Source organism: Diadema antillarum, unplaced genomic scaffold, assembly GCF_040938485.1.
Source record: "Diadema antillarum isolate AM-2024a unplaced genomic scaffold, OU_Dant_1.0 seq00001459_RagTag, whole genome shotgun sequence".
Lineage (NCBI taxonomy): Eukaryota > Metazoa > Echinodermata > Echinoidea > Diadematoida > Diadematidae > Diadema > Diadema antillarum.
Window position 1 is genome coordinate 1,186,106 of NW_027272204.1, and position 64,056 is coordinate 1,250,161.

At 39.4% G+C, this 64,056-nt stretch overlaps 2 protein-coding genes across 2 annotated transcripts; one reads left to right on the plus strand and one right to left on the minus strand.

Annotated features, from left to right (window-relative positions):
• Positions 1 to 15,184: 15,184 nt before the first annotated feature.
• On the minus strand, positions 15,185 to 51,566 carry LOC139709703 (TBC1 domain family member 31-like). Its single transcript, XM_071621659.1, has 23 exons — positions 51,402 to 51,566; positions 46,643 to 46,798; positions 45,866 to 45,981; positions 45,071 to 45,249; positions 43,798 to 43,946; positions 42,754 to 42,913; positions 41,737 to 41,937; positions 39,953 to 40,207; positions 30,231 to 30,313; positions 28,746 to 28,892; positions 27,958 to 28,091; positions 27,186 to 27,319; positions 26,123 to 26,302; positions 25,471 to 25,650; positions 24,628 to 24,833; positions 23,139 to 23,274; positions 22,212 to 22,304; positions 21,298 to 21,438; positions 20,303 to 20,419; positions 19,669 to 19,746; positions 17,949 to 18,033; positions 15,750 to 15,827; positions 15,185 to 15,333 (listed from the first exon to the last, which is right to left on the minus strand). The coding sequence occupies exons 1-23, from the start codon at positions 51,476 to 51,478 to the stop codon at positions 15,185 to 15,187; spliced, it is 3,234 nt and encodes a 1,077-aa protein (XP_071477760.1). The 5' UTR covers positions 51,479 to 51,566.
• Positions 51,567 to 52,466: 900 nt separating this feature from the next.
• Positions 52,467 to 60,465, plus strand: LOC139709715 (derlin-1-like). Its single transcript, XM_071621670.1, has 7 exons — positions 52,467 to 52,677; positions 53,736 to 53,847; positions 54,422 to 54,486; positions 56,400 to 56,426; positions 57,027 to 57,175; positions 58,083 to 58,193; positions 59,761 to 60,465. Exons 1-7 carry the CDS (start codon positions 52,519 to 52,521, stop codon positions 59,903 to 59,905), a joined length of 768 nt encoding a protein of 255 aa, XP_071477771.1. The 5' UTR covers positions 52,467 to 52,518; the 3' UTR covers positions 59,906 to 60,465.
• Positions 60,466 to 64,056: the final 3,591 nt, after the last annotated feature.

Sequence of the window (64,056 nt, forward strand, 5' to 3'; positions counted from 1 at the left end):
TTCATGGATAGGGCGGCGGCACACCGTTGTAATGACAATCGGCATGCGAGCCATGCCAGCCGGTGCAGGAGAGCTCCTCCTCCCGGCGATTAGTCCGGACATGCGAGCCATGTCCGTGGGGACAGGGGCGCTGCCCCGCCCATCATAAAGACTACAGCGAGCTAGCCAACCCCATCGGCAGCTCATCAGACGACGATATTCTCATGTCAGCCTCCTTCCCGGCAAAACTGATTGCGTTGCCCTGTATGGGTGGCCTTGACTCTGCCCAGTTGTGGTTATGGTCATTTTGACAATCGAATTGATCCGGATGCCATGCCCTTACAGCCAAACTCTTTCAAAGCTTGGTACCAAATTTGATTTTAACTTAAATTCTGATCTCATTTGGGCCAAATTTAAAAACTGGCTGAGTTGCTAATGTAGGCAGTCACACTGCCACATCAGAAGGTAAGTCTCTATAAAATCGCGAAGCAAATGCTCAATTGCCATCGAATGCCCAAGCAGTTCTCACACCAAAAATCGAGAGCAAAATTTGGGCGATCCTCCTTCACGAGGCCTTGGGTCTTGTGAGATCCCAACTTCTACAACAAAATGTAGTGAAGGGACTTCTACCACATAGATAAATCCTTATTGAAATTCACAGATCATGCACGCATAATCATCCATGCAATTGACACAGCGAGAATTAAACAACTCGATGTCACCATCGATGGCCTGACACTCCCGGGCTTTGCTTATCGTATGATCTGAGCATGCACCATCGAGGTATCTTGAAACCCCTTCTCAACCCTTCTCATTACATTCTCAACAACACTTGCGCAGCAAGTCGATTCCACTTGATAGAAAGTTGTTCAGAAAGACATCTGAGAAAAATTGACAAGTGTCACATAAGCATACACCGTGGGTCATAAATGTCTCTACGCAAGCCAGCCAAAAAAAAAAAAAAAGGATGAGTACTGTCCAAAATCGTTCAGTGCTGGAAATCTCAAGCTTTCCAAAGATGACTGGTCAAAATAATTCCCGATCCTTGGATATTGGCCACAATATTTGGCTATGAAACCAATAATTTCATTTCAACCCCATACCAATAATTTTTTCCTCTACAAAGTGTACATTCTACCGAGGAGGAAAAGGCAACCCATGAAGAATTGTCTCCGAAGATTCTCATAAAGCAAGCTATTAGAGAGATTCCTCACATGGAGTATCAACTCTATTCTAGTGCTACCAAAGACTGGCGGTCTAAGCCCAATCATAAATTTGAACAACATGAACAAATCTGTAAGATACGAACACTCCAGAGTGGAACAGTTTCGCTTGATTACGGCTTTAATGTTGCCCCTCCAAAGGGTGCATATTTATCGGTATCCGTTCACCTTATTCATCAAGCATAGTCTTTCGAATGGAAATAGTATTTTTACTGCATTCCTTCAGTGCCTTCCATCTGGCCTTAATTCGACCCCACAGATTTTCGTTAAAGTTTTGAAACCTGTCTTTGCCTCGGTGAGGAGTAGCGGCATTAGAACAGTCACCTATTTCGATGATATCCATATTCTTCCTCACACCAGAGAAGAGTGTCTTGACAAAGCAAATCTTATGATCAACTTGTTTGTCACCCTTAAAGAGTTTCAGTAAGGATTTCGACAAATCCAGTTTCAACCCAAAGCACGTCGAGACCTTCCTTGGTTCTCATATTAATTCACAGCAAATGATTTTCAGTTTTTTCCTCAGAACAAGATTGACAAGGTTACTGCCCTTGGAAATTCAATCTTGTATGGCAACGAAACCAAATTTCAGGATTTCTCGTCACTTGGGACTAGAAAAAATAAATCAACTAATGCTTTGCGTAAAGCAGAAGATGACTTCGATACAAAGTTTGGTTTTGTTATCTAGTCATGCGATACAAAACATTCTTTGGTGGTGGCTGTCTCGCAAGACAAAGAATTATTTCCACTTTCATTAGCATGATAATTTCAAGCGATGCTAGCATCTCAGTATGGAGAGTAGTTCATTCTGAACAATGACAATTCCTTTGCTCAGAGAGTCTGGAGTGCCAAACAGAATTCCCCGCAGAGCAATGTGTGTGAACCTCTTGCAATTCAGAACGGTCTTGAAGCCCTGTGTGGCTCGTGTACAAAAAAAAAAAATGTGCTTATTCATAATTCGGTCAGACATTTCTACAGCTAGTAGCATACCTGACCCGAACGAACTCATAGCCAACATTGGAATTGGCGTCTAGCAATTGGATATCAGCTTCACATTCAACAGATGTAGATAATTCTGAAGTTTTCTGCTTGTCTCGCAGAGACATGAACAACTACAATGTAATTACTATTTTACATGTTTTTTCACCACATAATCCACAAACTCTACATATAGATTAGCAGTGACCCTGACGTTGACCTTAATTTGCATCTCGGTTCCCCTGACCACCAGTTCGCTCCTCATGCCAAATGGAAGCCAAGTTTTATTGCCCTGAATTTTGATGCCTTTTTCCTTACCCTAAAACGTTTTCAGTCCTCCACAAGCTTCAACTGAACGAGGTGACCTGAGCAATCCTCACTGCCCCAATGGTGGCGGCAGCCATGGGTCTCATTATTGCTCGAAATGCGAATAGCCCCACCTCTATTACTCCACGAGAAAATTCTTGCCCCACACCCTCACCAACCGACAAGCCTCCAGCTAGCCGCCTGCATGGGTGCTCTCTGCTAGCGATGACAAGTGACTCGGACACATCGCAGCACGCTGCAAAGCTCCTTTCATCATCATGGCGAGACAATACCAATAAACAAAACAAATGAGGGTGCTTGAAGACAGTATCAATGTCTGTATTCTGAACAATCTTGTGATCCTTTTTAACCCATCTACAGAACACATTGTCAACTTCTAAGCCTATAGCATAGCTTTTCAACAAAGCGCATTCCACGATTAACTCATAGACCTGCTCGGTCTTCCATACTACCGGAAACCGAGAGCTATGACATAGGCAAACAGCCCCTATAGTCAGACTTATGAAGGGCATATCTAACTCCGACCCTCGCAAGCCTAAATAACAACAAGACTTTTCAATTGTTTTGAATCACTTTTTATCGTTTCAAGATACCTCCCTAACAAAAAAGTCCTGTGGTACTCCCTGTGGTACTTGTCGGTACCACACAATGTACCACACACTTGTAATGTTACCACAGGAACTGTGTGGTACTGTACCACAGGCTTGTAGGGTACTCGCTGTAGTACTTGTCAGTACCACACAATGTACCACATAAATAAATGTTACCACAGGAACTGTGTGGTACTGTTTTACAGGCTCATGTGGTACTCCCTGTGGTACTGGTTGGTACCACACAATGTACCACACAAATATATGTTAACACAGGAACTGTGTGGTACTGTGTCACAGGATCGTGTGGTACTCTGGGATGTACCACAGGGCAGTACCACAGGACATTACCACAGGAAAGTTCCACAGGACAGTACCACAAGACAGTATACACACAAATTGTCCTGTGGTATTTTGGGATGTATACCACACAACAGTACCACAGGACAGTACCACATGAATTGTCCTGTGGTATTTTGGGACGTACCACAGGAGAGTACAACAGGAAAGTACCACAGGATAGTACCACAGGACAGTACCACACTTGTTCTGTGGTATTTTAGGACGTACCACAGGACAGTACCACAGGAAAGTACCATAGGATAGTACCACAGGACAGTACCACAGGAATTGTCCTGTGGTATTTTGGGACGTACCACAGGACAGTACCACAGGATAGTACCACAGGACAGTACCTCACGACTTGTCCTGTGGTATTTTGGGACGTACCACAGGACAGTACCACAGGGTAGTACCACAGGACAGTACCACAGGACAGTACCACAGGAAAGTACCACAGGATAGTACCACAGGACAGTACCACACGACTTGTCCTGTGGTATTTTGGGACGTACCACAGGGCAGTACCACAGGACAGTACCACAGGAAAGTACCACAGGATAGTACCACAGGACAGTACCACACGACTCGTCCTGTGGTATTTTGGGACATACCACAAGACAGTACCACAGGGCAGTACCACAGGAAAGTACCACAGGACAGTACCACACGACTTGTCCTGTGGTATTTTGGGACATACCACAGGACAGTACCACAGGACAGTACCACAGGATATTACCACAGGACAGTACCTCACGACTTGTCCTGTGGTATTTTGGGACGTACCACAGGGCAGTACCACAGGAGAGTACCACAGTATAGTACCACACGACTTGTCCTGTGGTATTTTGGGACGTACCACAGGACAGTACCACAGGATAGTACCACAGGACAGTACCACACGACTTGTCCTGTGGTATTTTGGGACGTACCACAGGACAGTACCACAGGGCAGTACCACAGGACAATACCACAGGAAAGTACCACAGGATAGTACCACAGGACAGTACCACATGACTTGTCCTGTGGTATTTTGGGACGTACCACAGGACAGTACCACACGAATTGTCCTGTGGAATTTTGGGACGTACCACAGGACAGTACGACAGGAATTCCTGTGGTAATTTTCGATGTATACCACAGGAGAGTACCACAGGAACTGTCCAAAATCCCACAGGAAAATCATAATATGGTGCTATTCCACACAGAAGTACCACACAGCAAATTAAATTCGTAAGTACCAAAGAAAAATGCTACAGGATATTCTTCTTTTTTTTCTTAACATTTTATACCAGAGGACTATCACATCAGGAGAATATCAAACAGCAGTACCACACAGGAGTACCACACAGGAAAATTGTAAGGCAGAATCAACTGAAATTTATAACAAAAATACAAACAAAAAAGCACATATTAATATTCCTCAATTAATTGATAGATGAGTTATGCTGTGAATTATAACGATTGATTTGCCATTACTTATCCTGTCCTATACTCCTACAGTATTACCTATTTAGTGAAAGTGCTGATGTAAAGCATGAGAAATTTCATAAGGACTTCTGTGGTACTCCTGTGGTACTCCTGTGGTACAAATTTTTACATAGCTCATGAATATTCATAAAAAGCACTCTAAATTTTAGAAAATACATATATGACTTAAAAAGTCAAAGTATTAATGATGGAACTTACTTTGAACTTTATGAAAGATTGTCTAATTATGTTATGTTATTCCCAATATCATAGATATTGTTATGAAAGTGTAATTTCATATCTTGATAATAAAGTATAATCGAGTTAGTAACCATGCCTTAATGCTTTACGGATAGACGGCCATATATATATGTACTGAGAGGGTCGATGGCTACCTAGGAATAGAATATGACTATATAGATCTATTATAGGACTAGATTGGCACTTGGCCATTAGACTCTCGTTTGAGGTTATATGTTAGGAGTAGGACAGGTTATTAAGTAGGGCCATGTTTGTCCTAAAATCCATCACTCACCTATCAGAAATATTCACTGAAATGTGGCTAAAAGTCTCCCAGATCTTTTTTTTCGATCTATCCTGTGTGGTACTCTCCTGTGGTACCATGGAAATGCTGTGTGGTACTGCCCTGTGGTAATGATGTGTGGTAATGATCGACCTGTGGTACTGTCCTGTGGTACTGTCCCAAAATACCACAGGACAGTTCCTGTGGTACTGTTCTGTGGTACTAGTCCTGTGGTACTGCCCTGTGGTACGTCCCAAAATACCACAGGAATTCCTGTGGTACTGCCCTGTGGTACGTCCCAAAATACCACAGGAATTCCTGTGGTACTGTCCTGTGGTACTGTTCTGTGGTACCGGTCCTGTGGTACTTTCCTGTGGTACTGCCCTGTGGTACGTCCCAAAATACCACAGGACAATTCCTGTGGTACTGTCCTGTGGTACTGTCCTGTGGTACTTTCCTGTGGTACTGTCCTGTGGTACCGTCCTGTGGTAATTACCACAGGAGTACCACAGGACTTTTTCGTAAGGGCTATGAACTATAGATTCCTTCAGTGCCTTAATTGAGTCAAAACAATATTCCTTGCTTGCACTCATTTCGGCAAAACGTACACAAATGCTGAAACATCTAGTTCTTATGACATTACCGGAAGATGAGGCCACATTTGCACATTAGAGATATGAAAGGTATATCTCTAACCAGGTAATTAAAGTGCCTTCTTTTACCTCCAACCCTAAACTCTGTGTTCCGATCAACTCTTCACGAGTATATTAAATGCACAGAACACCTCCAACGAGCAAGTTCAGAAAGCAAACTCATAATTTCTTTGAAACATCCCAACAAATCGGTGATGACAAGCATCTTGGAGCGGAGGCTGAAAGCCAGTCCCTCGCAGCTGCTTGTATAAACACTTATTATATATCTATATATACTGTCAATGGCTGTACGTATACATCCCTGTACACTGTACTGACTGCTACATACAATTAGGTATGAATGTATTGTTGCTATGGGAACATGTACCGAGTTTGTACTGTCTTCGAGATCAGTATGAAAGGGTACCACAGGACGTACCTCGTGTTCACATACATAAGGATTTGGGAGCACAGTCATCCCGTGTTCATCCCAGACTCTGGTCTGGTAAGACATCCAAGGATGCCAATATGAAAGGGGTATCACATTCTCAGCTCATAGCTACAGAAGTGCATGGAGTATAAAGGTCTTTAATAACGAAATCTTGTCCACAACTGACTGGACGAACGCCGAGTGGTACATTTTGAACCTTCTAACAAATGATTCCACATTAGTTCAACAATTCTCAGTTCTGCTGAGTTAGAAAGATACATGTAAATTGTGATAGTATGTGTATACAATGTACCTGTATATCAGTATCTCAATTAAGAACAATGTCCTAATACGAGTCAGATAAGACACAAGACCATAAATCATGTGACGTTGTGCATTGGAAAATGGCGACACATTACTCAGCCACTCGTTTAGGAGATTCGGTCCACCAAACTGATGAATTTAAACTCTAATATCAACCCAAAATGGCAATGGAGTTGCCTCTAATTATTGCTGCAATATTACTATGCCGAGTATGAACTGGTTAATGTCTAAAATTCTTCCTTCAAATGTACATGAATTAAGGAACATGATTATGATTATGTCTTGATTGGAAAATCGATACAAGAGGTCCATTGTATTTGATTTGTCTGTGCGCTGCCATGCTTAATCCTGCTCCAGTTAAAGCACGCAAGGTATCAAAATGATATCATACTCAAAACCTATGCCTTGCACCTTATACTAGTAGGTTCTCAAGCAAACTTTGCTCGAGTTCTTCTCCTGTTTGCGACAATGTGTGTCACCATCGAAAGACATTCTCTATGCATGAGGTGTCATGACTAAAGTTTCAACCTTGTTCACTGTCCATCATCCTTCTTGTCCTCTTGCCCTCACTCATGTCACTTGACTGACTTCTGTACGGAACTTTGAACATGCTAACCTCTGAAGACTTATACGAGTATTACGTAATAGAATTCCTAAATTATACAAGTAATAAGAAGTATAATTAGAATTCTATTAGTAATAATGAAGTATAAGTCGAAGAGGTTCCCACCCAGCATCTCATTTAATCGATACTCTTCAGTTCTGAACCCTCCCTTTCCAACACTGTACAGAAGTCAAAACTGCTGGGCCCTATACTGTATGCTGTTGTTCTGCTTATCAATTGCTTGTCATGAGATGTCCATACGTATAAGAATGCTCCATACCTTTGGATCAGCAATGACTGTGCTTTATTTATCATGTTTACTGCTTGTCTGTATGATGAGAAGGACCAGTGAGCTAATTGTCTGCATTGCACCCAATACTGGTGTTGCTGGTCTGTCTGAAGTCGTATTCTCTTTGAAAAGATGCTTGCTGCTCACTGACACGGGTATTTATAGCCAACTGGGACTGCCTGGAATCTTTACCTACTTTGAATTTCATTATGTGACTTCACTGCCTTAAACACCTGGGAAATGCTAACCTCTGAAGACTTATACTTCATTATTACTAATAGAGTTCTAATTATACTTCTTATTACTTGTATAATTTAGGAATTATACGTCGTAAATAATAACTTTCATTTTAAAAGGGCACCACGGCCACATGAAAAAGGGCACATTTTTTTGGGCCGTAACTTTGATCAAGGAAAAAAAAGGCATTGCGGCCAACGAGAGGGGCACCGACGGCCATGGCCGTCGGTGGCCGTTGGTTAATTCGAGGCCTGTTCATGTATGTAAAAATCCTGCACATTTCCTGTACTATTTTTATTAGACAACTGAATGAATGGAACGAAATTTAATAACTTTTTTGCATTACTGGTTTTGCTATTGTACGTACCAAACATAGTCCATGATACAAGAAAAACATGAATAAAAGTTGACCTTTTAAAACATTTGCAGGTTTTCAAACAACTCAATATGTTATGTGTTTTTTTTTCTAACCTGAATTAGCAGTCTGATGGAAGGTCCAAGTTGTTCTAAAGTCTGTTATCCAGCCTGTGCCGATACTAGTTGGCGATGCAGATATGCCAACTCTTTGTACTCTTGTGCAGCATTTTATACTGTTTTTATGTACTGTAAAACGAGGAATTTTCGCGTGCATTTTAATTTCGCGAATTTCGCGAGCGCCAAGATTCGCGAAATTAAAATGCACACGAAAGTTCTTGTCTACACTATATGCATTGAATGCCAGTGGCAGTTCGCGAAAATTTCATACCGCAAAAAAGGCCGTTGGCTCCAATTCGCGAAAAATTCATGCCGCGAATATATCATGTTTTACAGTATTCATAAAATTTGGCAGATTTCACAGAAAATAATGTTTTTCCCAAATTACATCATTAGACATGTAAATAACAGGAGATATTTCAGCCCCTAGTAATATTGCAATGCTGTTTACACGGGTGGTATCCTTGTAATACAGATGTTGATGTGAAGACTAGAAGAGCGAATGGCCTAGCCTGTTGCAAATAATGTGTGGACAGGAAACATTGTTGCAGAACATAATTAATATGTGAATGAGATTGGCATAGAAGTAATCAAAACCAACATTTTATTTCATTTCTTCTCTCAGGAGCAGTAATTCTTCAGCTGACCATATGAGTGAGTATATAAAGTCTGTGTTAAGAGATACATATGGTGGCTACAATAGTGTATAAAAGTCTGGAATACCAATGACCCAAGTGGCAGTGTAAAATGTGAACATCCACAGGGCCAACAAATTAGTGCACTCCCGTTATAAGGAACACGGTCATAGAGAAATTCCAGTCACAACGAAGTAAAAATGCAGGCCGCAACATTATCCGCTCTACGTTTTTTTTGTTTTTGTTTATTTGTTCGGCTATAACGAAAATTCAATATAATGAAAGAAAACTGCAGGTCCCAAAGACTTCATTATAACAGGAGTCCACTGTATCTGCTTTAAGGTGATCTCGAAGGTGAAGAAATTTGAAACTGTAACAGGTAAATTTCATCAATTGAGGTAAATCTCATCAATTGAGATAAGAGCTACCGGAAATTTCATCCGGTCGCAGATGAGCAGTTTTTATGTCAGGAGCTATCAGGCTTTCACGAGACACAAAATGGAATGGCTCAGTTTTCAGAATGATTGCAGCCTTTGTAAAACAAGAGAAACTTTTCCATAAAGCAGATGCTGTAAGTGATTTCTATGGAGCAAGGAGAACCAAAAATTAAGTGATTATACGGCATGTCTTTGCTCTCTAGCACTGGTGTAATTGTGCATAAATTTGTCATTTGTATTTCTAATATAATTGGGGGGCAATTTACATAGAACCATGTGTCACAGCAGAATTGCTTGCTGGTTTGGCTTTGCTTACCTTTTACTTTTGTGTTTTTGAAAGCAAGTAGGCCCTATGCCAAAACTGCAAGTGTTCTGCTTAAAGCAGTCTTTCAACGACATCAGACTAAAATTGCATAATTTCTCATAAACTAGAGCGAGATAACCATGGGTGCAATGCGTTCATGATACGAGACACACTGTCAACTTTTCTGTAAAAAATGACATTTTTACATGAGACTTTCAACTGAACTGTGCATATATATGGGTGTTTCTGTGTCAAAGTCATCTTTATGAAAAACCAGTTTCATTCTTCATGATGTATATATTTTGAGTTTGTTGTGAGTAGTCTTTGTTAATGCAGGGCTCGACACTAACGGTGGCCCAGTGGCCCGGGGCCACCAAAAATGAAAGTCGGGCGACCAAATTAAAAAAATGGCAAATTTGGCGGCCCGCCTCGGGCTACCAAAATTTTTTTAAAAGTATGTCAATAAATTCATAACTTTTTGTGCCGAAAATGCATAAATGCAGGCAGTGAGTTAATGTTGTTGTTGGTTTTTTTTCCGGCCACCAAAAATTTGAAATTGATGATTTTGGTGGCCCCATCGGGCCACCAAAAAAAAAAAAGTTAGTGTGGAGTCCTGGTTAATGTCTCCCAAACATTTTTGTTTTATGTTTTTCTAGATGTGCCTGGACCTGGGGGTGATGCAACAGGAAGAAAACAAATCCAGGTATGTCAGCTTCTTAATCTCTACAAAACGAGATTCTCAGCAACGGCATAAACTTCTGTGAGGGATCACCAGAAAAAGAAATACAGAGAATTGCAGTTGGATCTTGATGAAACAAATAAATACAGTCAACTTTGCTTCAAGTCCACCTCACATAAGTCGAATAATCACCCTAGTCAGGTCTTTTCAAGTCCTCTTATATATTCCACTGATAATAATCCCTCACAAGTCAATTTTTTTCTTAGTCAAAGCTATTTCTTCAGTCCAAATACATGTAGATTCAACTTAAAGGCAAGGTTGACTATCTACTGAAAATGGCATGGCTCCTCTAAACACTAAAAAAATTGCAGATAAGTGTCTAAATTCATAGTTGCATCATTTATCTATATTTTGGTAATATTATGTGGGTGGAAGTGTGATTCAAATTTCTTGAATTGTCTACAAGTAGTTCAGTTTCTTCATGAAAAGAAAATAATATATTTTTCACTTCTGTGATGATGCAAAATCAAAGTTTTGTCACTGGGTCTTTCTTCTTCCAGCTTCTCCATACACCTCACACAAGAACTCACATGCTGTAAGTATGCTACATAAATACATGTATCACAGCTTCAGAAATGAGGTAGATACACATAATGCAAGACTTGCTCACCTGCAAAGATTTTAAGTACAGCTATGCATGGTCATGGGTAGCAAACTTCAGACTTTCTGTGTATAGTTAAAGTTTTCAAACCCTATATTGCCAAGAATTTTTCAGTGTAGCACAATCAGTGAATCTTAGTAAAGAACATGTCATTGTGAAGCACACAAATGTGTAAAGTCTTTCAATAGCCAGTTTTATGCCGAAATTCTGGCAATGCCTAGAAAGATTCTTCATGCTGGAGACATTTCAAATCTGCATTGTATTGTTGTCAGTACCGGGTCTGTCATTGTCCGTCTGTTCCTTGAAAGTTGTCACAAATTAGTTAAGCAGGCCACTGACAGCAAAGGCTGTCAAAAAACAAAAACAACTTGTCTGTTTTATTTTGATTTGTCTTTGAGGAGTCAAATATCACTCCCGTACACACCATGGAACAGACCTGTCTATAGGCATGAGGCCCTTCTTAGAACTGCCACCCAAGTACTGTTCTGTGTGTGTGTGTGTTTGTTTGTTTTATCTATATCTTCCCATGTTTTCCCTATCAGAGCTACACCAGGAAGCAGAGGAACAACACCCACCAATCAGCACTGATAACCCCTCGCTGGTTTGAGCTTGAGCTTATGGAGATCTCATCCGCCACCTACCGGCAGGAATAACTGTTTTTATGTTTTTACGTACGTTTTTACATAACATACACATACATATTGCTGTACATAAGACTGATAACCCTTCGCTGGTTTGAGCTTGAGCTTACGGAGTAATCATCAGCCACCTACCGGCAGGGATAACTGTTTTTTACGTAATATACACATACATGTTGCTGTACATAAGACGTATAGCAAACACAGCTTGTCACACCTTATTATTTGCATCCACATCGAGATGAATAGAGGACGTAAAAGCATACAGTATTACAGGATGTCATACATCATGTCATATAGTCCTAACAGGTAACACATATACATGTAGTGTATAAAACCTAACCTGATGTTTGTTTTTGTTTTGTTTTGTTTTGTTTTTTTAAACCAAAGGTGGCAGTTTGCATTTGAACAATTTTTGACATGTTTCATTCATGACCATGAGATCTAAAGGCATTACATTTGCATTTTTCTTCTTTTTCCTGTTGAAAGTGCTGTGTGACTAGTTCAGTGAATCTATGCACAATAAAAAAGGCAATAAAAATGGGTGACCATTGTCAGTGTGGATGTATTACATAGTAGACATTTTGTTGCAAATTCAGTAGACATACATTATGAATCGTATCTACTCCTATCACAAACAAAAGTTAGAATGCATTTTTTTTTTTTGGTGGTATTTTGATTTATTCTTTTTAACAAGTAAAGAAACTTATCTTTTGTCTTGCTCTAGTGTGACATTTTAAGCTTTGATTGACTTCCTGTCTTGCTGATCAGTCCTTCTATATTAATTTTTTTGTTTACCCATTCATTTGTTCTTTTACATATGAAGTCTGCTTACATTGTGTAGGTTGTGAAGCATGAAAAGTAAAAAAAGAAATGTGTAAACAGCACTCAGGTGATACATCAAGAATTAACAAAGTCAACAGAATCATATATGTGTAATGTATATCATTTGTATGTTTAAAGCTGAGGGAATTCCTGTGAAGACTGTTGAGCCATCTTTCTTTACAGTGTCTTTTTAGCATTTAACAATCATAATAACAATCATAATTTAACAGATGTTGATAGTCAGGTTGTCTTTTTTATTTCTCTGTGTAAAAATGAAGTACTGTATCCATGCATGTTGGTACCAAGTGCTCTTTGAGAATGGTGACATTATCTTTTTTACATTCAATGTGGAAATTCAGTTCTGTAATACGGGTAAGCCATAAATTACAGAGTAAATGTAAACTTTGTTACCAATAAATTCCATTTGTTAAAATAAAGAGCTTGTTGATCAGTCATCATTTTAATGGCTATCCAGCAATCAAGAGATTTTTTTTTTTTTTATTGTGTCTGCTTATACATTGTACATGGTATTAAAACAAATACACTGTACCACAGTGATGGTATTCAAATTAATACTGATACTAGGACTTTGCACAGAATTGACAATCACGACAGTGCCTAAAAGCCTATACAAGCAGTGACCATGGTTTACGACAAAGTAGGTAGGGCTTACAGTTCTCTTCATCTTTTATGGGATTTCCAGCTGTAAAATGACAAGACACTAATGGCAAGCAAACACTTTGTGCTGCCTTTATCTCTTAGCTTGTGTGTTTAATATTCACAGCATCAACATAAAATTTCAGCTTCATTCTTTACACACATTATGCTTTGAAGCTATACATCACATGTACAAATATATACTGTATACACTATGTACACAAACAAATAACACACTTGTACTACATTTTATATGTAGATGATTGGAAGACACCAAGCGGAATTGTAGCATAGCCACTGCCTTACTGACCTAGCCTCTGTGGTAGTTTTGAGAGACAGCAAATACATGTATGCTGACTTAATAGATTGCAGATTTGGAATTGGTAAGATTTAATCACAACTTCTGATATACTTTTAAGCAAAAAATAGCAATAATGCAATGGAGTAACACAGCAGTACACACACACATACACAAGCTGGTGTGTAAAATGGATATCCACATAGTGGGGGTGCCTTCAGGGACTTTTATCACAGCACAAAGCACATGCAGAGGATATTTATGGCAAACAGTGATGTGTGTTTTGGTTGCATCATTCTTCTTGCTGTTAGTAAACTTATTGTTGGTCAAGATGGCTTCACCCCTTTGAAATTTGTTTACCAGATTATGGAAATGGTTATCTATTCACCTGGACACTTGTTTTTTCATGCAAAAAAAAACAAAAGAGAAAAGAAAAATCACCTATATTGATGCATAAATCACACAAAACAGGCATTACAAATGATGTCAAGCAAAGATAAGTTTTCAACAGCAATTGATAATCAATTTTTTTGCATATGTTAGAACAATGTGTCTCTGGAGGTTAGCTCAGACTTGCCACGTAAAATTTTTTGAACAGTGGCCAATTCAAAGGCTTTAGGTTTTGCCGTTAACCACATGCCAGCATATGCACTTGATTCATCAGAAAACCTTGCTCAATGGGGGGGGACTTTGAGATTTTACTTCAACAGGGAGATACAAAGATACTTTGTAACTTCAGTAACAAAGGAAAGTAATTTTGTTACAAGCGGCAGAGTTTTGTTATATCGTTGTTTCTTTATACAGGGGAAACTTTGTAATAGCAAGCTGCTTCGGACCTCTAATATCTCCTTCATACCAGGTATTAAAAACATCAAATTGTGAAGGAATAGCACCTGCAACTGTACCTTGTAATATCTGGTATCTCACTGTATCACATCTTATTGCCTTCATCAAGGGAGGAGGTTATGTTTTCGTTACCGTTGGTTTTGTTCGTTCATTCGTTTGTTTGCCATGTGCAAAATAACTCAAAAAATAGTGAACGGATTGGGATGAAACTTGCAGGAAAGGTTGAGAATGACATCAGTAACAAACGATTAACTTTTGGTGGTGATCCGAGAATTTTGGGGGAATTTCTGAAGGATTTTTGATATTTTGGCAGGTAGGGTCAATGAACTTGGGAGTTCAGGCTGCGCGTATTTGAGGTTTGCATGCGCGCACTAAAGTGCGTGCTCAACTTTCTGCTAAGGCAAGGCGCGCCGCGCAGCTGAGGGTTTATGACGTAAGAAAGGCTTCTATATTGGGAAATCGGGCAATTTTTCAGCATGTAGACCTATGGGTGGAAATCACTGATCTCTATGGAAGAGCCCAAAGAGCTCTTCCCCAGTGGTAGAGAGGAGAAAAATCTCTTTGGGAAGAGCAAGATCATCAGTGGAAAGTAACTGCTTGGCGGAGGTCTGCGCTCTCAGAGTTCTTTTTTAGTTATAAAGAGGTTCCAGTGTATGAAGAGTCCATAGTAACCTTGTTTAAAATAAAAATGGGGAAAAAAAACATAACCCATAATCTGCGATTGTCCTGCAGCATTGTAACCACCACAAGAAACTACCCAACGATTGCATCACTAGGTACCAATTGTATCACAAGTCACCACTGTTGTAACCGTCATATCTAGGGGGTGGGTCCCGCCTCAGAGATTCGGCAGCGATCTTCCTCCGCAGCTCCTGCACCTCATTCAGCAACCTTCTCTCACGCTCCTCAAATGTCTGTCGCCCTCTGTCTAGGGAAACTGGACAGGATAAATGGGACACTGGTTAGTACCTTAGGGAAAACGTCAAGTGAAATGTGACATAAATTAGCTGTGGACAGCAGTCTGATTTGAATTGGCTCCGGACATTGGCATCATCCCCAAATATTAGCTCCTGTCGCACATAAATGTATTAGTTTCTATTGTGGCAAATCACTAACTTTGCTTCTTCAGAAGTTAAAAAACTAATCCCACTTAATGAAATTATCATACTTGCTGCATATATGCCATGTAAAGTATAAAGTTAAACGTCTTGAAAAACTTTCCCATGAGGAGAATCAATTGTCAGCCAAGTTTATGGATGTACTGGGAAAATGTGAATTTAGAGATGAAACAACTTCCAAAATATAATTCAAGAAAGTATGATCTGTGATAAGGAACCAGTAGTAATGTCTTACTTGGAACATCCTCCTCAGCAGGTGAGTCCATGTCATTCAAAATTTGTCCTTGGGAGATTGTGGATGCTTTCACTTCATCTGCAAGTAAACATGGGATTCTAAGTTAATGACCGAAGCTTGAACACGTGAGACTGTAAGTCACAGGTTCTCCCTTGAAGCGATTTTGCTAGTAAGATGCCCTTGGCTGGCGATTATACACTTGAAGCTCGAAGCACTTATCTGCTTGGTTGTAGCTATGTCACTGAGATTTCCATTTACAGCACTATATGGGCAAGTAGACTGCCACTGAGGTGGTTCAGTTACATGGTTAAATCTGGAATTGGTTCACAAAAAGAGAGTATTATACAGTGCACTCCTATTATTACGAACACGTAGATAACAAATTCCGCTTTAATACAATGAAATAAAAATTTAGGCCACAACATTATTCGCTCTATGTTTTTTATTGTTAATGTGTTTGGCTAAAACAAAATTTCTATACAACGATAGAAAATTGCCGGTCCTGAGGACTTCAGTATTACAGGGAGTCCACTGTATGATCTTTCTGGGGGGCTTCAGTCAAGAAAATGGGGTAAAGTTGGTGTTGCAAAGGCTTCAACTGGCCAAAGTTGGACATGAATATGTTTCCAGGCACACTCGGATTAAACTAACTGAAGCAAAGATTCAGATGCAAGTATTTACTGTAAAAGTGGATATTTTCGCGCAAACTAGTTTTTTGCACTCGACCAAGTAAGAAAATATTCACGTGTTTTTTACTCCACAGAATCGAGACATCAACTACTACAGTACTGGAACCTAAGGCAAGCAAAAATACAAGTGTATGCTTTTATTTTCGCATTAGTTTCTGATTGAGCGAAATATGCGAAAATGTCCACTTTTACAGTATTGCGGCAAGATGGGCACATCTGCATATTCATGATTAACTAATGTGCAACTTTCAAGGCAATGTCATCAAACTTGCCATTGTCGCAATCTGCAATTAGCCAAAGAATTACCAGAAACACACACACACACATATTTAACCCTATTCTAACTGGGGGGAGGGGGGGGGGGGGGGGGGGGGGGGGAGAGGGGGGGGGGGGTCAAATTGACCCCCCCCCCCCCCCTCGACATTTCGCGCCACAATTCCGCAACGAGCAAAGATTTGGCCGCGGCGTTTCATGACTTTTTTCATGAAGTCTCCCGCATATTTTGAGACCAAATTTGCGACCTCCGGGTACACCGTTATGCAATGTTACACAATGTTTTGCATATGCATGTCAACCCAAAAACAGCTCAAATTCATGATTTTGTGTGCAAATCCAATGCAAATTGTGTTTTTTGGTTTAATTGATATAAATTAGATTATTCCAACTTTTAACCATTGAAATTAATCAATTCTAATGTAGATCAGCTTGGAAAAGTGCCTGCAACAAATTTTGGCAAAAAAACAATAGAAAACAAAAGGTCGAAAAACAACAAAATAAATAAGAAATTAACAAAACAATATAAAACAAAACAAACTGATTTTGATTGCGCTATTTTTTTATAAGAAAATTGTTTGATATGTCTTGAGGAACTGTGACACAAATATTTAGCAATCCTTCAATCTTTTTAATGGAGTTATAGGTGAAAATATGATTTCATGCGTAAATTTGCATAATTAATTCATTAAAAAATATAAAATCAAATTTTTTTCTATTGTATGACCATATAATCTTGTAGTTGACATCCAGCTCTATGTACAGGCAAAATTTTGCGGCGATCGCATGATCGGCGGCCGAGATCTGAAGGGGGGGGTCAAATTGACACCCCCCGCCCCCCCCCAGTAAAAACTTGGTCTCAAATAGCCCAGTTAGAATAGGGTTAATGTAGAACCTTCCAGACATCAATACAAGTGTACATAAAAAAGTCTGGCAATTGTAACATTTGACAATCCGATATGAAGAGGGCAACAACAAAGCATTTGCAATGCTTTTAATGACATAATGACATACTGTAAAACATGATATATTCGCGGCATGAATTTTTCACGAATTGGAGCCGACGGCCTTTTTTTGCCGCATGAAATTTTTGCGAACTGCCACTGGCATTCAATGCATATAGTGTAGACAAGAACTTTCGTGTGCATTTTAATTTCGCAAATCTTGGCGCTCGCAAAATTCGCGAAATTAAAATGCACGCGAAAATTCCTCGTTTTACAGTATATAAGCAACACACCTGATGTTCTTGAATATGTGTATCCCTCCTGATGGCGTGATTTCAGTGTCTCATACTGACTGCTGATATGGGCTGCATGGTCTCGCTGCAGGATTCAAAGAGATAACTCCACTGTGAAAGAGCAAAACTTTGGAATGATTTACCTCGCCCCGCTACTATCTACTCCATCAATCTATAGGCATGACACAAATCTGTCAACACATTTTACAGATTAAAGGACAAGTTCACCTTCATAGACATGTGGGTTGAGTGAATGCAGCAATATTAGTAGAACACATCAATGAGAGTTTGAGGGAAATCGGACAATCCGTTCAAAAGTTATGAATTTTTAAAGTTTCTGCTCAGTCACGGCTGGATGAGAAGACTACTATAGCTTGTGATGTCATATGAGTACAACTATATAAAGAAAGTATAAAGAAAATTCAAGATATTCTCACTTTTCTCACATAATAAAAGAACACTCGACTTCTCTCTTTCAGAAGTCAAGGGGAATAATATTACCCCTAACATAAGTCAGTAGCAAGTCAAGGAAATGTGCACTTTATTCAAAAAGTCAAGTTTTGTGAAATTCTCTTTTTATTTTCCTTAATATCGTTGTACGCATGTGACATCATACACTGTAGTAGTCTTCTCCTCCAGCAGTGATTGCACAGATATTTTAAAAATTCATAACTTTTGAACGGATTGTCGGATTTTCCCCAAACTTTCACTGATGTGTTCTACTAACATTGTTGCCTTCACTCAATCCACATGTATATGAAGGTGAACTTGTCCTTTAAGTCATCGCTCTCTTTCCATATGTGCATATCATATCTACTCTTACCTTCTCTCTCCATATCATGTATACATATCTCCCCATCTACCACTCCATCTTGCTTCCTATCTGTCCTTCTATCTTTCCCTGGGGTAGACATCAAAAATCACATATCAAGTTCTCCAAGATGCCTATCAATTTGTAGTTACCCACAATCAGGAAATGCCAACAGTAGATACTGCTTTGTAGTTGATATGCATTGGTGATTTTCACATTATCACAATTGTCAGAGAACTGCTGAAGAGAATTTCAGTGTTAATGATTCCACAATAAACTCTTCGCTCTACCATCCAATGATGTACCGAAACATGCTCAGGGGGATAAAATGGTCAATGCACATAAAGTTCACACAAACACACTGAACTATTTCTATTTTACCTATCCATGCTGTAATGACAGTGGAGAATAGAGTGGACAATAGTAGAGGTCTGTACAGACAGATATGAAATCTGCTACCCAAAAAGTCATCCCACAGCCTTCTCATATTAACCCTATTCTAACTGGGCTATTTGAGACCAAGTTTTTACGGGGGGGGGGGGGGGGGGGGGGGGGGGGTCAATTTGTTGAAAAAAAAAATCATTCAAAAAGTTGAAATAATGTAATTCATATCAATTTAAAAAAAAAACGCAATGTGCATTGGATTTGCACATGATATCATGAATTTGAGCCGTTTTCGGTTGACACTCAAATGCAAAGCTAAGCATTATGTAACTTCAGAGCGGTGTACCCGGACGTCACAAATTTGGTCTCAAAATATGCGGGAGACTTCAATGAAAAAAGACATGAAACAATGCGGCAAAATCTCTGCGTGTTGCGGAATCCATTTGACCCCCCCCCCCCCCCCCCCCCTCATTGATATAGGGTTAATGTAGATGGCATTTCCCCAGGGTGCAAAGAAATACTAACCTTGGCAGCGGCCAGCCTGTGAAGGGTTGACTGAACTTCCGATTCCACTCTCCTATTCTCCTCATTTAAGCGATTTATCTACATCAAGAGTAAATGAAAAAATACAACAATCTTATGGCTCTTGAGTCTTGCTGCCAGTCATCAAAAACAGATAATTATGGTGTACAGTATTTATTACTCCTTGACAAACTCAAGGACAGATTTATTCCACAAGCTAGATCAAGGAGATGGTCAACTAACATTGCAAATCACCAAGTACATGGCAACAGTGTGATTAAAATTTGTCATTACTTTTGGTCATTTATTGCTGAATGTGAACACTACATGCTTCACCCTAAAAATCAAACTTAGAAGTGAACATGAATTCCAGTTTGCAGCATGAATATTCTGTGGATTCCCTGCACACATTCTGAGATTAAACAGCTCCAGCACAGAGTACAAAAGTGATGATGTCAGTCTTTTGTTCAAGCATGGTTAGCAACAGTTATGTTCACACGTATTTGGGCTACGTGACATTGTTTATAGAGCCCATTTCCATGGCAATGAATGGCTATGATGTCACTCTGTTTCAAGTTGTTACCAATCCCAAATGTTGCCATGGCAACACTAAACAGGGAGTGGCTGCATCTTTTACCTCTGCATCCCTCAGTCCCTTCTCCAATTCATCCAGTCTCCTCCGCACCTCCTGGTCCCTCTTGGCCGTGGCATCGGCGAGACTGAGATTTGCCCTTGCAACGTCAGACTGTACGGACTGGAGAAATGGGCAGGGAGAGAGAGAGGGAAGAGAGAATGAAAAGAAGGTATGCACCCTCCCACGCATGATGTGATTCCTTTCGTTTAGGATATGCTCAACCACTGAAGTTACTCATCTGAAAGCTGAAGAGCCCTGGAGATATATTACAGGATTCTCCACATAAATACAATTACCTCATGTTAAAAAGATGGCAAGAGTGAAAAGGAAGTGACAACATTTGACCCACAGTCAGAAAATCCACAAAAGCAAATACTGTATACACCGAATATTTCGTGAGGTTTTTATTTTTGCGAATTTCGCGAGTCAGGTGCTATTCGCGAAATTAAAGACACGCGAAAACATTGACTCTGATCCCGATGTGGATGTGACGTACGTGTGTGCATTTCTCCGTGCAGTACAGGACTCCACGATCGCGAATTTAACCACTCGCGAGGTCATCGGGAATTCCCGATTCGCGATAATTTAGACTCGCGAAATATATGGCGTATACAGTACTACATCATCTTTACCTCCAGAAACTGGATAGCTTGTTTCTTATGGTAAAATAGAAAAGTGTGCTTGGATCAAACTGATCCACGATTGAAAACTTCATATTCTAACATCCAAAAGTTGCCTCTAGATTCATTTAGTTCTGCAATCATGTGATCTTAAAGACCTTTAAGACACAACTTCCCTTCCCTCAAGACTTTTCTTCAAAAGAACTTGGCTTGCACTGCCTTCCTTCCCACAAACTGGATTTGGATACCAGCTAAACCTTCAATTTAACCTGTGATGGGCCAGCAGCCGACCTGGGCTGGCACATCAAGTGTTCTCTTTCATTCCTAAAGGCCATTGAAAACCATCTGGCGAGCGCAAACTCTGCTCCGGAGCATCACCTTTCTGGCCGAGTGCAGCTGGTCCATCTCGCAGTCCTCCGCCCTACTCTGATGCTGCTCCTCCATCTCTTCCCTCTTCCTCCGCATCTCCTGCTCTGCCTGGTGCTGGTAGTTTGAAGATGCCGCTGTGCGTGCTAGCTCCTGTCAGGCACGGTAGGCAAGACATCTTAAACAAGACCTCATCACAATTATTTTTTCATTCTCCTAATTTTTAACTTCTACAGCAGTGGGATACCAACAATAGAAGCAATAAGTTCTTGACTGTGTAAAATCATCAATTTGTAACAATACTGATGTGGTATTCATGATACTTGTACTGTTTCAATTAACAGAGCTGATAAAATATCATCATACATGTAGTAAATGGCCATCCGTAGCACTACTTATCATCACCATCAGATCATCACTACTACACCACCAGTACGATTAATATCATCATCCGTCATTGTCATCATTGTCATCATTATTCCCAAAATTTGTATCATGGGCCTAATCAACAATGTCAGCATATCAATAGCAACTTCATCACCATCACTGTCACCATTTTTATCATCATCATTGTGAACAAGATGCCTATCATTACTGTCAAAGTGGAATTTTTTGCGCGAGTGATTTCTCGCGATGTGCAGGCTAAAATATAATTTGTGCATTTTCATACTGGCGGAATCAGGGAGATGAAAGATTATTACATATCAGAAGCACAAATAATTGTGTGCTATTTTATTTTTGCTAAATTTGATACGGTTCAAAAGACACAACAAATTCCTACTTTTACAGTATCATTATCACCTCTCATCATCATCATCATCATCATCAGAATCAGAATCAGAATCCTGAACACCACCTCCATCATCATATTCACTTTTATCATCTTTCCATCTTGATAAAGAGTCTAATACTTCAAGGAGTCCTACCTGCTCTAGGAGTCTCTTCTGAGCCTCTAGTTCCATCCTCCTGATCTCGATGTCCTCCATAGCTGACTGGGTCTCCTGCTCTCTGAGCATGCTCTGAAAACAAAACACACAAGCAAACTATGAAGATGATCTAAAACTAACACATAAATAATAAACAAATATAAAACAAACACCAGCATCATTACAACACATATTTAAGCTGTGGAAGAATAAAATAGTAAATTCTAAATCATAGTTCTTGATAAAGAATGTTAACTGTCAAATTCTTCTCATTAAAGGCATTACTTACCATATGCAGATGAAACAAAAACCAAGCTTTAGTGCTTTAAAATAGTTCAAAATGTGAGTTAGGGAAAGAAACAACCAATGTAACATTTTGAATCAGTATTATCAATGTTAAGTATTGTTAAATATACAAAAGTGAACAATGATTATAATAAATTTGTTTCCAGAATAAACTATCTACAGTTATGGTTTATTGAGAAAGATAGTGATATCTCCTTATATTTCAGGCTTTATTGCAATCTTATTTATGGTAGGATGTTTTGTGATACAACTGACCCACACATATGCATCAAATGTAATAACTAAGATTTTGCATCAATGAGGGAATGTAAGAAGTGACAGTTGGTACATTCTAACATGGGAATACTTGCACTGAAGGTTAACATGTCCCTGGATTTGGTGGCACCTACTCAATTGACTCAATTTGGAAGAAGATGTGAACTTAAAGCATAAAGTTCAGATCATGTGATTGCTGTGCGGGCCCATGGGTGATTTATTGACAGGAGACCACACAACATGATGAAACCTCCTGCGTCACATAATGATGCCTGTAAAGAAAAAGTTGAAGAAATCAGGACCATCGTCAACCTGCGGATATGAGCGGACAATCGTGTCCAGTTAGTTTGGACACTCCCTTCTTACCTTCCTTGTGATCTCGTCGTCCAGTCTCCGTAGCTGGGTCTCCTGCTGTGCCTGCTGTTGGTGGATGAACCTCTTCTGGGCTCCGTCCAGCAGCTGTAACTCTTTCATCCTCAGCTCACGCTTCATGGCCTGCAGTCTGGTGGGAGAAGGTTGAGTCTTTTGTCAGCCATTTCTTCTTTTTTTCTTTGCGCTTACATTGGTAGAAGCCTTAAAGTGATGGTATAGCATTGGTTGAGATGATTCAGCTTTTAACTCTTTTCAAGATACTTAGAAACCACTTTATGAAATGTTAAAGAGAATACAATGCTAAGAGGAATTCAAAGTTTGAATACAATTCTGAGAGGAATTCAAAGTTCACTTGATGAGAATTGCTTTTAAAATGGCTGAGATATCCAAAAACAAAGCAATCCTAATAAAAGATGGGTTCCACTTTTTATTAGGATCACTTTGTTTTGTACATCTCAAAACCCATTTTCATCAAATAAACTTTGACATCCTCTTAGAATTTAATGTTCTTTCATATTTCATAAGAGGTTTCTCATTATCTTATAAAAAAAAATGGAAACCTGAACCAAAACCATACTATCCCTTTAACAGCAAAGCATTATAGAAGTCTAAAATTCTATTTTATGTGGAGAGGGACCTTTTATTGTGTGGTTGTAGAAGATAATGGGATGGAATTTGCCGCTCTTAAAAATAAAATCTTTGAAGCATTCTGTACATTAGAAATTGTTTTTTTTTTTTCTTTCTTCCAAACATTTGTTGAAGTCCTTACTTGCAAGGAAAAGTCTGCTTGTAGAGGATAAAAAAAAACATCCTACTGCAATGAGACTTCTCTTGCTCAGTGGCAACTGGTATCTAGAATGATACCTTCTGAAGAGGTATCACTGGCGCTACCCTGGAGGGAATTTGTTATACCTTGTGTATAAAGGTATGTAAAGCGACAGCCAGTCCGGCCTGATCAACACTAACAGCGTATAAGAATGGAGGGAATTTTCTTTCTTTCTTTTTGTGCAGAGAGTGTAGTTACAGAGGTGTTTTTTCCTTTTCTTCTTCTTCTTCTTTTGCTGTTTCTCTCCATGAATGAGATTGTATGCTCAACCTGAATTATTATGAACACCAAGTGAAAGAAAAAAAAGGAACAAGAGGCTAATAAATTATGAATAAGATCAAGAGAGAATGAAAGAGAGGTGAAGCATTGGGCATTTGTTCAAACATAACCGTGTCACTGCCATGAGCTGGCTTCAGCTAAGTGGTAATGCCACTGCCCTGTAAGCAGTAGGTGACGCGGGTTCAAATCCCGGGCTAGTTCCTTCTTTATCACTTGGAGTTCATTTACAGACTGAGAATACATTCTTATTTACCAAGAGAAATGGCACAAAAGAGTAAAAACCTCTAGAACTATTAGAATAGTTGTGCAGGAAAAAAAGTGATCCTCAGAGCACGGGTCCTTCCATGATTTGAAGTTTCCTGCGATGCCACACCCTACCTGATTCTCTGGTCCACCAGTTTCTGCTCCTCCTCCGCCACGAGGGTCCGCCTCTGCTCCTCGGCTTCCTGGAGGAGCCCCTGCTGCCGGTACCAGTTCTCCTCCTGGGCCCGCCGCCTGCCCAGCTCCGCCTGGAGCTCTGCCGCCGCCTGCCTCTGGTGGAGGTACTCTAGCTCATCCTGCCGAATACGCTCTCTCTCCTGGGCCTTGGGGGAGGGGGTTGGGGTGCAGGGTGGGAACCAAGAAGGGGGAGGGAGGGGGTCAAGAAGGAAGGAAAGAATAGCATCACCATAAAATAGCTACTTCGTGCTTTAGAGTATTGTGCTCACTATTGTTCCAATGGAATATTTCTTGGGACATCACTAAAATGATGTTTTTACTGAAGTAGAGGACACTTGAGAGATGTGATGATTTTTCCCATTAAAGAAAAACAAGAGGTTTTTGCACCTTAGCATGGCTTGATGATGTCATTGGAACCTTGTCTATACCACTCTCTTTAACATTCTGTATGCACAGTTACAATTTATATGCAAATACAAGGAATTCAGTAAGATGATTCCATGATTCGCATGAATGCATTTTCTCCTATTACTTCTCGCCCAGAGTTCCCTTTATTATCTGTAAACAAAGGGTGAGAAAAATGGGTGACTGAGAGACCTGTAACTATCCAAAACTGCAGCCAAACTGAGGTTTGTTCAAAGTGATATCTAACCCTTTACTTAAAATACCATCAATTTTCCAATCAATGGCTAAATTGTAACAACTGGCTTCCTGCTCACAGCTACATGTAGCATTACCACATACTGTGCTCTCAGAGAATCATAAAATGCATGTTGCACCTACCTGGTAGTCGACGATAAATTTGGGGTACTTGTTGAAGACGGGATACTGCCCCCGGGTGAGCGGGCGGAGATCTTCCAGCAAATTCTTGGGGTGGACGTCGTCAGGGGTCCCCTCCTGGATGTGGTACGCCTCCAAGATCACCGCATTTATGTCGACAGCGTTGCGGTGGTGGAAGAAATACTGTGGCAGTGCGCAGGGGTGACAAGAATAGCAGGATATGAATAATATAAGACTTAAAGGATCACGTGGTGTACACTTCAAGGAATAACTGTTCACAAAACCATGATGAGATTCATGTCCTCAAGTTTTCATACAGCTTGTAAACTTCAAGATTTTCATTTCTTTTCTTTTTTTACTGTTGCACTAAAAGGTGATGTAAAAGGGTGAAAATGCATTCCTCTCCAATGTCTCAAGCATGAAAAGTGTAAATCTGACTAAAGACAGGGGATTTACTGTAACCATGCCCTCACTTATTTTCCACGGGTTGCCATAGATAAGGAAAAATAACTGGAAGGTACTTTGAACTCTCAACAGATGTAAAAAGAAATTCTTTTTAATGACAATTATACTTACCAAGAGCATTTACAAAAGGCAATTGACACATGTAATCAGCAGTTAGAAGTGTGGCTAATAGGATGACATAAAGCCTAACCTTGAAGTCATCCTTGTTTGTGCACGCCAACAAGGCACCCCTGGAGCAAATAAGGTAGGCCACCACGAGGAGGAGGAGGAATGAGGGGTGGTTGGTGAAGACGTGGTCAAACACTTTCAGCCACTCTTCCTTTGTCATGACCTCCGAGAAAAGGGTCTGCATGACTGGCCATGCATACAGCTACATGGGGGTGAAATGACAGTGCACATTTTAGCTTATCATATTCCTGTTTACCGGTATATACCTCATTTGATGAATCCTCGATAACGACTGGTTGAAATCGGGGGCATAAATTCAATACGTGACTGCAGCCTCATAGTATCTGAGCTGCCCCATAGTGCCAAACTGCCCCATAACACTAAAATGCCCTCTTTTTGGCATGTACGCGGATGTGTGTACATGTACTGTAAACGCTTGGCTTCCACAGCGTGTGAGGTGACATGTGCCCAACGCAATTGCAATGTAAACGTCTATGGCAGCACCTGATGTGTAAACTTGCTCGTGTAATCATGATCAACAGACCGAGTAAATATTCTTTTAATTCTATTCGGTACATAGAACAGATATAGACTACATGTACGATGGACATTCATTAAGGGCATTGTTAATATCTCTGCTCTCAGGATCTCAACTCATAATTGCTATGACTTTGGGCAAGGCAATAATATCAACAATGCACCCAAAAGAGGTCCATGTCTGAATACCACACAGACTTCTGGGCACTTACAAAAGTTTAAAATTCTTTCTATATTCATCGATATAAAAATGTGCAGTTGCCCCACTGGTAGTTTGGTTATTCTGTCAGAGTTAGTACATATTTGGCCCACTTGTTTGACAACTAGTCATATTCACATGTCACCAATGTAGCATGATATGTATTTTCCTTATCAGTAAGACATGTATAATACAATGTAATTACATACTATTCACATGGGTTGGCAGCTGAGATAACAGCAGAAGGAGCATCTGTAGTTCTTGTTTAATTTCTTATTACCACTATAGCTCAGGTGTGTGAAAAGTTTGTACACATATATGTGGTATTTCTTTCCTTTTGACGACGTACCTGCGAGGTGACTCCATACGCAACAAAGTGCTCCAGCAGCTTTCTGTCATGGCAGGCAAGAACATTCTCCACCATGCCAAGGACGTTGATCGGAGGGTTGGGGAAGTACTCAAACCAGTGCTGGCACCAATTGACTGCAGAAGTGGAGTAGAGGTGTTGGTGTAACATTTAAGGATGAAAGAGATTCATATATATATATATCTATTTCTACAGTTTGTGTGGCATATAAACACTAACAAAATAAAACACAAATGCACTGTCTTGTGCGCTGTCCTTACAAAAAATAAATATCCAGCAGTTGATGCACATACTTAAATCAAACTTTGTAAACATCAAAGTTTTTGAAACAGCAAAGGAAAGAAACATAACTTAAGACATACTACACTTGATTGTATTTGCATGTTGTCTATCTCTCTGAAAGTTTGAAAATCACTGATATACACGCAGACAAACAAAAAATATAATAATAAAGACCAAGAATAAAAATAGTCACTGGCAGTTTGCATCTCAATCGCAGAAGCAAAAATTTGGCTCACCCATATGTAAAACTTCAGCAATGGGAAAGTAATTTACATGTAAAAGCAATTCAAAAGGAATTCTCACATCACCACGAGTTAAAACATTTTACCCATTAAATGTGGGCAATTGCACAGGGCTACACATATTTGATGAAATGTGATATGAATGGCTACGACGGGATGATAAATTTCTTTCAGCTGAAAATGACCACTCCTTCTCAATTTGGCCAGACGGAGAGACTGGCAGTTCTCACCAAGGATGGTTGCTATGACTTCAAAGCAGACCAGCTGGTTGTTCTGGAAGAGCTTGATGAACGGGAAAGCAAGGAGAGGCAAATAGTCCATCTCACCGAAGATGGCCGACCAGTGGGCCAGTCCAGACAGTGTCCTAATCAAAGAATGTGTTTGTGTCACATTTTGGGAAGGCAAAGGGGAAGAAAGTGAGACATTTTAGCACCACTATTCAATGGAAATTTCTCTAAGTCATAAAGTTATTGCACAACAAACATTGAGTCAAAGGTGAGACATTTTGGCACCACTATTCCATGGAGGTTTCTCTCAGTTATAGAATTATCCACACTAAAAGCATCAATACAAAGGTACAGAGCAGTGAAAATTTGACAATTATGACATAGCAAAATTATAGCATAAGCATGTCACAAGTTGGTGCACCCTACCATTCACAATACCACAGTTTTGCATCCCCTAAACATTCATTATGATCAGTTGGCTGTCATGACACTTGATTATCGCTCATTTAACTTACTTAATAAAATGTCATCTTATCATAGTTGTCCTAACAATTTTACTCAAAATTAGGACTACCAGAATACATCTTTACCCCTGAAAAGGATATGTAAAATCTTATCCTGTTGACAAAAGCCCACCAGAAACTTGCAAGATCAATATGGTTAACAATGGGGGAAACTTTACTACATAAATAATGGACATAAAAAGTGTTTTTTTTTTTCAGTCTCTTTGCCTGATGCTATCCTCTCTAAAGATCAAATCCCATCCACACAGCACTGTGGACCCTCCTTGCCTCTGTAAGACCCGCAGGAGTTTCCTGCTCTTGATGGGGTAGTCTTCGTGGACCTTGGCCCAGGCGATGTGGCTACCCTTGTCAACCAGAGTGCTGAAGGCCGCGTGGTTCTCGGGCAGTCTGAGGATGGAGCGCCAGATGAACATTCTGTGGCAGAAAGCAGACAAAGAAAGGTGAATCCTGGGCCCCGTTTCATAAAACTTGTTTTCAACAACAAGTTATAATAGTTGTTATAAACTACTGAAATCCTTGCCTCTGATTCGCTGAGAGCAAATTTGACATAGAAATATGGCAGTTGTTACTGATAGCAAGTTTTATGATTTATGAATTAGCTTCTCATATTCTGGTGCAATATTCTTATTCAATAACCATTAGACATGTGGTACATTGATAAATCTGTACTTTTAAACAAAACATCACTTGATATGATTCGTTCTAATAAGTGCTCTGAAATATGTAACTAAATTTCTTCTAATAAGTGCTCTGAAATATGTAACTTCCGGTTATATTTACCCCTTTGAATCATCCTGACTATCTTTGTTGCTTATAGTTATTTATGGAATTTTCATTTTTATTTTACATCATCCACCATTGTATCATATGCGTGGAACCCTTTGAAAATAAGTCATCTACTAAAAGCGCTGTTTGCCCTGTGAATGGAAATAACCACCCCCCCCCAAAAAAAAAAAAACAACAACAACAACAACAACAAACAAACATGAAAGACACTTGTGTATGCTCTTTGACAGAGGACAGACATGAATGGTAAAACCCCAAGTGATCAAGGGCAAATGACAGTGATACAGGCAAAACATTCTGTAACAAAGTTCAAACATGAATACATGAAACTCAGAGAGATTCACAATGAACCATAATCACATAGATGAGCATTTTGTGACTAGACACAAACAATTAGACAAAATCTTGGTGATGGGAGGGGAACAAAAAGATGCACACTAATATGCGGAGGTTTAAATCATGCACTTATCCACATGCTGAAATATAAATAATTTGATACACGATTGATACAGGTATAAGCCCTCATTTGCATCACATTACTGGGGTCTCCATGAAACATGAGGTAAATATACATCATTGCAGGTAAATATGAGAACTCATTCAGAACTCTCACAGAAAACATATCACAACATCAAAGCTATGATCTCTAGGTCATCATTCATGTGATAGATAACAACCTTTAACCTGTAATATGATGACTTGGGGACACCTCACACATTCAACAATTTAAAAAAAAATGTAAGAAATGATGTACTTCCTTATGGCCAATTCTGACACTCACCCAAGCCAATATTTATCATAGCCTATTTTGATACCAAGCTCTATCTACCCATAAAATTTGGCAGAAAATTAGGGTAGGAGTACACAGACGATTACAACCCAAACATGTTTTGTTTTCCAATCTCTGATGGACATCGCATCACATAAGTCCGTCCCTGGCATTATTCTTTTTTTTTTCTCTCTCACCTGTACTTGGCAGGATACTCCCCATAGCCTTTCAGTATGGCTGTCAGTCTGCTCATACTCAGCCCTTCTGGCAGAGGGGAAATCTGGTTGACAACAAATCAACAAACACAAAGAAACAAAGAAATGGAACAAATTAATCTAATATAACTGCATACAGCATAAGGACACCATAAACAGGGTGGTCCACAACTTGAAATTTTAGCATGTTGCAGGGGGGAAAAGTGATCTTGCGCGTGAAAGTATGTGCGCGAAGCGCACATCACGAGCGCGAAGCGCGAAGTCCCTTGCGGCCGGGGTCCAGGGCCCGCTTAAGGGCCCTGGAAGCTCTGGGGTTCTAGATGCTCTCTGGTGCTATCTTCGCCTTATTTTGAACACTTTGATCACCATGATCACTCTGCAATGCCAGGATAAAAATCATTAATATCTGAAAAATTATTATGTTAATTGTTTGATTATGACATAAGATTTTAAATTTTTCTTGAAATGTTAATATATCATCCTTACTCATAAGACGTTAGACCTTTTGAATATATTTTTAAATAGATATACTCCTCAATGGGGATGCTATGATAAATGACAAGGACATCTTGAACTTGTACTCCAGCAGTACAGCACACTGACTGTTTTTATTTACTTTCAGTTAACCGAGTTTCACATTGAAATGCCAAGATAACTGTGTACTGACTCACAAAGTAAATGAGATAAGTGTAGAAAAGTGAGAACTGCACTTTTGCAGCCTACTGGTAAACAGACATTAGTTAACTTGAATGACATTTAACAAAACTCATATCTGGGTAATTCTATCCACAATAAGCCTTTCATCAATATTTCACTTAATTTTCTTTCTTGAAAGGTGTACATTGTGTTAGAGAGAAATTAAATTTCCTAAGTAGCAGTATTAGTAAATTTCATTTCTCTCTGACACAATTTTAATCTTTGATAGTGTTGAAAAGGTAAACCTTAGGCTTATACTATTTTCACAAACGTATTGTATTGTACATTGTGCTAACAACTCTACAAGACTACGAAATGTTGATGCTTACTTCCAATGTTTCGGCCATGAATGGACTGATTACAGGACAGAAAATTGCACAAAGAATGGAGAATTCAAGATGAGATTCTGATGAAGGTGGTCACACAGATATTTCATGATCATACTATTACCAGAGTGCTGAGTGGATCATGACAAACATATCCTGAAAGGAGACAATACAACATTTTTTAAATGATAAACAGAAGTCTTGGTAATACTAATGGTATGTGTATTTTGAGTAAGTACATGTACAGTAGCAGCTCCATGCATAAAATGTAGGATCATCATCTGTTCAAACTTCAATATGAAGAGATCCATCTGCATGCCGCTAATTTGTACCAGTCCAGCTGCTCATAAGTCAATTCTCCTGTTCCTAATGCTGGCCCAGTCTTCCGCAGCCTTGTCGAAGGGGAAGTCATTGGCAGGAAGTGGGGAGCCCTCCACACTGACAATCATGAGGGAGTTGAGGGTGTCCTGGATCAGCCGGGAACGGTTGTCTGTTTTGATCCTTTTCATTGCGGAGAAGCCTCTCTCACAATCTGAAAAAAAAATGGTAATTTAGATAAGCAAGTTAGTCTTACATTCAATTGAAACAAAGAATTGAGTAAACTAAAAACTTAAAACTAATAATAACAAAGAAAGTATCAACTGAATCTTGAATATATTACTACTTATTGCCAATCAGATTTGATTATCATTGACGCGACAGGGTTATCTCACCTGCCGTGCTCATTGGGATAACTAGAGCCAACTGGGCAAGGGATGATAGTACAGGCATTGCATCAGCATGCACCGTACACATGTCCCGAAGGACATCACTGAAGCTCTGCCTTTGGCCACTGTCCCTCAGCAGAGCTTTTAGTGCAGAGTGCTCCCGCCTTGCAGCATCTGCACTTACTATGGGGACATCCTTGTAGTGGTCTGTCAAGAGCTGAACAAAAATATATATGTATAATATGTTGGATGATATTATATACTCAGGAGTATTTTTCTTTATCTTCTTTTAATAAGATGGTTTTATGTTGTTTGATATTTTCCCAACTTGGCTGTAGCTATTACAAACACCTTGAGTCAGCGGTATTGCAATTTAATATATACACATGTATGGAATGTAGTGACTTCAGAGACTCTAAGTATGCGGTATCTATACAACTTACTACAGATTATATGATTACTGGTATGAACATAAAAAGAAACTAAAACATATTAAATTCAAAAAGAAGAAAACTCACATCAAGTTCTTCCTCCCCATAGTATAGGGCGTTCTGATCATCTAATCCACGATAGTTGCTTGGGTCAAAGATGACAGAGAAGGCATTCAAGAGGTCTGTGTGTGGGAATCTCACCTGCAGCTGGTTGATCAAGGCTTGTATGTAAGGTGTGTGGACCTGGTTATGGTTACAGGGAAGATATATATATATATATATATATATTTTTTTTTTTTTTTTTTATAGAGTAAGACAACATTGACAATGTGTATTAAATTAGCAATACATAAAACGAATAACTTATTTTTCGAAAATGAACAACTCTGATATCTTATTACTATTAGATTTTGCTTTATAATTACGGTTCTCTGGAAGTCCTGCAGATCTTGCTCACTGGCCTTCATCTTGAAGCCGGCATCAGTGAGGTCTTGTAGCCGCATCCTCAGTTCTGATGTGTACTTGCCTGGGACAACGAGTAGACCTTCCAGAGCTGTTATGGCTGCTTGGATATATGACTTGATGCCACACATATCAAGTGACTGAGTCTGGATCATGAAAGGAACGTAAACAAGATTTAGTATGTCAAATTAGTGTCATATGATGTTCATTGTTACTTAAGCATGTCAAGTCTACAAACATGTGAACACAGCAACTTGTAAAATATATGAATTTGTGTTCCTATATAATAAGGAAGAATGATCTTTGAAGGCTAAAACAACTGTTGACAACATAAACCTATTTTAGAACAATCATAGAATTTTAGTAAAGTAAAAATTAGAAAGTGATTTTAAAATGTTACTCATGTATACAATTGTGTAGCTAATTAAATGTAAGTCTGTATCAGTATACCCGCCATACCTGAAACCTTTTGGACAGGACAGACAGCAGAGGGAGAACGTCAGACATCATGTGTAGCATTGCAGTGAAATCCCATTTGTTCACCTTCCTCAGGAGACCTACAGCCTTGTCCTCGTCATTGACTTCAGCTTCATGTTCGAGTGCCATGATTACGCAAGGTAGGATCTGCCGCATTGTGTCTACTGCAGCATCATGTGACAACCATCGAACTGCTTTCGGCTGTTTGGGCTTTAGACGAGGCTGATCCATGGTCAGCTTTAAAGATATAAATTGAACATTATGCTAATACGAATAACTAACAATGAAGTGAGACCACATTACTTTTTGTAGTACAGCGACTAGACAATATTGAAAGATACTGATTTGAGTGATTAGATGCAAAAATGTACTGTAGTGTACATCATGATAAATGAGTGTAGATTCTGCATTACCATTATTCATAAAAGTATAAGAAAAACTGATTTATCCTTTTTATATATATATGTATATATAAACAAGTACCTGGATGTTTCGGAGAACTGCTGTCCTGTTCGGAGACTTTTCAAAAAACCAGAAAATGGACTCCAGGGTATCATGGAAACGCTTCACCCGTGGCAAGGCCTCGCATGCAGACTTGGCAGCCAGTGCTTCTCGATGGGCAACACAGTGGTTTCCAACGACGAAACTACACTCCTAGTATATACATTGAACATGAGATAAATGACAAAGGAATAAAGATACAATAAATTTCTGTTTCAAGATTTCTAAAGTCTTATTTTCAAACTGTGATGTGTGTTAGTGTGGTGTGGTGATGTAGTACTAGTGGTTGACTTTTGGCTTGTAATCAGCAGGTCTTGGGTTTCAAACAAAAATAGAAATTCATTGTGACTACATGTGTATATATCAAACTTTGATTTAAATTTTAATTTGAATTAAACTTTCTGGAAATTTTCTTTCAGGATGATAAGTAATTTGGAATATTGGATTTTAGTATATGTGACTTACTGCTTTCAGAAGGACAGCAACCCCTCCCCTGCGACCAACCATGACACTGGCACCATCCGACCCGAATCCTCCAAGACGACCAGCAAGCTGAATGTCGTGTTTCTCGGCAAATGATTTGACTGCCTGTAATATTGTCTGTGCTTTGCCATCATCCAACTGAAGAAAAAAAAATCAGTTGCAATTTAATGTTCCTGAACCGTGAACTGTCTACAAATAAATACAGAATATGATTTGAATTGGGTCAGACAATAACAATTGACCTAACCTTATAATATGTGTGAATGTCAAAGTGAAATTGAATTAATACAAGTTAAAAGGTAAGATGGCAAACCTTTTCCATTCCTAGGAAGTACACATGCGTCTTTCCGTCTTCTACTGTCTTGGCATATATGATCAGCTGCTTCTCCACACTAACATCAGTGGTCTCGTCAATGAGAAGAGCTATGAACTTGCTGGACCTCACATGCTCCAGGACCTGTTGGCGCACTACATCACCTGTATGTAAAATTGGTTATTGTAAATATGTTATCAAAAGGGAATAAAGACTGATAAAAAGAGCAAGACTTTACGCCCATGTTATGCATGCGTCTTACAATGTGACATCATACTTAACAAACAGTTGGTACAATACCATGCCACATCTCTCCCTTTCATTTTGTGACTACACTTCCACTTTCCTTTCATTTTTGTTTTGTGACTAAGAGTAAGACTAAGTGTACTTATATTTTCCTTTGTTTCAATCTGCAATTTTAATCACAGACATTATTTTCATTTCATGTGATGTCTTAATTTTGAAATTTATTTATATTTATATTATTAGACAGGACAATTAACTTGCCTAAAACAGTCACCATCTCTTGCATGGTGCGTTTCGAGGTGTATCCTTTTGAACCCTGAACATGAAGAGAGTTCAAATACGAGCAGCCGTTGATGATACTGAGTTCAATCAGGTCTGCAAAGTGTGAGGTATAGGGTTGCTCCTTCTTCATTAGAAAGTACATTATTCGGAGAGCTGCAATGAATGCTTGCCGCTCGACTGACACGACGGTTTCCAGCGCTTCCTTGATTCCACCTCTCTTGGCAGCATCGTCTGCCTGGGTCTTCATCTGCAAAGCAACTTGATGGGCTGTAGAATTTTGATGCTGTTTCAGTGAGGCTTCGCGATAGCTTGTGCACGGCACAGATACCCACACGTGCACTCCCCTTACTTTGGCGATGTCATATTTTGTACACCATGTGCAGTACATCCCTTTAGAGTCAGAGATAATGAGGAAAAATAAAAGAGAATATGAACAAAAATTGCACCAAGACTTGATGCTGCACAATATAGAGCTACCTGGAGCTAAATTGAATATAAAATCATTTTATCCAAACTACTTTTCTTTATTACTTTTATTTTTATACAACTACCAATTAATTTATTACATTCATCATGAATGTAATTGATAGTTGTATGAATAAAATACCGGTAGATTAATGCTAAAATTTAAGATAAAGATTACAAAAATCTGGGATAATTGATATTACTTCGGTACTATAAGCTGGCAATCACCTGCAGAATGTGTTTTACCTATAATTGCAACTTGCCTAAAAACTTGAAATTGGGTTTCATTCCAAAAGTATGTTGACCCCTGTCTATGACTTTTCACCTGGTTGTGACCTTCACCTCCGAAAGGGCTATCTATACCACCCAGCTTAGTCATGAACCATAACCGAATGTGCTACATACATCACCAGCTAAATCACTTTGGGAAAGGCACCCAAAACAAGGACTGAAGTGTATACAATCGTTCTGACAACTTCAAATGGGGAAAATCCATTTGGAACATTTCAGATTTTCATACCTTTAATACTTATCACCACTGAAATTGATACCCTTTGGACAACCTGCCTTCTGAAGATAATGCCATCGATCAAAAGCTGCCAAGCACAACGCGATGGCTGCTAGTCTCTTGCCGACAGATGAAGTTTATTGGCCCCGAGAGACCTCGCCGACCTCGTCTCGGCGGTCAGCCCAAACACGCTAATCCATGTAACATTAATCATTAGTTGTCTTGTCCAGGGAATAAATTGTTCTAACTTTCCCCATTTCCAATGTATTCTACGCTAAAAACCTGTTATGTAGACTTCCCCCAATCTTGATAGTCAGATACCATGAACCCCATAGCGCCTAACCCCTGTAGTGCTGTAAAAGCGGCTTTCTACAAGTTTTTTTTTTTGTACGTGGGTAATGTACAGGTCTTACATAAATACCCCCACACCCTAACGGCTACCTACCGGGCCCATCAGCTAAATCTGATTTTTGTTTTCTACTCTTGTCTTCATAGCTTGAATTATACGTACCGGTACTACATGTATCTGCATCACGTTTTATTTATTTTTTAGAACAACTTTCGTATTATTTCCATTATACAGTAAACTTGAAAACTCCGATTAAATTTGCAAGTAATTATGTAAATTAACCAACTAATACAAGCTTACCTTTGTCTTCCTCATAGTCTAGCCACGGGTACGTCTTGAGCCATGGGTGATAGAATTCGTTTCTTTGACCTGGTCTTTTACTTGTGTTCTTCAGCCTTTTAGAAGGGACAGGACAATGCGCAGGATCATCACCGCCTGTGGCCGTGGTCTCTTGCACCTCAACAGCGGTATCGTCATTAGATGTAGAACTACTACTAGTACTGGGCCTGCTACTAGTAGAAGAGGCACTGCCAGAGGCAGCAGTGAAAAACCTGCTTATTTTTGACTGCTGCATCATGAAATCAAAGTTATTGAGTACTCGTCGAATTCAGTTGAACATTGTATGTCTCACTTCCCAGTGCTGGCGACTGCTTGCTCCCCAAAATTCTGATATTAGCCTAGCGCCTACTAGCTAGGTACTCGACTCGTCAGGACAAACTTTCGCCCTCATATCACGCAGAAAATTCGACACGCTGGCGAAAGTGAGTGCGTGTTGGGCGCGTGGCTAGTCGACACGTTAATGGGGGTGGCCTGCAGCACTGTGCGTAGAGAGACATCATGTTCACATAATTTCACTATGACAGCATACAATTGTGACTGGGTAGTTTAGCTTTACTGCTTATTTGCGTCAGGACTGCTAAACCAATGAACAAGATTCTTACTTCACAAAAATGTGCAGAATCTCTACTTTCTGAAACCGTCCGCCCCAAGTTCGTGTGACCTTCCGTTCACGAGATATCCCATGTGGAAGAATTGCAAGACAAAAGAATATGCTCAAATTCGTCAAATTTGGACTGGACATTATAAGTCATAGACAAATCTGCTCATAAGGTACTTTTCTGATCAAATTTGCGTCACTGCTCCAAATGTTACAATAATGATATATACACATAACTAATCCCTAAAGTGTCCACTTTCAGAATCCGGGCGCCCCAAGTTTGCTTCTTAAATAGTTTGAAAGTTATGGCAGATTTTGTGGAAATTGATGCGTCGATTTTTGACCCGTTTTACGTCTTGTAGCGTTCGCGCGGAAGCGCGTTTCGTAGATGACCGAAAGTTTTCTATTACTGTGTTACTAAGTACAATTTTTTTTTTTGTATTCTTTCATCCCCTCAATCACCCTCAAGAACACGAGACACATTTGTTTAGCACTCTTTTTTTTTGTCTTCTTCTTCATTTTTATTTTCTTTTTATTTCATTTTTTACCACACCACACAGCATGCATTCGATCACCCCATCACATACTCGCTGAACAACACAACCAGGAGGTCACTCTCAATCATAGATTTCTTCGGACACCCCCGTTATTCCAGGACTATGATTAAAACAAACAAACAAACAAACAAAACCCACACTTAATAGGGCGGGTGGCCTTGGATGTTAAAATATGGCACATTCTTGAGTTCCTGCTGCGATCGATTTCATTCGTTAGAAATTCAACTTCGGCGCTCGAGTAAAATCCAACTTACTAAGGTTCAAATGGAACGCATGGCTTTTTAGATAAAAAATAACCAGCTGAATCTACAAAAAAAAAAGATTAAACAATTTGCATTTGCTTACTCCATCGTTCGTTTTTGTTTTTGATTTTTTTTTTAAACGAAAGATGGAGGTAATTTTCTCTCTGCGGCAATGCTTCGAACGCATCTAATTTTGCGTAACTGCTATGCCGATGGCAAGCTTCCTAAAGAATTGACACGAATCCTTTCAAATATACGAAACAAAGTCTGAGAAAAAATCCTGGATATCCTGACGGTGAATTCCAGTGGTATCAATATCCTTCTCACTACCAAAATTTAATCATCTGTTCCTTGCGCCATTTTACCAACCAGCTGTTCCTGAAAATTTCATCCTAATCTATTCCCAACTTTTGAATATTTTGCGAATAGAGAGACAGACAGGCAGACAAACGAACAAGTACGAACAAACCAAAGCAGCAAATATATATTACTGTATATACAAGCTTTGGCGGAGGGGGTGTGCATTTCATATCGTTTATTTTTGCGTAACCCGACAACAAGCGTGACAACAATACAAGCGAGCACGTGTCAGCCTTCCTCGGCCTCCGACCCTCTCTTTCCGTCCTCTCTCTCCCTCTCACATACAGTATACAGTATTACATACAGACGGCTGTCTCAACGTGCCGCTGCACGGGCTAGGTGTAACTTCACACAAATTGCTGTGTGTGTGGATCCCGAATCAGAGCGCAATCCCATGGCATGTACATGTGAGCAGCAGGGAGATGAGACGTGAGTGAGCAAGTGTGTGATGTGGTGTTGTGCGAGTACTGCAGCTTGTTTGAGCCGCGTTGTGTCGTGATCGGTGCGGTGACTGTGGATAAACTTTTGGCTCTTGTAAACTGCTGCTCCTTTCAACAAGGAACACCCTATAAGTCATTTCCTTGTAAGTTAAGAGTTAGTTACTTTAGCATGTCGCAGTTTTTTTACCATGGCGCTTAGAATGTCGCACGTTTTAAAGGATGTCGCGCAAAAATTTTAGCATGTCGCAGCGACATGCTAAAACCCCTCGTGGACCTCCCTGCATAAATGTGTCTAGTCAGGGTACTATCACGAAAGAGCTGTTCTGGCTCAGCAGGTGAAATCATAGACTATCTATCACAAACCACCTGCCTGCAGCGGTTGTGTCCCTAGGACAAGGCACCTTATCCTCATTGCCTAGTCCTTAGGAGGGGACCAAAGCTGCTTGCTTAAAAATATTCACCGCTACCTTAGTAGTCACATAAAAACAAGTCAATGCAAATCAATTCTGTTCAAATCAAACTATTTTTCTTTCTCTTTCCCATTGCACACAGAAATGGTGAGCTCTTTTCAAGCAGATCTTAAATTACCCATGGCATGCAAGACACGTGCAGAATATTGCTCCACAAATTGACAGAAAGAAGAGGACAATCCAAGAATGCTTTCACTTGTTCCAGTTGGGTGGACTAAAAGCATTACTCTCTCCAGCAGAAATCTGACACATGCCATTACAATACCAGATATCCATTTGTGATAAAAATATCAAAAGAAATTGCAGAGGCCTCATATTGAGGATTACTATCCTGAAGTCAATCTAAGCACGTGGTATATAATTTTACTGCAGGGATAATGGCAAAAACATAATGTGGTAATTCATTGCTACTGGAAATCCACTTCCGACGAAAATGAAGTTGAAATTCTCACCTGGCTGTCATCATCATCTTCATCATCCCCATTCACTTCCACCCTGACAGTGGCATCTAGTCTCCTCCCAATGCCATTCCGTCCCTTGGGCTTGCCATCTCTGCCTCCTCCCCTTCCTCCTCCTGCCACGCTAGCTGCACCAAAAGACTGGGATCCAAGACTACCGGGTGTCATCGACCTGAGGGTCGATCTCTGTCTGCGGGATGTCGCACGGCCTTGGCGTTGTGATGTAGCCTTCACCAATGGAGGAGGCGGCTAGAAACATATAAACATTCATCAAAGTATTGAGTGTCTATTCTGAGTGATGTGCTATTGCTACATTCTGTCAGTTTGTGCTGTCATGAACCAGCTACTGTATACGCCAAATATTTCGCATGGTTTTTATTTTCGCGAATTTCGCGAGTCAGGTGCTATTCGCGAAAATAAAGACAAACTCCACGATCACGAATCTAACCACTTGCGAAATCGTTGGGAATTCCCGATTCGATAAATTTTAGACTCGCGAAAATATGGCGTATACAGCATTTGAAACTTTTACAATGATTTAGAATTATAAGAATAGAAATTGTCCAAGGCATAAATTGGAATGTCACTGGAAAAACACTCATGCACAAACACATATAAAGAAATGCAAACTGTGTGAAAAGAGGGGGCATTGCCAATGGATCCAATGATAATTATTCCAAAATATTTTGTGAGAGAATGAAAATGGCAATACAAAGACACAACATGATTATAAAATTATCAGCAGAAAAAATGTAAAACATGGCCACCAAGCCTCTCATCATTTTCCTCTTCACAGGCAGCGACTACTCTGGCTAGCTCTCACATCTGGTTATGTGATAGCAAGAACTGCAAGCCACAAGGGCACAAATTCTTCTCAGTATCTTTCAAATTCATTATCATTTACTCTTGACTGATAATATCTTGTCAAAAACACTATGATATGCAAAGGACACTAGTTGTGCCATACTAGAGTTTCCATAACATTTCATACCTCTTTACACTTTATTTGACTCGTGAGTGACTCTTAATTTAAAAAACAGAGTCTATACTTACTGCCAGGTAATTAACTCTTAAATTACGATAGTAGGGTCCCGTTTTATCAAAATATGTAATCGATCATAAATTTCCTTACTACACAGGCTGCCATAGACTTATGATAGAAATCAACTATATAATCAATTATAACTCTTCATAAAACAGGGCCTAGGAGTTATGAGAACAATATGAAAACTAGACACCTACAACATCCAAACAAAACTGACAGTACACTATGTCCCCCAAAAAAATTCAATCGAATTTTCCCATTGATAACTCCCAATATGATTAAACTGTCTCAATGCTACTTCAGGGTGTGGAAATAGAACATCTCAACTGTATTTTGCAGAAAACTCCATTCAATTTGGTTAAGTAGTCACAGAGGAATGTGGATTGTTGTAAAACATGTCATGGGTCTGATTCTTCCAAGTTTACTAGCACTTGGATGCTCTTGGAACTGCATATTGATGTGTGAACACAATGGACAGAACTTGGAGGGTAGGGATTCCTGACATGTATTACAAAACTCCTCTTTACTCTTTGACCACTGAAGCAAATCAGATAAGGTTTTCTGTAAGATGTGGGCAATGAGTTATAGTTTCACACCCTGAAATAATTGTATTTGGATTGATTGACTATTTTTAAAGCTATCATTGCTGAGGGAACCGTTGTAATTGTTTTTGGGGACATATGGTACAGACACATGAAATTGTGAAGCTGATGTACATTGCTATATATCTCACCTTGTTGAAATCTGATAGGAGCGCTGCCACACTGTATATGTTCAGTCTGCCACTCTCCATCACGGCCACTATGTTGCGGCCCGAGGGGCTGACCGTAAAGTGAACCGCCCTGTCATCCAGGCTGCCGAGGTCAAACAGCAGCCGGCAGCTGTGGATGTGGACAAACCTGACCAGTCCGTCCTGGCTTAACACAACAACCATCTGTAGTGTCACAAATTTTAGAGAATTTTAACTGACAAAGCCACTAGGGTTGCATTTTATAAAAAGCAACTATATAGTGGGTTACACTAATTGTAGTTATCATGTCAACAATGGATAGTACACATTCATAATGAATTGTCTCTTGCCACTTCATCCCCACAAAACTGAAATAATGGCATGTTGAAATCATTGTAAAATACTTTTGAAAAAAGGAACCCAAATTTTTACATATTCTTCTGAGCTTTGCACCACATAGCAAGATCTGGGCTTGCTAAAGTGGTAGGTTATGAAAAGAAAAAAAGAAAGAAAGTCTATTTCACTGAATACTAAAGTCAGCCTCACCAAATATGATATAGGGTCTACCATTTAATTGCCTTTGTATGTGTAAATCAGAGAAGCTAGATATTTTGACAGCTCTGCCGAAGATGTATCCTGATTTTGATCACTGCATGTATTTATACACATGCTGCTCATGCAAGTTTCTTTTTGAGCGATGAACATCAGAGGCTGACAGATCATTAACAGGTGACAATTTGTAATGTGGTGACCAATGGAAATCAGTGCAATCATGTGACAATGGTGCCCTCTAATATCTATGGCACTACATACCATAACTAGTAATGACCTATACCTGTCTGAACAAATCATTTCAAATGATAGTAGCACTTCTCATTTCTACATACCAACTCAAGTTGACCCTCTTGCTAACAGTGAAAAAAAAAACACAAACAAGAAAGTTGGCCTGGAACTAAAAAACAAAAACAGAAATTTAAATCCATCACAGAATAGATAAAACTATCTCCTGACTATGCTCACCTGACTAGCGCCCCCATCAAAACTCTCAGGCAAGAAGTGGAGCTGCTTGACGGCCCTGACTTTGGCCGGCATCTCAACTATCCTGAGGAGCCGTCGGCTGTCCAGGGCCCAGATGTGCAGGAACTGTGACTTGCCACCAGCCACAAGAAGTCTCCCATCCCTATTAAACAGAAGTACAGTGAAGCAAGAGATATACAGAATGGCTGCCAACTTCTTCAATGACAGACTTGGGATGAATCGCAAACAAGCATACCTGCCATGGGTCTTTAGGATGACAAATACCTGTACTTATTGGCAATAAAATATACAGCTAAGTGTTGGGTGTGAAGATAATGTAGGCATAGTCTAAGGATATTCATTCATTTGTGCCTACAGGCATGTGGATCTATACTCATTTGACTATTCATGGTAGGTTCCGCTCAAGTAAATGCAGTGCAAGCACAGGGCACATGATATGTGTGAGTGTGCGTGTGTTTGTGTGTGTTTCCTGAACAGGTGATGCAACATTTTGGGTTATAGCTGTTGAAACTGAGCAACAACAACTTTTGCTATGAACACAGTCAACAAAATAGGCCAATCTAACACACTTTCTTCCACATTTTCAGGGATGATATTTCTGGGCCTAAATGTTGTACACAAACTGTACACCATGCAATTTCTCATCACAGTCCAACCATAACTTAGTTATACGCTTTAAAGTTTGCCTGAAGCTCAAGAGAAAAAACATGATCACAAAATTTGTGTTCACATTAAATTGTAATGAAAAAAAAAAAAATTATATATCCTCTTCACAAGCAATCACTATTTCTTTTGTCATACAAATACTAGTAGAAATCTGGTGCAGAAGCTACATTAATATATTGGATGTGTAACCTATACTTTTCAGGAAAAAGAGCTTATTCCATCCACTGACCATGTTTTGGTAATCTTTACTGCCACGTACATATTATGTTCTAATTCAAAACTGCCTATGATTTTTACCAGTAATTCTCCGCTGCTGAAACAGTTCCATACTCAATCCCTACACTTCACTGCCTTTAATACCTGGGAGTGGCAAACGCCTTGTAGTGGGCCCTGTCGCCTGGCGGAATGGGCAGCTGGTACTTGCATTGGAGTGTGTCCGACTCCCAGGCAAAGATGGTGTCATCTCGGAAACAGGTCATGATTGTGTTGCTGAGTGGGAGGAAGAACACCTACACGGAGAAACAACAAACTATGGTGCATTACACAATACCAATCACAAAGGTAACATTACTAATCAACTACAAATGTTGGCATTAACTAGTTGATACAATTCAAATATCATGAAATGTACTGACGATGGTCACAAAGAACTAGGAATCACCATAAGCATAAAATCAATAATCACAGGAAAACTAGAAAAGCACTCTGAGAGCGCAGACCTCTGCCAAGCAGCTACTCCGATGATCTTGCTCATCCATAGAGATCAGTGATTTCCACCCATACATATGCATGCTGAAAAATCGCCCCATTTTCCAATGTAGAAGCCTTTCTTGCGTCATAAACCCTCAGCTGCGCGGCGCGCCTTGCCCTAGCAGAAACTAGAGCACGCACTTTAGTGCGCGTATGAAAACCTCAAAAATGCGCAGCTTGACCCTACCTGCCAAAATATTGAAAATCCTTCAAAAAATCCATAAAAATTTCTGGATCACTACCAAATGTAATCATCTGTTCCTTGTGTCATTCTCAACCTTCCCTGCAAGTTTTATCTAAATCCGTTTCAAACTTTTTGAGTTATTTTGCACACGGACAACAAACGGTAACGAAAACATAACCTCCCCCCTTGGGGGAGGTAATTACAGGAAAAATGATACAGATGACGACAATAATAACTGTAAAAATGATGATCCTCAAATCAGAATGATCAGTGAGATCATCAGTTAGAGGCAAACACTTCATATCAGAGGTACTCAAAGTAGAGCGACTACTTAGACGAAAAGAGGCTGAAGTTTTGTACTGACTTTTTAAGCATGCTGAGTGATATTATGGTATTACAAATGCACACACGTATGACTTACTGTAAAACGAGGAATGTCTGCGTGCATTTTAATTTCACACATTTTACGCGAGCCGAGTTTTGCAAGATTAAAATGCACGCTAAAGATCTTGTCTACACTACATGCATTCAATGTTAGAGGCAACTCGCGAAAATTTCATGCTGCGAATAAGGCCGTCTGCTCCCATTCGCGAAAATTTCACGTCGTAAAAATATTGTGTTTTACAGTATACTGTTGACTTCTTTTTCAAGTTTTGGCAAGTGTATGGCATCAGTCTTAGTTTGTACTTTACTTTTTACCTTGGTGATATTGACGTCATCTTTGACATTAAGCTTCCTCTTCCGCGTGAAGGTATCCAGATCCCACAGGAGGGAGGTGTCACTGGACGTGGTCAGCGCGTAGCGGCCAGAGGCGTGGACAGAAATGGAGTGAACTGGTGTGTCGTGTCCCTTCATCCAAGCCACCATCTCTTTGGTATCTACATCATTCAAACAGGCAGCACTGAGTTTATGATTGGGGCACTGGTGACAGCTGGCAATCCCCTAAAAAACTGCAGAAACTACAGTAAAATTGGAAGTTATCGTGCCAGTAATCTACAACGTTGAGGCTAACGTCGAGGCTTTTATTGTGGCTACTACTTAAAAACACTGATCAATTCCGTGCTTATTAACGTCGATGTAGGGCAATTTGTCAATCAGTTTCAATAATCATAACGCTCGGCCAGGTAAATATGAATTTTGCATGTTTTTTAATCTTGCAAAAGATCATGGCAATTCTGCAAGCACTTCAAACACCTCACTGCTGTCATGACAGCTACGGGCTCAGCAGCACACACATTCTATGGTAAAAGGTATCTACTGGTAGTCTGTGTTATGACAGCAAATTTAATCGGCCTGCAGGACTAGCGAACATGAAGAAAATTACAAATGACATAGCAGAAATATCCTACACTATATACCAAATCTTGTCTACTTAAATAGCTAAACTCATAGGCAACTTGACATGGGGGAGGGGGGGGGGGGGGGGGGGGAGGGAACACAGACAAAACTTGTTAATGAGGCAACATTTCAAGTCTAAAGGATGTCTCATTCTACCCGTGTCATAGCACTTCAGGGAACAATCCGATAGTGCCACAAGGTACTCCGTTTTGCGGCGCAAATTGAACGCCAGGGCTGTGCATGGCACTCCAGTTTTCTGGACGAGCTGGAACCTTGAAATGGAAAAAAAAAGAAGAAGCAAACGATCAAACATATGGATCAAACATGAGAGGCTTCCTGTAGATTAAGATGAAAAGAATGGAATAAAAAAACAACAAAATATACATATGAATATAAGTGTGCACCAAGATATATCATATACATCAAAAATTGACAGAGAAGAGAACAGCAGGGAAAACTGGATATTACAGTCATAACTAGGATTTTCCTAGACATTTAGAGGTCAAATCTTACTGTAGATTTTGTTCAAAATGGGTTGTTCAGTTTGTCACTCATCTTACGATTAAAAAAAAAAAGATTTTTTTTTCTCCTATTAAAAAAAAAAAAACAGCCCCAAAACAATCCAAAATAGACTAATCAGATTTGTCATCATCTTTTATTCACTATGCATCCACAAACACATAAACTAAAAATTAAAAAAAAAGGTCCATAACACAATAAAAAAAAAAAAATGAGACACAAAACGATTATATATAATACAGGGCTGCACTCTAACCAATTTATTCTATAGGTCCGACCTGTCAGTCGGACCAGTAGGTACCCAGTTTTTCCATGTTTTGACTGGTCTATTCCTGAGAAAGTTACTGGTCAAACAGGGATTTTTACTGGTCCTGGACCATCGAACCAGTGCCAGAGTGCAGCGTTGCACAATACCTGTTTTTATGCAGATCAAACACATAGATGTGGCCTTGGTGGTCACCGGCGACGAAGCGCTCCCCGCCAGCATCAAACGCTGCTTGTAGGAATCGGATAGCATGGCCCTGAGACGTCAATGTGCCACTGGTGTCTTTGCTGATTTGAATCATCAAGCTAGGTGAACAGGGAAAATAACCACATTGATTGTTATTCCACTACAACATTTGTCCAAAAAGAGAGAAACAACAGAGGAAAGACAGATCTGTAATACCAACACCATGAAATGGGTGTGTCAGTAGTATAAAAGGAACTATCAGGTAGTGTTATGGTACAGTTGGCAATAAAAGAAACACACTATTTTTGACAAAATTACAGCCACAGGGAAAGCAGAAAAGCTACTCAAAATATGATAAATATCACATGACCTTAGGGGGACCTTGTAAGAATATGAAAAGACAGAGATGCTGAACTTGGATAAAAACTAGGCATGCCACATGGGAAGGTGAACTATGGAAGAAAGTGGGAAGGAATTCCTTTTAGTACTGCACCTCACAACTGAAAAACAATTCCAACTCTCAACTTACCGTACATACTACATTCTGAATTATTTTTCTTGTATCCAACTCAACTTCTCTGGGGATTTGAACAGCAATAAGTACATTCAGTCTCAAAATATTCTCATTTCAAACTTTCTTTTTCTCTCTCTCTCTCTCTCATACAAGTATGGTCATAGCTACACTGAACACTACACATGTAGATAGTAGATCTAGACTGATCTAGATCAATACATCACATCAGACATCACTGCGCGCAGCTGCAGCTGGGTAGCATGTAACCCCGGGGCATGCTCCATTGTACATTTCGTGTTCGGGCTGGTCGCAGTTAGGTAGCACGATGCCAAGTTCCCAGAATGCTACCGTGTCTAAACCGAGTTGCAGAGCTATATAAATAGGGCTGATTTCACTGAGCACTTGAGTGATTAGCAAAGGATGTGAATGTCACAACAACAACAAGGAAAAGTAGAAATTACGCGGTGCGTAATATATGTCCCCGCCGGAAGTAGCATTTCGTAACAAAATGTGCAATATAGGTAAAAAATCAAGGTCAAAGGTCAAAGAAGTCAAAGGTCAAAATTCTGTGTAGAAGTTTTGAAGCCCTCACCTAGTGCCATCACATAAAGCAAATGGAATCGAAATTGGGTTAGAAATGGCGAAGGAGTAGCATTTTGTAGCCAATGTACAATAAAGGTCAAAAATCAAGGTCAAAGGTCAAAGAAGACAAAGGTCAAAATTCTGTGTAGAAGTTTTGAAGCCCTCACCTAGTGCTATCACATAAAGCAAACGGAATCGAAATCGGGTTAGAAATGGCGAAGGAGTAGCATTTTGTAGCAAAATGCACAATATAGGTCAAAAATCAAGGTCAAAGGTCAAAGAAGTCAAAGGTCAAAATTCTGTGTAGAAGTTTTGAAGCCCTCACCAAGTGCCATCATATAAAGCAAACGGAATCGAAATCGGGTTAGAAATGGCGAAGGAGTAGCATTTTGTAGCAAAATGTACAACATAGGTCAAAAATCAAGGTCAAAGGTCAAAGAAGTCAAAGGTCAAAATTCTGTGTAGAAGTTTTGAAGCCCTCACCTAGTGCCATCACATAAAGCAAACGGAATCGAAATCGGGTTAGAAATGGCGAAGGAGTAGCATTTTGTAGCAAAATGTACAATATAGGTCAAAGGTCAAGGTCAAAGGTCACAACTGAAATTCTGTGAACAAGTTTTAAAGCTCCCATGTAGTGCTATCATATAAAGCAAACAGAATCAAAATTGGCTCATAAATGACAGAGAAGTAGCAAATTTAACATTTTGATCACACACGGACGCACACACGGACGGACGCACGGACGGACGGACGCACGGACGCACGGACGCACGGACGCACGGACACACACACGTACGGAGCCCGTTTCATAGTCCCCTGCTCGAACTCGTTCGGCGGGGACAACAACAACAACAACAACAACAAATGGCAAAGTCCAACATTCAGAAAAGTTTTTTTTTTTCAAAAATGTGTTTCGTCAGTGCCAATGAGGCTGAACACCATCTTGCGAAGTTTGTGGGGCTCCATTCATGTGCGAATGTCATGTGTACCACTGCTAATGTATGGCCAGTTGAATACAAAAACGGCAATCATGCACTTTGAATTCAATAAGGCCTTATTGGAGCCATGGAGGTACGGTATTCAAATTCGCATGCACTGCTCGATTAGAGCAAAAGCTTGCACTGATAATATAACGTTAGACTTAGGGCCCTAAAGCTGACTGACCGAAAGATCGGTCTACGGAGGAGAGCTGGTAAAGTAAAAAAATGATAAAAGTCTCTCCAGACAGACGGATATTTCTGTCTAACGTTAGACTGACGATAGTTGTCTTGAGTTGAGGACAAATTCGTTCCTTTTCTTTCTCTCCTTGTCATTTTTCTCTGCTGTTTGATGTTTCATACATGCATGCTTGTGGACTTTGTTGTTGTTGTGTGTGTGCCAACTTCTTTTCTAAGATCAAGGACATGGCCCTACCCCCGCCCCTCCCTTGAACAGTTGTACTAGTACTAGTAAATTATATGGGAGGCTCCACATCATGCACACCCCTTAACCACCACCAACCAACCTTTTGTCTAGAACAACTGTACTGAGTAACCAGGCACTATAGCCCGACCAGACGCCATGCTTTACACTTGTGCACAGCGACAGGGCTGTGTTTCATTAGAGCTGATTAGAGCAAGGAGGTTTTTATACATGGAGTTCCAACTGGCTGTAATTTATTCAAACAGTTGTCAGATTTCTATTGATGTACAAAAGAATTGCACAGGTGCACTTGTGCCTTTGATGATCAATGTTCCAAGCCGCCGTCTTGCTGAGCAATCTGAAGATTCATTTTGAACGTTATCATAATGTTGGCCATATCTTGCGTTAAATCTATTAACGAAATGAAATTTCACTTAATAATAAAGCATGTAAAACAAAAGTCAATTCCGTTCAGAAATTTGCACAAAAGTGTAAATCAGAGCTGTATTATGTGAAAATGTTTAAAACTGTAACATCCTGGAAAGCTGGTTTTATCACTTTTCGACTTAATTTCCCCAAATGAAACTAGCATGTAATAATCTTCAAGTATAATTCTTTATTGATAAGATATATCAGATTAGTGCCCGCGTATGCCCCGTCAAGTAAAATTTTCATTTTCATTTCAGCATTTTTTCCTCAATTTCTGTTCGCGCATCCTCGTGTTTGTACCACCCAGATAAGAAGGGATAGCGAAAAGTAAAATAACAGGGGTGGTATTCTGAGGTCGTAATTAAGTCTGTAATTAACTTCGTGATTAAGTCGTGAAGTTAATTACCCCTTAATCATGGGCAAAATCGGTATTCTGAGGACGTAATTAAGGTATGATTAAGTCCCCTGTAATTATCTTAGGTCCCTCCCATCTAATTGTTATTCCATCCAATCAGACGCGTTGTTAGAAGCCAAAATGATGATTACACGCGCAAATATGCCCTCAATGCGCGCTCCTCCACGCCCCAACCCAAGAGCTCCGTGCGCACACTCCGGTATTTGATTACAACCCCTCACCTACGCACGCGAAGATCTCAACCTCCTTGCTCACATAAAATGACAAAATTCCTCGAAGATCGGCTATATTTCTTTTTTTCTCTGAATTCTACGGATACCACGATAACAACATTCAACCGCTCCTCGGTTACCGAAGACGGTAAGCATCGTTGTGGCAGAGAAAACACGATGTATTGCGTGATATCGGAGTAGTTAATGACACTCTTTGGTATCATTAAGTTTTCCATTAACTTTCATACTTAATTACACCCTCAGAATACCGATTCGTAATTAACTCTGTGATTAAGTCCTCTCAGAGGTGCACGCGCATTGATACGCGCAAACGCGTAAGTCCTTCCCGCCAAAACGCTTGTTGCTATGGTAGTTAATATACCCCATACTTAATCATGCTCTCAGAATACCAATTCGGTAATTAAGTGCTAATCAGACACTTAATTAGCTCTCAGAATACGGCCCCTGGTGTTACCATCATCACAAGGCTCAAGGGTCAAAGACATAAAATTATCTTCCTTCGAAAGTGGCTGGTGATGCAATGAGACAGTTAATTGTCTTCGTATCGGCGCGGCAGATCCTGTTTGGCACATGCTTCAAATATTTTTGAGTGGTGGCTTCGAACATAAAGGGAATAACTCTGCTGTTTATACCGTACTCCATCTCTTCAACCTCCGGGGGCCTCCTTGGTTAGAGGCACTACAGGTACTAACTGCGCCGTGCTCCCATATCAGATCTTCATGTTGAACAAACGGGTGCCTTTGCGGCGCTATATTTCCTTAATTTTTCAACAGAAACTACTAGGAATACTTACATGGGTCGATGAAACCTAAATGACTATCATCGGCGACTGTTTGAGGCATTTCATTGCTTGTGATGCACAAAATGATGTCTTATAAGCAGCTCACCGATGTTCACAGAATTCACAATCACTTGCACAAGCACACAGAATAGGGGAGCTATTCGTTATTCTCACATAAGCGAAACTGCGGGGAAGCCGCCAGGACCGCGCCTGGCGGCGCGGTCGCCTCCGGGGCTATACAGGTACAGTCTACACCACACACAGCGCTTCAGCTTCATCGAGCATAATCCCACGTTTTTCATTGCACTGCACTGGTCACACACTCACTGCACACAGCCCGCAGGAATGAAAAATAGGATATATTTACCCATTATCGCTCGACGGACTGGGCTTTCGGTGCCATATTTTGCCCGATTCCTTCTTATCGAGCTCTAAATATTGCATGGTCAACGGCACAGTTTTGTTGTCAAGTCATGGCAAATCTTTTCAAAATGCAATGCCAGTTTTCTGTGCAAAATCCGAGCTGCTGACGACGTGTTGTGGTTCTGTTGACACCTTTGGTTCAAAGTTGCCGCATTTCACAGATCATCGATGGCTGCTGCTGCTGCTGCAGATCTGTTCGCTGATGTCCATTCATTCGTTTCAAGGGATTGTCAATATAGCGCGCTAGGCGAGGTATTTCAAGAGAGGCTCAGCAAATCGAGAAGATACACGTACGTGTTAGAAGCAGTTAGAAGCAGCGGAGTTGAGTTGTCGTCGATCGTGGTTGTTCCCCCCGAGGCTGCTGGCTTAGTTTGTAGCTCCAATCTCGCTCGGTAACGTTCTTACTCGTGTGGGAGCTCGAGCTAGCTCTCTGGTTAGCGTGTGTAAACTCTTGGCTGCTCTTCCTGCCGGTGATTCACGGAAGATAGAGTGAGAGAAGTGGACAGCCTTCGAACACCGTCGTTTATTTCACTTTTAACTAGAGAAAGTTGCAGCGAAATCTGCCACGATTCACGCGACTTTTGATCCAAGGAACGTCTTCTTTGCGAACTTGCTCGGAGTGTCGGACGGTCGTTGCACGTTGGGTGCGGTTGCATTAGCTCGTTAGGGCAAGTTCTGAGTTGGGTTGTATTTTTATTTTAGTCGTGATAGTCTAGCTAGTGGTGTCTAAAATTGTTATAGATTCTAGATCGATAACTAATTCAATATTCAACCAATTCATTACTTGAAGACTAGATGATAAATCTATATTCAAGTGTGGGGAGCATTGTCTTCTAGGAAAGCAGAAGGTGCACTCCGCTGTTTTGGCTACCAATTGTCACACTGATCACTGATTCACATTCCGATACTCCACGATCTGTTACATGTTATAATTAATCCCATTCCTAAAGCTAAACTCGGACTCTTTTTTTTTCACCTTGTCCACAGAGGCAGGGCAGGTAGTCTGTGTCTGTTTACGTTTATTTTGTTGGAATCTCCTAAAAACAAGCCAACGTAGCAAAATGTCTCAGAGTGATATCGGTGACTGGTATCGGGGGATACCACCAGTGACTCGATTTTGGTTTACTGGGTCGATTGTGGTTCCACTCGTCGCAAGATTTGGACTGGTCAGTATGAGGACACTGATCCTCAGCTTTGAACTGGTTTTCTACAGATTTCAGGTGAGAAATGACCAACAATGACTAAAATGAAATAAACTGCCTTACTGTAGTAACAACGGAAAGAGTTCCTTATGTCCCCTCCCCCCCCCCCTAATTTGCACAAAATAAATAAATTGCTTCTTTTTTTTAATACTAATAATAAACTAAATAAAGGTTATGCCATTTATGGGAAGACTTCCTTTTGAGACATAACCCTAGCATAACCTTTATTTAGTTTATTATTAGTTTAAAAAAAAATAGTGATTTATTTATTTTGTGCAAATTAGTGGGGGGACATAAGGAACTCTTTCCGTAACAACACTATCTTTGTAAATTCAATTGTATGCATAACACTCAATTTTCACATATATAGGGGAGCATAGCAATCAGTCATTTCTTTCTAAACACCTATTGCCAATCCCCAAACATTGTCATGCAGACCTTTTTTCATTTAAAGTTAGGAAACAATGGCTGTAGGTCAGAGTGAAATTTGTATTCATATATCATTACCCCCACGTTTCATAGAACATCCCACCACAATGATGCCCAAAACTCTCCTGAATGTCTTGTGCTGTAATGTGCACCAGCAAACCCATTTGGTATGTGCATTGCACAGATTGTACATGTGTATTTTAAACAACATGCATGATGCCTTGAGTGAGGCACCATCTATGTCGATATACCCAAGGTGGAACATCCTTTGATTCAATGAAGTCATTTTAAATAGATAGGACCTTGTGTACATTTGTATTTTGTAGCACACAATGTATTGCAAGAAGCATTGAAATTGGGATGCAATCCCGACTCCCTATATTTTCAGTGAAGTTTCCATAATCTACTGTTGACTTGAGTTTTTAGAAAATAGCATACATACAAATTGTATATTATAGGTCATATTTCTGATATTTCTCTTTTTCCTATGACTACTTAATTGATTGTCAATGCCATGATTTGTAAATGCTGTGCACATCATTTATTCTTATGAGTTCATATGTGTACTCGGCAGATAAAGCAGAACAATTTTGTTTCCTTATTTGGATGATATGGTACCAGTCTTTTTTTCCCTTGATATTTCCCAGATATGGAGACCTGTCACAGCACTCTTCTTCTTCCCAATATCTCCGATGACCGGCTTTCACTACTTGATCCAACTTTACTTCCTGTACAGCTACTCAACGAGATTAGAAACTGGTAATGAATGCAGTTACTTATCATGTTGTGTTCTGTTAATTTGCAGGCATTTGCACATAAACAATGATTTTCTATGTAAATGGGATCTTTCCAAGACTGTTTTTTTTTTTCAGTGATGCATCCGTCTTAACTTATATGTACTGCTGGCAAAACAAAGTAGAATAATGCTGACACATTTGTTTAATCACACTTGATATTTACCAGTTTATATTTTGGCCACATACAAAACACCTGTATCATTTCACCCACATTGTAACATACTCTCTCTGTAGAGAAAACTTTGTTTTCTAGCTTGTAGTTCTTTATCTATGAGTTCTTAGTCACATTTTTTTTTATACTGATACAAAACACACAACTTATTCAGGAGTGGAAGTTAGTAATTTGCATTTCATAATTTACATCATTGGTTAAAACCAACAAACCACCAACTGTGTTCAAGTCAGAATTGTTGGCAGAAACTGTAAAGTACAGCATTGCTCTACATTCTAGAAAGTCATCACACAGATGATGCTGAAGACAAAGTTTGAATATAATGGTTCAACTGATTTTCTCTTCATGTGACTTTGAACTGCAGGTATCTTTGATGGCAGGCCAGCTGACTACATTTTCATGCTTGTCTTCAACTGGATTTGTCTTGTGGTATCCTTTTCCTGCATGCTGTAATAATTCAACTGATCAGTGAAATTTCTGTTGCATTTCATGTTATTCAAAATGAACAACTCGCTCCCCTTCACGATATGCAAGGTACTAAAAAAAATTAAAAAAAATCATGGATTGTCAATTAAATAGATGTCAGCAAAGATTTTGCCACATTTCAAAATGGCAAGGATTTCAGTTAAATTCTACATTATATTTCATGACAAAGCTACCCATGAAGTAGAGCCATATTACAAATGTATATAAACCGGGAAAGAGTACAGGTACTTTTTTGTTTATCCTTTAAGATAGAAAGTGCAGTCATTATAGATATGCAGAACATGGTGTAGTAATATTATATTGCATGGCTATGAATGGGATATCAGGGAATATCGCACAAGTTAGGGTCAATATTGCACGAATCGAAGATTAGTGCAATATTGGCCCTAACGAGTGTAATGTTCCCTGGTATTCCATGAATTAATGCCATCCAATATGATCATTATCATCTACTATCAAGTAGAGCAAGCATAAACTGCACAAAAATACCAGGCTTCTACTCGTCTTTGAAGTTAACTCGGCAGTCACATCCCAGCGCTGAAAAGGGGAAGCCGCTAAAGCTGCGTATGAAGCAATTAAAGCAACTAGCAAGATGTTTGCGTGCTTGTGAATTGTAACAAAATGACGCGCACTAGTAGCAAGCGTTTGCGCACTCAGCAAGCGCTCGGGCAACAGATGACACAGAATACGGTGTGATCTTGAATGGCCAGTAACAACAGTAGCTTATGGGGAATTAATACATTGGCCTATGCATTTCGTTCAATATGCTCTGATACTGAATGGTAAAAATTGAGCGGACAACAATACGTGTCTTTAATGCAATATTCATATCTCATAAATAAGCTCACAACACTCATAAGAATTTGCATATTGCACCAACAAAACAAGAGAAGTAGATTTGATGTGATGACATGCAAACAATAACACCAAAACTTATTGCTAAGAAGGAGTAAAGAAAGGGAATATATGTGACCCGCTGCAACAAAAAGATCCGAAAGTCGGGGGAGGACAATTTTCTGAAAATGACATGACATTATTCCCTTACTCTTCCACTTTAATGTCATATATAACATGAATCATATTAGTACTCGGTTGTGGAGATATCAATGATTTTGTTAGCGCATGTCGAGTGGTTTAAGAAATCAGCGTGTCGAGAAAACTGCCTTCAAAGTTTCCCTTCCGACGCTATCATGATCAAGGGGAAGCAAGAGTTTTCACTATCTGACAATAGAAGGTACGCTCCTAGCAACCCCTGCAATGTTCATTCAAGCTTAGCGCCAGCGGTCTACGCACGACCAATCAGTAACCAGGATGCCACGCTATGCCCAATGAGATAACTCCCTCGTTGCTACGGGGCGGAGTCTAGCTGCGGCGCTAAATCCAAATCTTTGGGCACGTTTCTGTTCCGTTGAAAGTCGGAAAATCATGGCCCAGAAAAATTTTATTTTCTTGCCTTTCCTTTGATCATTTAGCTTCAAAATTTCTGCAGATGATAGAAGAAACATTAGACTACAAAATTGTGTCGAAAACAGAAATCCGAAAGTTTTGACGGATTTTGATGATCTGACTTCAAACTCGATTTTCTCAGCTCACCCATCAGCGACTTTAGGATCCTTTTGTTGTAGCGGGTCACATATACAGTGTGTACATAAATGTTCTTTTAATTCCAAACTAAGGTTTGTTTTGTTTAAAAATCAGAACAGTTTCATTATGATTTAATGTTATGCTAATGATATCACCTCTCTGCCTTCTTTCTGTCAATAGTGCTTTCTTACATTCCAGTATGAGTAATACATGTATTTGCTTCTTACCTTTAGCTGTGCATTATTCTATATTCCTTAATAATGACTTCATAGATTATTGGATTCATTGCTCCATTGATGGTAAGTCATATGATTTATGTGTCACATGTTACAGCATCTATAAAGTCATCACATGACCTGTTGAAAACTGTCATACGAACTTAATTGGTCACAGATTAAACAAGATATAAGAGGATATTACAGTGTTAGTGTTTTCCTTGTTCAGGCGTAAAGAGGGTATGATATACCTACAAAAATTCAGGGTAAACAAACCTCTGCAGTATGAAGTGGTACATACAGAAAATTGTGTAGGGTATCAATACATGTGAGTATACCATGATATGTGTGCATATATGTCGAATAACAAACAACTGACCAAAACCTGTATTTCTGCTCTCATGCGTATTAATTTTTTTAGTAGCAACAAAGGTAGCAATGAATTCCTCACAATTTTTTGACATCAGTATCGGAACAGTTGACTTATCTATATTACTGCAGTAATACCCTATGTTAGCTAATATTTTGAGAAGTTTGATACTGGCATGTGTGACAGTAGTTACAGGGTTGATATTAACCATGTCCATGTATCATCCTTGAAAGTCCACCTGACGCACTGATGTCTTATCTCTCATATCTGTTCATTGACAGTTAAGTCTCTTTTTTCCATTTATTGTGTCTCAGATGCTGATGGAACCAATGATACTTAGCGCCCTCTATGTCTGGTGCCAGCTAAATCGGGACACCATCGTGACCTTCTGGTTTGGCACCCGATTCAAGGCCATGTACTTGCCCTGGGTGCTGGTGGCATTCAACTGGATCCTCCGTGGAGGGTGAGAACTCGAGCTTTACAGATCCTCTGAGGCCAAGGTCACCTTTTGTGCTCAAGACCAAGCATGCTACTGGCAGTATTCATCATTAGTTAATCCTTTGAGTGTACACTGTCCACAAAGCCTGCAGTGCCACAGTGATTAGAATACAATGCATTTTTACTGAAGAGCATGTTCCATTGTGTCAATAAGCAAATAGACCATGCTGTGGGAAATGTTCTAAAGCTATATGTAGGGTTATCAGTGAGTTTCAAGCTATTTTGCGCCAAAACAGATTTGAGTTGTGCCACAAGAGAAAAAACACAACAACAACCAAACAAGTAATCCGTTGTAGGAACCAAGATGTACAGGTTGAGGCTTACAATGTCTAGATGTAGATACAAGCTGCACTTAAGACCAATATTTTGCTCATTAGGCTACTGAAATTATTACTGAAAAAAAAAGAAAGAAAAGATAGTGATAAACTTAAGAGCTTTGAATTCCTTTGATAGCACATAATATTCACATAAAAATATATATGGTCTGTATCAAGTTTTCATTTAGTTTTATTATGTTTTGCATGGTCACTCACTCTCTTAGATGTAGATATTGAAAATACTTTAAATCTTTCACACTGCAAGTTTTCCTTAAATATTGTTATGTGGGCAGACCATACTCTTTATCCAACTGCTGTGAGTGAAAAATATATGTTGTGAATTTTAGCAACTTGTATTTAGTTGCCTGTGTTCCTTTTCAGTGGTACAGGGGCTTCATTTCTGTTTATTCAAATGATATTTTCGATGAATAATTAGTCAGCAATGCTCAGCCAAAAAAAAAAATAATAATAATAAATAAATAAAAGTGTCGGGACATTAAGAAATACTCAGATTCAGCCTCATCTCAAGAATATGCTGTGTTTGGTCATTTTTAGTGGACTTGCTGAACTGATCGGGATCGTTGTCGGACATCTGTACTTCTTCCTGATGTTCAAGTACCCTCAAGACTTTGGCGGGACCGCTTTCCTCTCGACACCACAAATATTGTAAGCCAGCCTTTCTCCTAAGATAAATTCCAGCCTAAGTCAATGCTGCAAAAGTCCATCATGGTGGTCAGTGAGGGCTTTTGTTGCAGTGGCATGCTTAAGTTTTAGCATAGCATCCTAAAAGCTGCCCCAAATTTAAAGGAGCATGGAAAAGATTGACTATATGCAAGACACAAGAAAATTTGCAAACAAGTCACACAAATCTGCAGACTTATTCAAAATCTAGCAAGAAATTTTTCCTGTATTATAGCTCAATTACCATGGTCAGTTGCCCAGACATGAGGCTAAAGAAGCACCAGAGAGGATATTGATCCCAAGAGCTTAAAAGACCTGGACGTCTGTCACTAAGGACTCTTCACACTCATATGCACTTCATACACACACGTTCATGCTGAGTACCAAGATTTTTTTTATATATATCATACAAACATTGCAAGTTGTGGACTACCATGAGGTCAAATTGATGTCTATTTCGTAAACATGAGAGAATTCACAAGAATTCTGCTGCTCCTTGTACTAATTGTTCTCTATGTGTTCCCTCCTCCTCCCCCTCCTCCCTTCTATCCTGTGTCCAGAAATCATTTGATGAATGAATTTTGCTGTTGAATGTTGTGGTATGTTTCATTTGTTTTTATAAAGGGGAGGTGTTTGATGTCATGTTATTTAATAGCAGGTCATGAAAATCATTCATGAAATAGAATTACAGGCAAAGTGAAACCCTGTTACAATTAACACATATTTAACAAGATTTCATTAGTACAAGAGGTTTTTTGCTGGCAAACTGTCATATTTTCCTTATTTTACTCTGTCTGGTTCAAAGAAATTTGTTCTGATGAGAAAATTCTCCGACTATCTCATTGTAAAACAAGGTTTGCCTGAATCATCTACCATGAATCACCAGCAAACTCTGTACATCTTTATGTTACTCCATATCTGAGCAATTATCAGTCAAAAGTCAACATTTGGAAAGAAAAAAAAATATATATATATGATCAACCATATTTTAATTCTATGGTTTTATATAGTGTACTGCTAAATACTGAAGTTGGGCACAAGATTCTTCAACTGAAATTTCCTTTAATAGCAATATAATGAATACTGTGTGCCACTTAAGTATCCCTGTTTTTGTCTCCAACATGAAATACACATATTTGAGTCGTGAAAAGGAAATCAATCTAAATAAGATTTCTAGTTTGATTTGTGTGTATCTGTACATGCAATTTTTTTCTTTTTGTTCATATTTTGAGTGCACTCTTGAACTCGAAGATATACTCACCAAAATAAGTGATCGGAATATTTCACCTTTTTTCTATGAGCACCACGTTGTCAATGTGCTATAGTACATCACCTACTGGGTACAGTAGTATCTTATTTCAAACAAAACTTATACAACTTATACAACTAGTACTAGTAATTTCTTTTTTTTTTTTCATGTGCATAATCAGGTACAAGTGCTATTGTTCATTGTGCTATACAGTATTACATCACCTTCCGGGTATCTTATTTCAAACACAACTTATACAACTTATAAGAGTAATTTCTTCTTTTTTTTCATGTGCGTAATCAGGTACAAGTACTTTCCGAATCGCAGAGGTGGCGTGAGCGGCTTTGGCGAGGCGCCATCTAGCAGGAGAGAACGACCCGATGACAGAGGGCAGGGACAGGGGCGTCACAACTGGGGGAGAGGAAATGTGTTGGGGGCTGGAAACTAAAGTAGCGGAGGACTCGTACCTCACCATTTCATGGATGGCTCATCAGTGATGAACACCACCAGCGTGCATGGAAACAGTGCACATGCAGTTCTGACGCAGTCCTACAAAAGCAGTCATTCCTGAAATGATGTGGCGTTTTTATGCCTCAGCCCCTAGTATTGCCTGTGGCATTATTGAGTGAAAAATCTCACTCAGTTTGGCAACCTTTTTCTTACTCTGCCTGAAATTTTGTTCTGTGACTGATGAGCATTAATTTTCTTTCTCTTCAATCTTCTCCGTTGATTTTCAGATGTGTGTTTTTCCTCATTCTTATTCTTTTCTGACATGCTGAGTAAATCTTCACCCTTGAAATTACTTGTAATGCTAAAGTCAAATTTGTCACATTGATTATGTGGTGATTTGCAATGAATACACACAAAAGAGTTCCAATATTGTGCCTTACAATGATTAAGCAGGATATCAAGATATCTGTGCTATGTGGGATAGGTTCTCGGTTGTTTCTTGTGCCAGGTGTAGTTCATTGCGTCGCAGATGCATCATTCCAGCAAGTTAGAGATGGCACTTAGCAGAATTACTTTAGTCACGGTGGCAATACCATTCTTTTATGCTTTACTCAAGCTCAAAGGCGACTTTACCCACAAAGAGAAAGTTGCTCTAATGAGTGCAGGGGTAGCAAAGCACCGCATGGCTGAAAATTAGGACAAGATTGACAAATGAGGAATATATTGATATCCTATGAACCTTGGCAAGTCATCCTCATCCTCTTATATCATTCTATGTATGCGGTAGCTGTTTTGGTCCTGTGACTTGGTTATCTGTCATGTGGACCTTATCATTTGCAACATACAGAACTATTAAAAATATTTTCTTCGAGCATCTGGTGTAAAAGCTTTGGCATCTTGTATCTTTGAGAATATGTCAGAATGTACCATCTTTGAAATTACTTCATGTAGAGTCTTAGGAAGCTAGGGGCGATGTTTATTTCAGCTACTTTTCACCAACATTGGAAGAGGAATAAAGACACACAGAGTGATAAAAATGTATTACTTTACTAATGATCTAGTTTTCTGTCGACTTCTTTTTTCTCAATGCTTTGATCTAGTGCAAAACTATTTTGTAAGGTTTCCATACAGGATTAAATTTTGCGAAAACTCCTTTAGTTGACACCTTCGCTGGAATAATTTATGGATGTGATGACATTTTGACAATACTGCGAAGATTATTACCATGTGAATCTAAAATACAAACTGGAAGTGTTGGATCACCTGCATGAGAAGGTCATCAAATCTCTATTAGATATTTATGGAAGGGGGAAAAAAAAGTTTGGCCATCAAAGATGCCTGTCACATGCTATTCATTGTCTTTGTATCCCACAGAACACAAATCAATTGCCCGCATCTGGGCTCAACATAAGCAGTGGCCTGGGGGGAAGAAAATAAATAGATGAATCTTGCAGGCTACCAAATTTCCAAAAAGGCTATACGATTGTATTTTGGTGGTTCAGTCAGGCTCTTAACATTCAAAATGAATTGTTATGTTTCCTTTTATTTCTGGCAACTACATTTCTTTTTCAGGCCACCAAAATTTCAGATTTAAAATTCTTAGTGGCCAGAATGAATTACCAGATTAAAAAGATGTAGTGTCAATGCCTTTGTATATGTGTGAATGTGAACTCTCATGTTTAGGAAAACCAGTTGTACCAATTATTTTTTGTTTTGTAGGAGCTGTTTCCATGTGGAGTGTTTACATGAAAAATTCTGTGGCTCTTTTTTTTTTTTTAAATGCATTTTATCAATAAGCAGCATTGTTCAGTATAATGTTTCTTCAGATGTTCTGGAATAAGTTCTGTGTATGTTGTGTGAATCGTCTGTGCTACCAGCAATTACTTTTGTTTGTGCACACATCAGTCCATGTGCTAGATTTGCTACTTAAGATATAACATATCTCCAAACATTTACCACTTGGGCTTCTCAATCCACAAAGCTTTATTCCAGCTTTCACACTTGACGATGATACCTGTGTATGTTTATTCTAGATGAAAATCAGTGACTGTCAGTACATATGTGGGAAAAAAACACAATTCTAATACAATGTATTTGAGGTATGTGAAATTACAGATGTCAGTGTACATTATGTATTTTGATTTTGATGATAATTAGATTTTCTAGAATCATTGCACAAACATTGCTGAAGTGATGCGATTTCCTAACCTATTGAAATGCATCCATGCAAAGTTGTTGCCCAACACTGTGTTAAGACCAAACACAGTGTAATGAGTACAGGTTACTCCCATTGTATCGAAGTCCTCAGGACCAGCAGTTTTCTTTTGTTTTATCAACATTTCTTTTTAATGGAAAGGAATGTTGCACCATAGACTTTAATGATTGTGATTTTGTGACCTGAATTTTTACATTATTGTAACAAAACTTCATTATTATTGTCTTAGTTATAACAGGAGCGCCCTGTATTGTACCAGGCAAAGGTCTCAGCATCCTTTTGTTATGTGTCTGTGCATGGGATTGTGTATGGTATACTACATGTAGTGTAAATTAATAAATGCCATACTCTAGTATGGATCCTCCACCTGCTGAGTGAACTTCGCATAGACTTTTTGTGAATACAGCTGTATCAACAGAGTAATAGATAGTTTGTTGGATCATGTAAGATGCAACGCAAGTCTTTGTGAGGATATTCAGTGAGTATGTTGAGTGTTTAAATGTGTATCTGTAGTTGTGTCACATTATTCAAAATGGATTTGTCAAGGTGAATTGAGATGTGTGAAGTGGTACAATGGTTAATATCTGATAAACCTTTTACTGTACAAGGAAAACTTGTTCATCCAGAAAAGTGCAGGCCACGTGTCACTCCTGTACATTGTCGTAATGAAATAAAGAGCTAAACTATCTGAGAACAATCAAATCATTGGAAGTCATTTCGTACTGTGCTAATAACGTCTTAATACCAATATAGCAAATATGAAAGAAGTCACACTCTGTCAACATTTTCTTCATTTGTTTTGCCTCCACAGGTAATTCTGTACAATACAATGCAATGCAATACAATACAATACAATGCAACACAATTTATACAATACAATATATGCAGTACAAAACAAGTGCATTCTCCCTACTATTGGAATGACTTTCATGATTTTGCTTGTATAGTTGTGAACTGGATCCTTAAAGGTGGACTCTTATTTAGATTTCCCTCAATGATGAATGGGGGGGGGGTGGGGGACACTGTACATGCGCCCCTTTAATTTTTTATGAAAACAAAAGAAATAAAAAGAAAAAATAGGGGCGCATGTGCCCCCCCCCCCTTTACTAAATTCCTTGATCCATCCTGACCATTATATCACTGGAGATACTGACACATACAAACAATATTGTTTTCAAGGGAAGGCAATGAATTTTGTTTTTCTTCTATGTTTGGAAAATCTACCTAACTTATCATATTATTCATAACATTGAACATGCTGACAAGATGTGTAGCTATGGTACCTTCAATAAAATGAAGGCTGTCTGAGTTGTTCTGGCTATGTACAAGTTGAAACTCAACTGCTATCCTCATAAACGTGCCAACAAGTTTGCTAAAACCTAATTGATGAAAGGAAGGATGGCCGTCAGAGTTATCATGGTTATATGGAAATTAACTGCTTGCCTCGGGCTTCACGTCCAACACCCTGTGAGTAATTTCAGGGCATCCATTTGGAGCAGAACCCGAAGAAAGTATATAGTCAAAGATCCTAGAGTAAGATCTTTGGTATAATATACTGTAGTACATGTATTATGTTTCCCAACCCCCCCCCCCCCCAAAAAAAAAAAAAAAACAAAACAAAAAAAAAAAAAAAACACGAACGTTACCATTGGGGAAAATGAAACCTAGGAGGAAAGTCCAAAGTCTCCGGTCAATGACCAGCGAGTAATTTGGGTCATCCAATCAGGCCTGTGTATCCAGAGGTCAACCATATCTGATCCAAAAGATGACTTGCGTCTGCCCTTGTACATTAAATGATGATTTATCGCGATGGTTATGAAGGCTAGCTTTAATAGTGGCGATCAATCTATTCTCTCCGGAATTCGAAGTTGTGACGAAGCGTTGAGAAAACACTCTCGGCCGTACTTTTCAATACACTGTCATTTACACTCGTG

Coding starts and splice junctions, on each gene's coding strand:
- LOC139709703 (XM_071621659.1), bottom strand. CDS start 51,478: ATGCAATATTTAGAGCTCGATAAGAAGGAATCGGGCAAAATATGGCAC. Junction 45,982..46,642: donor TTTGATCTGCATAAAAACAG/GTATTGTGCAAC, acceptor TTCCATTTCAAG/GTTCCAGCTCGTCCAGAAAA. Junction 30,314..39,952: donor AAGATGATGATGACAGCCAG/GTGAGAATTTCA, acceptor GTTGTCAACCAG/ATTTCCCCTCTGCCAGAAGG.
- LOC139709715 (XM_071621670.1), top strand. CDS start 52,519: ATGTCTCAGAGTGATATCGGTGACTGGTATCGGGGGATACCACCAGTG. Junction 52,678..53,735: donor TGGTTTTCTACAGATTTCAG/GTGAGAAATGAC, acceptor GATATTTCCCAG/ATATGGAGACCTGTCACAGC. Junction 56,427..57,026: donor GATTCATTGCTCCATTGATG/GTAAGTCATATG, acceptor ATTGTGTCTCAG/ATGCTGATGGAACCAATGAT.